This window comes from Miscanthus floridulus, chromosome 15, assembly GCF_019320115.1.
Source record: "Miscanthus floridulus cultivar M001 chromosome 15, ASM1932011v1, whole genome shotgun sequence".
Classification (NCBI taxonomy): Eukaryota; Viridiplantae; Streptophyta; class Magnoliopsida; order Poales; family Poaceae; genus Miscanthus; species Miscanthus floridulus.
The window spans coordinates 9,720,951-9,792,681 of record NC_089594.1 but is presented as its reverse complement, the minus strand read 5'-3'; the positions used below and the strand labels follow the sequence as shown (position 1 = coordinate 9,792,681).

Below are 71,731 nucleotides of genomic sequence, written 5' to 3'. Positions count from 1 at the left end.
ACTTTATCCATTCACCGACGTGGCACGCCACGTTGGCTCGCCTAGTCACTGCCCAATCAGCTTAGGGTTTCAACCCCTATTGAACAGACCATTTTGCTCCCATTCTCATTTTGAACACACCAACAGCATCTCGTTTCTCCTCCCCATGGCAGCTGTACACGAGCACTAGGGTTTGGGTCCGTGGGGAGGAAGCATTTGGTCTGACGATTGAAGGAGCGACCCGGAGGAACCTGCATCGTGGAGGTGTGACACATTGTGGAGGAACCTGCATTGCAGACGTGGGCTGGCGATTGAAGGTAAATTCTGCTCGTGGGATCTAAATTTGATTTGGGCGCTTTGATTTTTTTTATGGAATTTGACCACGAAATAGATCTGTAGGGCGGAATTAACATGGGAGATTCTGAGGTATTGACTTGTAGATTTCATTTTAATGGGGAATTTGTTCTTGATGGGTCACAGATGCAATATTGCAATGGGGATTTGGGAGTATCACACATAGATAAGGACAAATTATCAATCCCAGAGCTCAATGGCTATTTGATAGATCACACCACTTTTCAGAGATATGTTAGGATGTACTGGTTGCCAATTGGTGCAAAGCTAAATAGTGGAATGAGGCTGCTTGTAGACGATAAGTCCTGCATGGATATGCTTGATGAGATAGGATCTGCAGGTGCTATCGACATATACACTGAACAAATTGAGTTGGACATGAGTGGCAATGAAGAAGGTACAGAGACACAATATGGAGATGAGGACGTCTTTGCCTTATTCAGAGATGAGAACATTATGGATTTGAATGAACAAGAAGGTAACCAATGTGCCGGACAGGATGTGAATATTATGTATTTGGAGGCTCCTACCACTCATGAGGATGGTCAGAATGACGAAAAGGGTGATCAACATGCAGAAAATGATGAGGAAGAAGAATCAGGAAGTGATTTTGATGCCACAGAATTTACAAGTGATGAAGATAATGAAGTAAGGGAGATAAGAAATAAATACAAACAGTTTATGTCGGCTGCGAGGAAGAGAGGAGATATTCCATTTGACACCCCAATTTTTTTGGATGTTCCTGGAGGTAGTGATGTCAACAATTTTGCTCAAGCCAATGAAGGTGGAGATGACATTGCATACTTTGATTCAGATCATGATGCATCATATGATGAGGATAGTGATGGTGTTTCAAGGAGAAGGAACTGCAAGTTTCCAATATTTGATAGTCATGCCGAGACTCCACATTTTGCTGTGGATATGTGCTTTAGAGAAAGGGATCAATTGAAAGATGCAATAGGAAGGTATGCATTGAAGATGAAGGTAAATATCAGATATCCCAAGAATGATAAGCAGAGGCTTAGGGCTGTATGCATGTGGAAGGGATGTCCCTAGGTTCTCCATGCTTCATACAACTCAAGGACAGATTGGTTTCAGATTGTGACATATAATCCAAATCATGCAAGTTGCCCAGAACTTAAAAATAAAAGGTTATCTACAAAAAGAATATGCCATGGAGATCCTTAAAATTAGATAATAACATTTAGTTTATCTATTAATGCAGGGGCTTTTAAGTGTAGTGAATGAGATGTTTCCATTAGCTGAGCATAGGATGTGTGCACGACACATTTATGCCAACTCGAAGAAAAAACATAGGCTACAAGAGTACCAAAAGAGGTTCTGGAAGATTGCGAAGGCTTCAAATGAGATGTTGTTTAATCATTACAAGAATAAGATCGCCAACAAAACTCCTAGAGGATGGAAAGATTTGCAGAATACAGACCCCATACATTGGTGCCGAGCTTGGTTCAAGGTTGGATCCAATTGTGAATATGTTGATAACAACATGAGTGAATCATTTAATAGTTGGATTATAGAAGCAAGGTTCAAGCCTATCTTGACAATGTTGGAGGACATAAGGATCCTTGTGACTAGAAGAATCCAAGAGAATAGGAGCAACAATGAGAGGTGGTTAATGGAAATATGCCCCAACATTATCAGGTAGGTCTGTAAGATCAGGCATAGGACCCAGTACTATCATGTCTTGTGGAATGGTGAAGCTGGTTTTGAAGTGAGAGATAAAAAATGGAGGTTCACAATAGATCTCAACAACAGGACATGTTAATGCAGATATTGGCAAGTTTCTAGGATTCCATGCGCACATGTTTGTGCTACCCTGTTCAAGATGTCTGAAGAGCCTAATAAATATGTGCACATGTGTTTTTCTCTTGAGGCATACAAGAGGACATATCAACATGTCCTGCAACCTATAGAGGATGAGTTGGCATGGCAAGTGTCCCAAAATCCTAAACCATTGCCTCCTAGAGTGAAAAAGATGCCAGGCCGGCCAAAGAAAAACAGGAGAAAAGATCCTTCAGAGCCAAAGAAATCAAGTCCTAAGTCATCAAGAGTTGGTACTAAAATCAAATGTGGCCGGTGTAAAGGGGATGGTCACAACACCAGAACATGCACCGTGACAATGGTGTTTATCCTTTTATTATCTTGTTATTTATTTGCTAATTTCAGATGCGCTAACTTTTGGTGTGTAACTGCAGGAAGGCTCGGGGTCACACAATCCTTCACAACAGCATGCCACCAATGCAACAAGGCAGGCAAATATCAATCCATTGGCAATGGAACCTACACAATCCAAGCAACGTAAAGGAAAGCGTCTAGTACCATCTTCAAGTCACACAAATTCATCTGTCAATTCATCCTATCTTTAGGTTAGCAAATTTCAGTGAAGTGATTTAAAAAAACAAAATTTTAGTAAAGTAATTCCTTTCCATTTTTTTCTGTCTGGCCATAAGAAACAAAGGGTGTGTTATACAAAATCCAAAGCCATTGATGAAGCATCTGCAAAGGCAGCTACTGGTGGAAGTGCATCTATTATAATCGAGACAAGTGCTGGCACGGCTGCTGGGACATCTGCAAAGGCAACCATCAATGTTTCAGGAGGAACCGGCTCAGCCAAAATTTGATCCACTTCAGCTGGCCGTGGAGGAGAAAGCAGCTCCTCTCGAAAAAGAATAGGAAAAGACATAGTGTCATCAGAGAAGATCATCACGTAGTTTGAGTGCCCAGTGCATGGCGCATGTATCATTTGCATTAAACATTGACATGGTCTCTCACTTTGAATGAACAAGGCACTACTTTAATTATTTCAACTGCAGACATGGTTAAAATTCTTGCAACATCATTTGATATCAAACAAACATTACAATATGAGCGACCTGCTGGAGGATGGGGATGGGGGAACCTCTAATTGACGGAAGCTAGGGTGAGCTGCTCTATGGAGGGTAAAAGGGTATTTTACATCCTAAGCTGACTGGGCGGTGACTGGGCAATCCAACGTGGTGTGCCACGTCGGCGAATGGACGAAGTTGACCCGATTTGGATAGTTCAGGGACCGAATCGGATGTTTTTATAGTTGAGGGACGAAATTGAGCCAAGCGCGATAGTTTAGGAACGAATTCGGCTATTTTGCCTTTTTTTCAAAGTTCTTTTTTTCAATCTATCTTCGAAATTAGCATAATCTAACGACTCAATCCGAAGTTTAAAACATTCAAATTCAACTCATTTTTATTTTATTAATAAAAAACAAATTCAATCAAAACAGTTTTAACACAAACTGCTGAGCTAGCTCAAAGAGCTTTTTATGTAGCCTTAATTAGGTTATTAGTGATTTGCCACACTACCAAGAAAATTATATTTTTTTTGACGGCATAGCTTCATTTCGGCTGCCAAGGTAATTTCTGATGTGGGGCGAAGGTAATTCTGATGTGGGGTAATTGCTCGGTTACCCGTATGGACACAATGACGTTACTTTCCATAAAAGGTTTCTACGTGGTTACTCGTTGATACGGAACCTAATTTTATCTTTGAAAGCTTATCCTAAAAAATCAGCACCTGTATTAAAAAACAAAAAGTAGTCATTGTTCACGTTATTACTGTTTAGTGTTGTTCATAATCGTTGTGGTCCTTAGTTTTTTTTATCTTTTTTGTACTGTTCATCACGCGCTGCTTCTAAGGCCGCGCAGCGTAGTGCGCGTGTTTAGGCTAGTGTATCTTTAATGTAGGATTTGGTTGTTTTTTTTTTTTACAACAATGTAGGATTTGGTTGAAAGGACAAAGAGAAATCGGATGGAGCAATCCCATTTACAAGCTGTTTGGTTCACTCATAGGTAAGGGGAACAAATTGCGGGGGCTCTTCGAGTGAAGCGAAGCGGCGGCACCGTAATGGGATATGACTCGGGGAGATGATGTATCGGTGGATGAATAGATCCGTATCTGATTATAGGTACCTCGTTACGTGTGGGTTCGAACCAAACAATTGTATGGCTATTCGACGCAACCGGAGGTTCGGCGCGAGCACGCGTCCGGACGTCCCTCGGGACTATCCGATTGAGATTGAGATAACAGGAGTCATCCAAATCTCATCGAATAAAACAACGACGGAAAATAAAAGTGGACTTATCCAATGCAATAGAACGAGCACGCCCCGCGTGCGGCCAGTCTCCCGTCGTGCCTCGTCGCGTCGCCATCCCCCGTCGTGCTGTCGTGCCACGTCGCATCGCCATCCCCCGCCATGCCGCCATCCCCTGCGTGCCCATTGCCCTCTGCGCCCCATCCCCACCGTGCTCCATCACCCGAATGTCCAATGAGAAAATTTTCATTGGAAGATCTGTTGCAACACGGAGCAATGCGAGATGCAACATTAGAAGTATTACTTGTTTACAACATCAGAACAAGTCTACTGCAATATCAGAACAAGGCTACTGCAACAACAGAACAAAGCTACTGAAATGCGAGATGTAAGATCAGAGAAAAAGAGACTAATGCAACAAAGAAATATTACTTGTTGCAACATCAGAACAAGGCTACTGCAATAACAGAACAAAGAGCAATGCGAGATGCAACATTAGAAGTATTACTTGTTTACAACATCAGAACAAGTCTACTGCAATATCAGAACAAGGCTACTGCAACAACAGAACAAAGCTACTGAAATGCGAGATGTAAGATCAGAGAAAAAGAGACTAATGCAATAAAGAAATATTACTTGTTGCAACAGTAGAAAGAGGCTACTGCAACATAAAAATTTATTCAACTGCAACATGAAAAGCGTTGCCTTAGTAAAAAGTCAGCCGACGAGGAAGAAGAGAGCCGGTGAAGAAGAAGGGGGGCGGCAGATGAGCAGCCAAGTGGCCACGCGCGCAGCCCGGCTCGGTGACGAGCGGCAGGTGGAGGCTCGGGGCAGCGGGCGGTGTGGTGGCCACGCACGCAGCCCGGCTCAGTGACGAGTGCCAGGCCTAGGTGGGGGCGTGGGGCAGCGTGCGGCGGGTTGTGCAGAGCAGCGGCCACCGGGGGTAGGCGGGGGCGCAGGGCAGCGACCAGCGGAGTTCCTCTCGGGCAGCTCGGCGTCGGCGCACGGGGCGGCAAAGGAATCTCACGGCCTCGGCGCACAGGGCTGCAACGGATAAGGGAGTGGGGGCTCACAGGATGGGATAAGGGAGCGGACGGTCACGGGATGGGATAAAAGGAGCAGGAGGGTCACGTATCGAGGGCGCGTCTGGATAACTGTTGCGGAGGGACGTCCTGTTAGAAGAATTATCGATTGCAATTGGATTGTGTTACACTTGCTCAACCAAACAGCTTGTTGTATCGGTGTTTGGATTAGGTATTGTCACCGACTAAGGTCACGACAGAGTAGTATTCGGTAGTTTGGACTCGTGTTTGTCAGACTAGCCGGAGCCAGGTCCGCCGCCGGCACTACCGAACGATCTCTTAGATTAGCGAATACCAGTCAAGAACAACTCTCCTCTTCCAACACTCTTAAACGAAAATTAGAACTGGGCTCAGTCAACGCCAATCTGGTCCAGTGAACTTGGGATTGGGCCTGGAAACCCGCTTACTCCTTCCTTTCTCCTTGGCCCAAACGACACCAGGATCTCTCGCTTCTTCTGTTCTTCACCTGCTTCTTCTGGTAGTGGTCCGGTTCCTTCGTCAACTTTTTTCAGGTAGCATGGTCATCTTGGTGACAGATATGATGATATCTCAGTGTAAGATTACTCAATCCTGACCTTAAATCATCTTAGCACGTCTCATGAATAGGATTACTTTAGCATTGCATGCAACACTACTCCCTCCTTGGTATCTGTGATTACTCTCCTCGCGCCTATGAGAAGATTATGGATAATTTAGCTAATTATTAGCCGAGTACTTAACTAGTAACTATTTTACTGTTTGGACCAAACTAACTAGTAATACTAGTTGTGATCTAATAGTTAGTTAACTATTACTCCCTCTGTTCCCTCGATAAATAGATTCCTAGAGTTGTTTTAAGAAAATTTTTGAACTTTAACTGAATTTCAAAAAAAAACCGTCAAAATTGATGACATCAAATTAGTATAATTAGATATGCAATAAAATATATTTTTATAATATACTTATTTTACGTCATAGATGTTGTTACACGTTCCTATAACGTCAAACTTTGACTTGCACAGATTTTTTAGGAGCAGCAGCTAATAGATACAATCCAAACAAGCTAAGTATTAAACGACAAATAATCCAAACAAGCTAAGTATTAAACGACAAATAATCAAAGCGTGCTCCTAGCGTTACAAAAAGCTATTGCTCGCGCATAGCAGCTGTCAATCTGTGCCAGGCATGCACCATGTTCTACCATGTATATAAGGGTGAGGTGAGGCCAGGAATTTCTCCTCATCGTTCAAGTCCATTCCTCGTTGCTCATTTTCGGCCTTGACTTGCTTTGGGATCTAACTATAGATGGCCATCGGGCCGTGCCGGCCTGATGCGGCGTCGTGCCTCACCGGGCCACCGGGCCGGCCGTGCCGTGTCTATGGCGTGCTCGTGCCTGGCCTCCGGCCCAAGGCACGGCCCGTGGGCCGTTTGGCCGTGCCGTGCCGCCCGTTGGGCACGACCATTTTCACCGGGCCGTGCCGGCCCATAGTCCGGCTGCAAAAATAACTGAGTCTTTAAGGACTTGATCATTTTCAACATGATTTTACCACTAGATTCACAACTCAGAGATTCAAAACCACCAGATTCACATCAGATTCAAAACTCATATTCTCAGAATTCTAAACCACAGGATTCACATTTCACAATCACAATTCAAACTCACAAGACACAAGTCTCAAACTCACAACTCAGAACACAAGGACAAGGGACAAAAGACAAGATTATATCATTATATGAATATGAGCTGTTTTGTGCAATGCTGCCTCATTAAAAACCTTTCTAGGTAAAACTCACCCTTGTGAGAAACCCTAGAAAGAAAAAAAGAGTACAACCAGCTCTAAAGTGTCAAAGTCTTAGTTCTATCCTATTACAATAGCCAACATCAGTGGCAAAGTCATTGTGACAATGTGACTTAGTGAGTTCACAGCAGCAAAAGTTCTATCCTATTACAATAGCCAACTGCCAACATCAGTGGCAACATTCATAGTGACTCACTGTCTCACTCTGTCACACCAAAAGTACCTGTAAAATTGTACAGAAGCAAGCAATGTTAGTGAACTTGAATGTAAAGAAGCAATATGAAAGTTTCAGTTGAGTGAGTGACTATCTCTCCTCTTCTCTTCTCCTTCTTCTTCTATCCACCACCAGCAGTACTGCCGGTGCCGGTGCCGGTGCCGGTGCCCCTGCCTTCGCCTTGTTCATCAAGGAAGAGGTTCTTGAATGCCTCCTCCAGGTCCAGGTCCTCGGGTGTATGTTGTTCCCTTCTTGCACCTTGCTCCTAGTCCTTGATGCAGGTTAGCATCTCCACATGCTCAGGCAACAAGCGCCGCCGCCGGTCTTCGAGTATCATGGATGTACAGCTGAAACAAGACTCGAAAGAGACAGTAGATACATGAACAGACATAATATCTCGAGCCATAATAGATAGGATTGGATAGGTTAACTTGTGGTCACGCCACCAGAGGAGTATGTCAAAGTATTCCTCATAACATGTGACAGGGTCACTGTCCAAGTAAGCTTTGAGCTCACTGACAGCAGATGGAGTAGATGAAGATGAGGGGGGACCGACAGGGGATTCACCAGGACCTCCAAAGATCCTTCCCCATGCCTGTTTTGTCTTACCAGTATGAGCTGAAGGCACTGAAACCCTCTGAGACCTAACTGCACCAAATTTATGTTCATACTTGGCAAACAATCTATACAATTCATCTTTCACATCATCATAGTATACACTATAAATACATCCAGTTGTCTTACCATGCAATTCAAGCACATTAAAGAACCCTTTCATCTTAGCTCTAGGATCAAGAATGAATGCATATGAATAAATCAGTGGAATTTTCTCCCAATATTTAAGGAATTTAAGCTTCATAGGAGTAGCAATCATTCTAAAATTAGCATCTATTTCAGCATTTTGCAAATGTTCAGCCATGTCAAGCATATGGTGCAAAACAAGTGGAGCTGTGGGATAATAAACACCAGACAGGACAATAGTGGAATTATAGAAGAGTTCCAGGAATATCATTATTTGTTCAGCAATATACCAATGCTGTGCAGTCAATAAAGTAGAACCATAATTAGAGGTAATGAACACATGAAAGACTTCCTTGTATGGCAGCAAGTGTTTGAGCATCAAATAAGTAGAATTCCATCTAACATCCATATCCAAGGCAAACTTTCTAGGTCTAAGACCCTGAGCAGTGCAGTAGTTCTTAAATAATGCAATTCTTTGACCGAGGTCGATGCCGAACAGACCGGCTACATCATCACATAGGTCGTCGTCATCCTCGACTTCCAGCTCGTCGTCTAGGTGCGGCGCCTGGTCCTCATCGTCGCTGCGGGGATGCTGATCCTCCCCCCGCGTTACGAGGCCGGAACCGCAACCGCCCGTGGACGAGCCGGACAGCCATCCACGACCTTGACCTCCAGCAGCTCCAGCACCGTCCCTCAATAGGCGCTTTGGCGGCCTGGCCATGTCTACTCCAGAGGAGGAAGACACGGCGTCAGGCACCAACCTACACGCAAAGAAGAAGAAGAGTGAGAGATGACACTTGAGAGACAGAGATCAGAGAGAGACAAAGCAGAGAAGAGCAGATCTAGGGTTAGGGAAAGTGACGAACCTGCTTTCCCGGAGCCCGGTGCCGGAGATGAAGAAGCCAGCGAGCCAGCCAGAGGATGAGATAGACACCGATTAGAATCGACGGTGAGGTGGGGGAGGAGGGAGTGACATGAACACGAACTCACATGGTTCACCGATTCCGAGCGAGAGCGAGAGGAAACAGGAGAGGAAAAGGAGGGAGGAGACGGGGTTAGCGAACTCAGTGCGAGGTGGAGGAGCGCCGGCGAGGTCACCGGTGCCAGAGAGGATGGACGACGATGGTCGATGGAGAGCGGCGGCGGCGGTGGATCGCGAATGCGAGAGCGAGAGTGAGGCAGCGAGCGAGAGCAGATGGCGCGGCGGGGGAGGAATGGGGATTAGGGACTTAGGGTTAAGGATGGAGAGGGAGGCAGCGGGCAGCGGCTTATATATGTGGCGGGGTGGGCTGGCTTTGTGGGCTGCCTCCCTTGCTGGGCCAAATGAAGCCGTTGGGGCACCCGGCCGCCACCGGGCCGCCTCTTTGCACCGGGCCGTGCCCGTGCCGTGCCACGGGCTAGGGTGGTGGCCCAGGCACGACCTGGTGCCTCGGGCCGTGCCGTGCCCGTGCCGGGCCACGGGCCGGGCCGGCGGGCCACGGGCTGCATGGCCAACTTTAGATCTAACATGAGGTGCAATAGCATGATGATGATGACCATGTTCTCGTGCGCTAGTGCTTTTCGGACCCCTAGCAATGCAAGCACAATGTAAGTACTCCTTTGTATTGTTTAATTTAATTTGTATAGATATTTGAGGGGAAATATGATGGTGAGCATGTTGCTGTTGCTGCTGCTTCTATTATATAATGATCTTGGATTTTTTAAAAGAGTGAAATACACTGGCGGCCCTTTAACTTGTCGACCTGTGCCAGTCCGGTCCACGAACTTGCAAACGCAGAAAATGGGCCCCTGAACTTGTCAAGTTGTTCACCACAGGTCCATTTCCCATCCGGCGCGACCTCCAGGCGACGTGGCAGCGCCAGCGTGGCAGACGAAGCACGTGAGCCGCATATTTCAATACCGAACGCGGCGGGGTGGCGCTACGTCCACACTGTTTGGTGGACCGGGAGGCGCGAGACGCGGCGGCGCCCATGGCTGGCAACAGCGAGCTCGGCGGGGTGGCGCTGTGGAGCGCTAGCGCCTGTGCGGGTTACATGGGGGTGGAGAGCGCGATGAGGTGAACTCGCCTAGGACATTCCCCGCGGCGGAGGACGTCCGGAGGTGGCGGTACGTGCGGCGAGGCGGCTCGGCCACGGCGGCACAGCTCCGGCGAGCCAGAGTGACGCGCAGATAGGGAGAGGAAGAGCGCGGGAGCACTGGAGGGTGCCTTAGCACGCCCCGAAGCTTGTCGACAAGCTCGCGTCTGCTGGAAAGCGACAGAGGAGGAGATCGACGGCGGTGGCGGCGCTGCTAGCTTGAGATGAGGCGACGGCGCCTGTAGAGCGAGAGAGGGAGCACGGGGGAGAAGCGGAGTGAGTACGGAGTGCTCATGCGACACTCTGGGCACCATTTTAGAGGGAGAGAGAGACCGCGGGAGGAGAGGAAAGGCCTGTCAAGGAGCTCTGCTCCATGCCGACAATGGCGGATCTCTGACTCGGCGCTGCGGGACGAGCAGCTCGGGGAGAGGGGCTGCAGCGCGTAGAAAGGGTCCGCGCGGGGTGCTCGGTTGTGCAGGGGACGCAGGAGAAGGGCGCGGCCAGGCGTGGTCCAAGCGCTGCCGGCGATGGCATTCGTCCCGTGCGGAGCGGGAGGTAGGGGGCGACCCTGACGTGAGGGGCCTACATTGAAACGTGCGGCTCACGTGCTTCGTCTGCCATGCTGGCACTGCCATGTCACATGGAGGCCGCGCGCCGGATGGGAAATGGACCTGCGGTGAACAACTTGACAAGTTCAGGAGTCTATTTTCCGCGTTTGCAAGTTCGTGGACCGGACTGGCACATGCCGACAAGTTAAAGGACCGCTAGTGTATTTCACTCTTTTTAAAATACTGTAGGCCGTCATGAACTGATGGATTCCAAGAATTCTATCACCGCTTCCATCAACTCCACATCATCAGATGAGAGAGAGAGAAAGATTGTCCTCAACTTTTGCATCGCTGTGTGGTGCTTTTACTTTGATCCAGTGAAGGGGACCCCCCCCCCTGCTTCTGCTGTCCATTTGATCCTCAGAAAGAGTATTGCCACTTGACATTGCAAGAGTGCAGGTCCAACTGTGCGACATGCAACCCCGATGCCCCAAATCTTATACAGCGCGCGTGCGGTGTACGAGTTAGCAACGCGCGGTTACTTTTTCGGGCAGGTTGCGTCTGTTTCCTTTCCCTTACCATCATGTTTTTGTCGCGTTCTGTCTGGATTCCGACTTATTGCGCCACGACGGCATTTAAAAAAAATCGAAACAGTGCGATTTGTTTGAGAAAATTGCAACGCGTTTCGTAAATATACGACTCCAAACATCATTTTCGTAAAAATAACTCTTGAAACATTGGCTTCTTGATTTTCATGACATTATGGGTATGAAGTCTCTTTTCTCGTATAAATACATGTATTTGTTTCCCAATGACATTACGCTGGTTTTCCTAGGCTGGCTGCCTGCCGCCGCCGGGTGGCTTGCTTGCCGCTGCCTTGGCTCCGTGATCTGGAGGAGTATCACAAATTCAAAAACCACAAGTAGACCACTACACACCCTACAGATTTCCTCTCTGCTAGGACTCTAGGAGCTAGCCCTCGCCCCAGCAAGCAAATAAGCAATGCACAGGGCCATAATTTAGCACCATGAATGCTCCTCCTCTAACAAAAATGAGCCATATGCAATTACATGTAATAGATAACACCATGAATGTAGCCCTCCAGCCGGCGCAGACAGGCCTCCAGCCGGCGTGGACAGGCCTCCATCCGGCGCGGCCATGCCCTCGACGACCAGCGCAGACAGTCCCCCATTCGGCGCGGCCATGCCCTGGGCGATTGGCGCTGCCATGCCCTCGGCGACCGGCGCGGCCAGAACATGGGCGACCGCGTTCGGGCCGGCGGCGGCCACGGTCACGTCGGGCGGTTGGCCATTAGGTCCAGCGGCTTCCAGGGGTTAGGGCGTCGGGAGGAAACGACGAAGGAGATGAGACGGCGACCGGCGCGGCCAGGACTTGGGCAGCTGAGGTGCCTGCCGTCGGGCGGCGACGGCCACGTCCAGGACTTGTGCGGCCATGGCCAGGGCTTGGGCAGCCATGTCGGGCTGCTAGGGCGTCGCGATCTCAAACGACGAAGGAGATGTGATGAAACGTCGCGTAGAAACGTAGATGAAACGCTCGATCGGTGTTGACAGAATATCGGGGAGCAGGGTTACAAGTCGGTTAGATCTGAGAGATAACCGAAAAGTAATAACTGATTACAGGAATCTTGGGATCATACATATTCTAACAGATCTCGTAGTATCTTCAGGATATCTTCCAGATGTCTTGCGGAAGGCACCGAGCAGAGTCATGCCCCACAAGGCTTCGTCTTGTGGGCTGGACCGCCCCTGAGGGCGTAGCCCATGTGGTCTGTCGTGTGTATCCGGGGTCATACCCCCCACAGCTAGTCCCCGAGCACCTTGTACCCGTTGTGCAACGCCGCCTTGAGCTTGTCCGAGCAGGTGCGAACGAAGCCGAGCAATCGAACTCACGGTCCGACCACCGTGATGAGTTGCCGAGCAGTTGTGAGCAGTTGCCGAGTAGCGTGTACTATCACTGAGAAGCACGAATCGTAGTTGAGCAGCATAACCCAAGCACGGCTTGCCATAAGGGTGTAAGAAGCTCAAGTTCAGAATAAAAAATTTCTTCGCAATGGACCAAGTGTGCCCACTTAGAGTCCGACCACGAGAGAAGGAGATAGTCCTCTTTAGCTTCAAGAGGCCCGGAATCTTCGAGAATAAAGCAAGCACATTCACCACGAGGTGAAGTGTGCCCACTCAGTCCCCGAGTCTGACAGTAGATGACGTAGTCATGTGGTGCCAGGGTCCAAAGTAGAAGAATAATCAAGGACCAGCCGAGCAGGCAGCCAGCCCTCGAGCGTAGCCCTGAAATGAGAGAGAGCACATTCACCGCAAGGTGAAGTGTGGACACTTAGTCCCCGAGCTTGACAGTAGGTGACGCAGTCACGTGGTGCCAGGGTCAGAAACAGAAAAACAGTAAAAAAACCATCCGAGCAAGCAGCCAGTCCCCGAGCCGTTTACGGAGATATCTGAAAAACCCAACCGTGGCGAAAAAACCGGAGTAATGGCTGTACAGTAACTGATACCGAGCCTCAATAAATGGCGGAGAAATCAGCGATTATTTGGCGAGTGATAACTAATGGCAGCAATAACTGAGCGACGTGGGCTGCGGTTGCGTGAAAAGCCCATGTTACGGCCCATCAAGCCGCATCGGAGAATTTGAAGGGGCGCAAATCGTGGGAATGGTTTCCCAAAAACCATCGAATGCGAAAGGGTGGGGAAAGTGCTTTATAACTGCGCCGCCGCATCCCGCGTTCATACCTTTGCCACTTTGCCATTCCGTCTTCATCCTCAGCCCTCACATTTCTAGATTCGCATCCACGCATGCTCCCGACGCCAGTCCCCATTCAGATCTGAGAGATGGTGCCGAAGAGGAGAGCTGTGAACCCAAAGAAGGTGAGCCCAAAGAAGGCAGGAGCGAGAGCCAGTCACGACGAAGAGTGGGTGCCGTCGCGCATGGGGGAAGCAGAGCTCGAGTGATTGGTGGAGGCGGGCGTGCTTCCTGACCGCGTCACCGCCGGATGGCGGCCATCCAGTGGTGAGCCCTTCCCCATGCCTAGCACTGACGAAGCTGTAGTCTTCGAGGATTATTTCTGACGTGGGTTGGGGTTCTCTGTTCATCCTTTTTTGCGGGATCTGCTAGAGTTCTGGGTGATTAGTCTGTGCAATCTTCACCCCAACACCATATTACACATCTCGATCTTTATTCATTTCTTTGGGACGTTTCTGGGGGTTCTACCGCACTTCAACCTCTTCAGACACCTGTTCTGGTTAAAGAAGAAGGGCAATGGTGGTTCCAAGGTGGTCGGCGGCGTATATCTGCAGCTTCGGGATGGAATGGCCAGCGAGTACATTAATGTACCATTGAACACTTCTCTGAAAGGGTGGAACTCCAAGTGGTTCTACATGAAATAGAGTCACCCTGCAATCTGCTACGACGTTCACCATATCCCGGAGAACCAGAAAAGCTGGTCGAAGAAACCGAACAGTGCTGACATGGAACAAGTAAGGGAGCTCCTCGACCTGCTTGAAGGTGTAGAGATTAGCGGCGAACTAGTGGTGGCGAGCTTCATAGTGCACTGAATCTAGCCCTACAAGGAGAGGGCCCACCCAGGCTTTGACTACAGAGGTGATGATGACGGGACCCGAGAGAGGACGGAACGGCTGACGAAACAAATTGTCCTAGAGCGGGCCACAGAGCTATTCGCTCCCAACACCTCATTCAGCTGACCAAGGCAAACGAGGGCCTTCAACTGTACAAATCCACCTCTTCAGTTAACCATCTCGATTATTTTTTCCCGATACTTTTAATCCTGAAGCATTATCGAGCAGTGAACTGATTCACTTATGCAAAGATCCATTCACAGGAAAGAGCGGTGTACTTCTCCGATGTGCCGAGGGGTGATTGGCTGAGGGGTGTAGACGCCTGGCCATCGGCTCAGCCTGAGGAAGATGCGGCTAGCGCTTCATCAGAGTCCGGGGGCACCAACGCTGGTCGGACAGAAAATTTGCCCCTAGTTTCGGAGAAAGTCCGGGGAAAAGGGCAGCGGCAGACGAGCTGGCCCAGAAGAAAAGGAAGACGGTGGCCGCCGGTCCCCTCAAACTGGGCGGCATCTTGCTTGGTGGTGACCAGACCACTCAAATGCGAAGGACCACGGTGCTCGAGTGGTCGGATGATGATGAAACTTCAATGGCTCCTCCACCGAGCATTGAAACACCTTCACGCAACATGTGCACGGTGGAACAAGCGAAGAGAGATGAAGAAGTTCCTGAGTAGTGGGCGACGGGAGTCCCCGAGCGGTAGATGATGGGAGACCCTGCACAGCAGGCGGAGGAAGTCACAGAGCGGCAGGCGGAACACAGGCCAACGGTGGAGGAAACAGGACCTCCACCCTAGAGCACGAAAGTCGACCCCATGGCTGCGCCTGGGTGCTTGGGTAGGTGTCACCGGTTCAAGAAATTGTACCGGTAGACCAAACCATGAGTATCCTTTCCTTGGAGTTACTTTGTTGTCATTTCTTAGCTTTTTTGGTGCTTGATGAACTGATCTGATGTAGTGCGAAACGTGCGGAGGGTCTGACCCTACCAGTCTAGACTGCCGAAACACCGAGGGCTAATCCCATGGTGGAAGCAACGCCGATAGCTACCATCCCTGAGTCCCAAGAGCTTGACAGCCGGAGGGGGAGTCAACCGCTGCTGCTAGAGATCTTTGTGACGATGAACGAGCGGTGTTGACGACAGACGGATCGACAACAATGCCTAAGGCAATGGTGGGAACCGCCGGGTCTTTGGGAGCTGAGGCTGGAGTTGCCGACGATGCGCTGGAGTCTGGGGTGATGGAGCCAGTGGTGCCCGAGGGGCAAATGGCGCTTCCTGAGGTGTCACAGAGCATGGTCGGAGCCACTGTTCGACCACGGAGCCCCCCGGTGGTGCCTTGAGCTACGGCGGAAGAGAACGAGGTGGAGGAGATCGAGCGTGCTGAACCTCAACCCCAAGATGTTTGAATCCTCCGCAAGCACGGCGACGAGGTGGTGGTTATCGAGGAGGAAGACACCACCAGGGAGATGAGGAGATTGAAGACCGCCCTTGCCAGAGTGATGAAACAAATCGAGGTCAGTATTGCATCTAGAGTGCTCATCTTTGACGTTGGAGATCGGAGTTCATCATTATAATTGTATATTTGTAGGGGATAACTCGGACTACCGAGCAGCGGCACTAGCTGATAAAGAGGATGGAACCCCTTGTCAAAGAGAACGGAAAACTCAGAGAGGTGATGAACCTAATGGAGAGAAACATCCAGAGAGCCCAGCGCGAGCGAGACCTTGCTGAGTCCAACGCGCGAGATCTGGAACACCAGAAGGGGGTCCTGTCTGAGCAGCTGGCAGCTGTGTCCGAGCAACTACGGTGCAAGTTTGAAGAGCTCGTGAGTGCCTCCACACAACTGGAATAGACGTCCGAGTAGTTTAGAAGTGTATCTGAGCAGAAAGTGGGTATGGTATATCGACGAATGTGCTTTGTATTGCTGAACAACCATATTTTTGGTGATGACTGTTGTGCTTGTAGAGCAAAACTCAGAGCTTGTCCAGCTACGCCAAGCCCTCGAACAACTCTGAGAGGAGAAGGCGAAGGAGACAGGGCGAGCAGATAAACTGGCCGAGGAGTTGAACGGTAAGTACTCCCTGGCCAGAGTTAATGCTGAAGTAGTTTCCTTTCTTGACGAAACTTTATAATGCTTGCAGACTACCGTCGGAGGGTCAAAGCGCAATTCGATGTGCTAGAGCAGGATGCCCGAACACAGAGGGACAAGTTTGACGCCATAGTTGCTAGAGTCAAACTAGTGCTCGACTGTGTCGACCTGGAGACAGCTCCTCAACCTGACGGTAGGCCACCGCGCCCGGACATCGTCATCGAAAGGTGCAAGATGGCGTGAGAGAGCTTCATGAACTTCAACCGTGATGCCATTGTTACCGGCATCACTCATGCCCTTGCGGTGGTCCGGTCCCACTATCAATCTGTTGACCTTCAGGCGATAGGGGGCAAATTCGCCGAAGGGCTGAGCGAGGCGAAGATCCAGCGGCTGGAGGATGAGGTGGAGGATGCAGCGAAAAAGCTGGTCGATGACATCGACCTATTTGGTGAAACAAGCAGTGATGACGAAGCTCGGTGATCTGCTCGGAGATTATCAACTATAATTTCTAGACAGTGTAGTTAGAACGCGCGATAGCGCAAAAACACTTATGTATGTGATAAATGTTATAAGGTGCACGTGTATGCAGTTTGCTTGTATTTTGGTGAAAAAATCTTCGTTGTTTTAACCATAATGCAATTATACGTAGTATAAGTAGCGTCCAAGCAGTTGGTTCGCTACTGACCCCCATGGCCTCGGCTAGCCCATAGTCCATAACGTTGAGTGCGGAGCCCGTGCACGTGTAGGAGGAACAGGCGTGACCAAGGAACCGCAACCGACCACACATAACGTAGAGCGCGGAGCCCGTGGCACGTGTAGGGAGAGATCGGAGACTGGGTCTTCTCCATAGAGAACAGAGCAGAACATGTGTTGCTCGGTGGTTGTTGAAATAACTTGGAGATATACGTAGTAGAAGTGGCATCCAAGCAATTAGTTCTGTGCTGCGCTCTCAGCCTTGGCTAGCCCATAGTCCATAACGTCGAGCGCGGAGCCCGTGGACATGTAGGAGGAATAGGCATGACCAAGGAACTGCAGCCGACCACCCATAACACAGAGCGCAGAGCCCATGGCACGTGTAGGGAGGGATCGAAGACTGGGTCTTTTCCATAGAGAACAAAACAGAACGTATGCTGCTCGCTGATCGGCGAAATATCTTGGAGATTTGGAGAAAAATCTTCGGTGATTTGGAGAAAATGTTTTTGATGATTTGGAGAAAAAATGTTTGGTGATTTGGAGAAAACGTGTTCGGCGATTTGGAGAAAAACGTGTTCGGCGATTTGGAGAAAACGTGTTCGGCGAAAATGTTGGAGATTTGGAGAAACGTAGTCGGCGCAGTTATGGCGATTTCGTTTTGGAGTTCGTCATGGGGTGGCATAGAGCCCGGCGACCGTAAGTGGAGATTTAAACCGTAATTAAGAAAAAATGGAGACAAATTATGGAGATCAAAACTTTATTCATCATAAAGTGGAGAGTACATATCTGGGGCGTTTTAAGGATAGAAATGTATGAGGTGCTTGATGTGCCAAGAGTTGGGAACATCGATTCTGTCTAAGTCACATAGGTGATAAGATCCTGGTCGAGTAACCACTTTGACGACGTAAGGCCCTTCCCAGGGGGAGGAGAGTTTGTGCATCCCTTCGGTTTTTTGTTTCCTGTGGAGAACGAGGTCGCCGACAGTAAATGAACGACCTTCGATGTTGCGGTTGTAGTACCTCCGCAAGCCTTCTAGATACTTGGCTGTGTGGACGCAAGTGATTAGGTGTTTTTCCTCGGCCCTATCGACATCCTCTGTCCGAACAGCTGCGGCTTGCTCTTCATCGTAATTTTCCACCCTAGGTGCTCGGAAGGCAATATCCACTGGTAGTATGGCTTCTGAGCCGTAGACCAAAAAAGTATGGAGACACACCGGTGCTGCAACTAGCTTGAGTGCACAGTCCCCAGACTATGGCTAGTAGCTCCTTGAACCATCTACCCGGGTACTTTTCTTCTTTTTGATATAGTCTATTTTTGAGGGCATCAAGGATCATGCCGTTCGCCCGTGCGACCTAGCCATTGGCTCTAGGATGGGCAATGGAGACGTATTTGATGGAGATGCAACGGTCTTCGTAGAAGTCCCAAAAGTCATGGCTAGTAAATGTAGTTCCGAGGTCGGTGATGATGCTGTTTGGGAGACCAAATCTGTGGATGATATCTTCGAAGAGCTCGACTGCTTTCTTTGCAGTAGCTGAGACGAGCGGTTTATACTCAATCCACTTGGAGAACTTGTCAATGGTGACGTATACGTACCAGAAGCCACCTGGCACTGGCTTAAAAGGGCCAATCATGTCTAGTCCCTAGCATGCAAAGGGCTAGGAAGCTGGAATGGTCTACAGCTCTTGTGCCAGCTGAAAGCTCTAGTTTGGTTTTGGTTAATTGATAAAACCCTAAGTGCTAACCTAGTTTATCAAGATGATTATGAGATAGGTAGCACTACTCCAAGTGATAAAGAAATAGAGAAGATCATGACAATGGTGATGGCACGGTGATGGTCAAATGCTTAAACTTGGAAAAGTAGAAAGAGAAAAACAAAAGGCTCAAGGCAAAGGTATAAAATGTAGGAGCCATTTTGTTTTAATGATCAAGACACTTAGTGAGTGTGATCACATTTAGGATAGATAGCCGTACTATTAAGAGGAGTGAAACTCGTATCGAAATGCGGTTATCAAAGTGCCACTAGATGCTCTAATTCATCGCATATGCATTTAGGATCTAGTGGAGTACTAACACCCTTGAAAACATTTGTGAAAATATGCTAACACATGTGCACAAGATGATACACTTGGTGGTTGACACATTTGAGCAAGGGTGAAGAGGTTAGAGTTGAAATGGAGTTGGTCGAAATGATGCCAGCGTCGATCGTGTGACCGGACGCTGGATCTAATTGCACCGGACGCTGACTGCCTACGTCTGGTCGTGCTAACCTGGCGGCACAGTGCCTAGGGTTAACCACTGGACGCTAGATTGTGTCCGGTCAAGGTAGACCTGACGCGTCTGGTCGAAGAAATACGCCTCGAGGAGCTTACTAGAAACGACCGAACGCTGAGGCTTCTGCGTCCGGTCAGTTTTGCCGGAGCGTCCGGTCAGCTTCGTAGCTGTTGAAATCTGACAAACAGTGTTTGAAGCTAGTGACGCATGGCATCCATTGGGCGATCGGACGCTGAGGGCCAGCGTCCAGTCAAGTCTGACCAGAGCGTCCGGTCAGCCCGCAGTGTGCCCAGTGAAGGGGTACAACAGCTCTATTTCGTGGGGGCTTCTATTTAAGCCCCATGACCGGCTCAAGCTCACTCTCTTGCACATTTTCATTGACATAGCAACCTTGTGAGCTTAGCCAAAGTCCTCCCACTCATCTCCATCATTGATTCATCATCTTTGTGAGATTGGGAGAGAATCCAAGTGCATTGCTTGAGTGATTGTATCTAGAGGCACTTGGTATTCGTGTTGTGCTACGGATTTCGCTTGTTACTCTTGGTGGTTGCCACCACCTAGACGGCTCGGTGCAGCGGTGAAAGATCGGCATGAGTGGGTGATTGTTCGTGGCCATCTCTGGTGATTGTGAGGGGAGTTGTACCTTCCCAGGTGGAGCGCCGAAAGGTAACTCTAGCAAATTGCTCATGTCATTGAGTTACCTCACTTGTGGGCCAGTTCTTGCGGTGTCCTATCGTGTGGACGAGGTTTGTGAAACACCTCTTAGCCGCCGAACCACCAAGTGTTGGTCGACACAACGGGGACGTAGCGTGTTGGCAAGCATGTGAACCTCGGGAGAAAATCGATTGTCTCTTGTGTTTGGCATTCTCCCGGTGATTGGCTATATATTCATCTTATGATCGGTTCATCCCCTACACATCGGTATAATCACCCTACTCACTTATTTACATTCTTGCAAACTAGTTGATACAAGCTCTTTAGTGTAATTAGAATTGAGAGCTTACTTTATTATTTACATTCATCTAGTTGAGCTGTTTAGAGTAGCAAGGTTGAGAGCTCTTAGTGAGTAATTACATAGCAAGTTTGTGTGCCTAAGTAATCATTGCAACTAGAATTGTTGGGTAGGTGGCTTGCAACCCTTGTAGAGCTAGAGCAAGTTTGCATTATGCTATTTGTCATACTAATCAAATTGCTCTAGTTGATTTGTAGATTTTTAAATAGGCTATTCACCCCCCTCTAGCCATATTAGGACCTTTCAAGTGGTATCAGAGCCATGGTCACCGTTTGATTGAAGGCTTAACAACCTCGGTGTCAAATTAAGGCTCAAGTTGTGTTCAACCATGTGGGGGGCAAACCACCGTTCTTTGATGGCACATGCTATGATTATTGGAAGAGAAAGATGAGGATGTATCTTGGTTCAATCAATGATCAAGTATGGGAAGTGACCGAGAATGACTATGCTATCATTGATCCCGATGATCCCACCAACCAAGATAAGATCAACAAGCAATACAATACAATGGCTCTCAATACTATATACAATGCCATTGATTCCAAGGTGTTTGAGCAAATCAAGATTGTAAAAGAGCAAATGAGGTGTGGAAAAGATTGGAAGAAACATATGAGGGCACATCGGCGGTGAAGAGTGCCAAGTTGTATATCCAAAAGAAGAAAAAGGGTGGAGGCTATGTGGTCAAATGGGATAGTGATGGCTCTTCGGATAGTGATAGCTCTAGTGATGATGACAAGAAATCTATCAAGAGAGCACTAGCAAGCATTGCCATCAACAACAAGCCCTCCATCTTCGACACTCCATCGACGTGCCTCATGGCAAAACCTACCAAGGTAAAATATGATGTGAGTGATGATGATAAATGTGAAAGTGATTGATGTAATTGATGTTGAAGATGATAAGAATCAAGTGCTCTATAACTCAAATGTGCAAGCTAGTGGTTCTCATAATCAAATCCAAGCAAGCACTAGTAATGGCAATGTGCAAGATCAACAAATGGCTAGTTCATCATCTCAACCAAGTGATCAATCAAATGCTAGCAATCAAGTGCAAGTGCTTCAACCAACCAATGTTGCAAGAGATCATCCATTGGATACTATCATTGGTGATATTTCAAGGGGAGTACAAACTAGATCAAGATTGGCATTATTTTGTGAGCACTTCTCATTTATGTCATCCATTGAGCCTAAGAAGATAGATGAAGCTTTGAATGATGTTGATTGGGTCAATGCTATGCATGAAGAGCTAAACAACTTCACAAGAAACCAAGTATGGGACTTAGTTGAGAGGCCTAAGGATCATAATGTGATTGGAACCAAGTGGGTCTTTCGGAATAAGCAAGATCAAGATGGGATAATAATAAGGAACAAAGTAAGATTAGTGGCTCAAGGTTACACTCAAGTTGAAGGTCTTGACTTTGGAGAAACATATGCCCTGGTTGTAAGATTGGAAGCAATTAGGATCTTGCTAGCTTATGCTTGTGCCAACAACATCAAGTTATACCAAATAGATGTGAAGAGTGCATTTCTAAATGGGTACATCAATGAGCTTGTGTATGTTGAGTAACCTCCCGGTTTTGAAGATGAGAAGAAACCCAACCATGTCTACAAGTTGAGAAAGGCTTTGTATGGATTGAAACAAGCACCTAGAGCATGGTATGAGAGATTGAGGGATTTCCTACTCTCTAAGGGATTCAAGATGGGAAAGGTTGACTCCACTCTCTTCACCAAGAAGCTTGGGAATGACTTGTTTGTAATGCAAATCTATGTTGATGATATCATCTTTGGGTCAACAAATCAAGAATTTTGTGAGGAGTTTGGCAAGAGAGTTTGAGATATCCATGATTGGAGAGCTTAGTTACTTCCTTGGTCTTCAAATCAAGCAAATGAAGAATGGCACATTTGTAAGTCAAGGCAAGTATATCAAGGACATGCTCAAGAAGTTTGAAATGGATGAGAGTAAAGCTATTAGTACACCAATGGGGACAAGTAGAAGCTTGGATAGTGATGCTAGTGGCAACATGGTGGATCAAAAGATGTATCGGTCTATGATTAGAAGCCTACTCTATGTGACCGCATCAAGACCGGATGTGATGTTTAGTGTATGCATGTGTGCTAGATTTCAAGCCTCACCAAGAGAAAGTCATTTGAAGGCAACAAAGAGAATATTGAGGTACTTGAAGTATACACAACATGTTGGATTATGGTATCCCTAAGGAGCAAGATTTGAGTTAATTGGATATTCGGATTTCGATTATGCGGGATGCAAAGTTGAGAGAAAGAGCACATCGGGCACATGTCAACTATTGGGAAGATCACTTGTATCTTGGTCATCAAAGATGCAAAATAGTGTAGCACTTTCAACCACCGAAGCGGAGTACATTTCGGCCGGTAGTTGTTGTGCTCAATTACTTTGGATGAAGGCTACCTTGAGTGACTTTGGAATCAAGTTCAAGCAAGTGCCATTGCTATGTGACAATGAAAGTGCCGTAAAGCTCACCAACAACCTGGTTCCACACTCAAGAACAAAGCATATTGATGTCCGCCATCATTTCATAAGAGATCACCAACAAAAAGGGGACATTTGCATAGAGAGTGTGGGCACCGAAGATCAACTTGTCGACATATTCACCAAGCCACTTGATGAGAAGAGGTTTTGCAAGCTAAGGAATGAATTGAACATATTTGACTTCTCCAATATGTGTTGATGCACCCCCATTATATGACATGCCTCTCCTTCGAGCCAAGCAATGTAAAGTTGATTGACATGTCATCCATCCATTGCTAAGGACATGATTCGTGCATCTAGACATATTTCACATTTGAATAGTCTCATTCATGAAAATCAAATGAATTGGATGCTTGTATGGTACCACTATTGCTTGTATGTTTGAAATGATCTAGTGGTAGCATATGACATGTTTATGGGCTTGCAAACCTAGTGTTTGATTTAGAAAATGAGCTATAAGTGTTTAACTCAACATGGTACAAGATAACCCTTATTTGGAGGTGTGAAGAAGCTTGTCCTTGGATCAAATCGAGTTAAATATCTTTTGCAAGTAATCTAGATTGAACCAAATTGGGAAAATGATCCTCATTTCACATGGTTTCATCCCAACATGTCTATAATTTGAGGACACCTTTTGTGCAATTTGTTGACATTAATAATCCTACCTTATCTATACTTTAAGCCTTTGTGGTCATTAATGACAAAGGGGGAGAAATAGTGTACAAAGATAGTGAAACAAAGGGGGAGAGATAATATATGACAAAAGAAGGGGATCAATTAAAATTTTAAGCATATAATTAGGGGGAGCGAGCTCATAAACTTGTATGGTGCATTTGAATGAGCATTACATATGTTTGCTTGCATGGCATAAGTTTTAATTTCAAATATCCATGCTTGTGTGGTGTATGCTAGTTGTACGTTTGAATGTTGAAATGAAAAACTAGCATGCATATGCTAAGTAACTAGACTTATGTTCATTCTATGGAAACTAGACCCTTGCATGTAATGTTGATCTCACGGGGTATTCTAGTTCTTGTATATGTCTAGTTACTAATGGTGCTAAGGATGGTATATTGGTGCACTCCGATTGGTATCACGCTTCAAAGGTCCATCTCTTATACCTTAGCATCATTTGGTAGAAATTGACTCCTATATTTCCTATCTAATCATATGTGCAAAGCTTCAATCCAAATTCTCAGCACATATGTAGGGGAAGCAATTGCTATCATATGGAGTTCATGAAACTTGTCCATATCCTTTACACATGGTAAATATGCTTGGGCAAGCAACATGGATTCAAATGAACTTTAATTCATATCTTTGTATAAGGGTTGTCATCAATTACCAAAAAGGGGGAGATTGAAAGCTCTAGTTTGGTTTTGGTTAATTGATGAAACCCTAAGTGCTAACCTAGTTTATCAAGATGATTATGAGATAGGTAGCACTACTCCAAGTGATAAAGCAATGGCGAAGATCATGACAATGGTGATGGCACGGTGATGGTCAAATGCTTAAACTTGGAAAAGTAGAAAGAGAAAAACAAAAGGCTCAAGGCAAAGGTATAAAATGTAGGAGCCATTTTGTTTTAGTGATCAAGACACTTAGTGAGTGTGATCACATTTAGGATAGATAGCCGTACTATTAAGAGGAGTGAAACTCATATCAAAATGCGGTTATCAAAGTGCCACTAGATGCTCTAATTCATTGCATATTCATTTATGATCTAGTGGAGTGCTAACACCCTTGAAAACATTTGTGAAAATATGCTAACACATGTGCACAAGATGATACACTTGGTGGTTGGCACATTTGAGCAAGGGTGAAGAGGTTAGAGTTGAAATGGAGTTGGTCGAAATGATGCTAGCGTCGATCGTGTGACCGGACACTGGATCTAATTGCACCGAACGCTGACTGCCTACGTCCTGTTGCACTGACTTGGCGGCATAGTGCCTAGGGTTAACCACCGGACGCTAGACTGTGTCCGGTCAAGGTAGACTGGACGCGTCTGGTCAAAGAAATATGCCTCGAGGAGCTTACTGGAAACGACCGGACACTGAGGCTTCTACGTCCGGTCAGTTTTGCCGAAGCGTCCGGTCAGCTTCATAGCCGTTGAAATCTGACGAACAACGTTTGAAGCTCGTGACGCGTGGCGTCCATCGGGTGACTGGATGCTGAGGGCCAATGTCCGGTCAAGTCTGACCGGAGCGTCCGGTCAGCCCACAGTGTGCCCAGTGAAGGGGTACAACAACTCTATTTCGTGGGGGCTTCTATTTAAGCCCCATGGCTGGCTCAAGCTCACTCTCTTGCACATTTTCATTGACATAGCAACCTTGTGAGCTTAGCCAAAGTCCTCCCACTCATCTCCATCATTGATTCATCATCTTTGTGAGATTGGGAGAGAATCCAAGTGCATTGCTTGAGTGATTGCATCTAGAGGCACTTGGTATTCGTGTTGCATTGCAGATTTCACTTGTTTCTCTTGGTGGTTGCCACCACCTAGATGGCTCGGTGCAGCGGTGGAGGATCAGCATGAGTTGGTGATTGTTCGTGGCCATCTCTGGTGATTGTGAGGGGAGTTGTACCTTCCCCGGCGGAGCGCCGAAAGGTAACTTTAGTAAATTGCTCGTGTCATTGAGTTACCTCACTTGTGGGTCGGTTCTTGTGGTGTCCTATCGTGTGGACGAGGTTTGTGAAACACCTCTTAGCCGCCAAACCACCAAGTGTTGGTCGACACAACGGGGACGTAGCATGTTGGCAAGCACATAAACCGTGGGAGAAAATCGATTGTCTCTTGTCTTTGGCATTCTCCCGGTGATTGGCTATATATTCATCTTATGATCGGTTCATCCCCTACACGTCGGTATAATCACCCTACTCACTTATTTACATTCTTGCAAACTAGTTGATACAAGCTCTTTAGTGTAATTAGAATTGAGAGCTTGCTTTATTATTTACATTCATCTAGTTAAGCTCTTTAGAGTAGCAAGGTTGAGAGCTCTTAGTGAGTAATTACATAGCAAGTTTGTGTGCCTAAGTAATCATTGCAACTAGAATTGTTGGATAGGTGGCTTGCAACCCTTATAGAGCTAGAGCAAGTTTGCATTACGCTATTTGTCATACTAATCAAATTGCTCTAGTTGATTTGTAGATTTTTAAATAGGCTATTCACCCCCCCCCTCTAGCCATATTAGGACCTTTCACCAGCACATGTATTTGCTTGGCAAAAAATTAGCATCCTTCACAACATCGGACGAGGTCTTCTACATCGAAGATGGCCGTGGGCCAGTAAAAACTAGCTCGAAAAGCTTTTGCCGACCAGTGTTCTCGATGTCGCGTGGTTGCCGCAGGAACCAGAGTGAATTTCGAGAAGTAACTTCACTCTGTCTTCTTGGGTGATGCTTTTTTGCAGAATCCCTTCCTTGGCACTTTTCCTCATCAAGTTGCCATCCACCAGCATGTAATGTTTGCTTCGACGGATTAGGTGTTCGGTTTCAGTCTTATCGGCGGGTACTTCGACGCTGGAGAGGTACTTGATGAACTATTCCCTCCAATCGGCGGCCAGCAAAAGTACCATAAGTACCAGCTGCTCGGCGGGGGAAACTTCCTAAATTTCCTTTTCTTCCTTAATGGATGGTGCCAGAAGATCTTGAACGAAGACCCCCGGCGGAATCGTGGCGCAAGAGGAGCCCAACTTTGACAAGTAATTGGTGAGCTGATTTTGATCGCGTACCACATGGTGGTACTCGATACCGTAGAACTTCCCTTCATGCTTCCTGATTTCAGCGCAATATGCATCCATCTTCTCGCTGGAGCAAGACCAGTCTTTGTTAAGCTAGTTGATGACCAGCGCGGAGTCCCTGTATACCATGAGGCGTTTGACGCCAAGCTCAATGGCTATACGGAGTCTGTGGAGACATGCTTCATATTCGGCGGCGTTGTTGGAGGCCAGAAAGTGTATCTGGAGAACGTATCGAAGCTTATCCTTGGTCGGCGTAATGAATAGAATGCCCGCACCAGCACCGTTGATGTTAAGGGCGCCATCAAAGTACATCACCTAGTGCTTGGGGCAGGTGGCAGCGATGGGCTCTTGGATCTCGGTCCACTCAGCGACGAAATCAGCAAGCGCCTGAGACTTGATCGTAGGCCTGCTTCTGAATTCAATAGAGTAAGTGTCGAGCTCAACAGCCCACTTGATGATATGGCCGTTGGCCTCTTTGTTGCGGAGGATGTCCCCTAGAGGGAACTTGGTGACCACGGCAATCTTGTAATACTCGAAGTAGTGGGGGAGCTTGCGCGACATAATCAGAACGACGTATAGCAGCTTCTGAACCTGAGGATAATGAGTCTTGGGCTCATTAAGAACCTCGCTGATGAAAATACCGGACGTTGCACCATATAGGCGTGCCTAGCCTCCTCACGTTCGACCACAATTGTTGTGCTGACGACGCGAGAAGTAACGGCGATATAGATCAGGAGAGTTTCATTTGGCTGTGGCACCATCATGACCAGACGCTTTGTTAGGAACAACTTAAGCTGCTCAAAAGCTGTGTCTGCCTCTTCCGACCAGGAAAAACGCTCAGAGGCCTTGAGGAGTTTGAAGAAAGGTAGCCCTTTTTTGACGAGGTGCGATATGAAGCAGCTTAAGGTAGCCATGCACCCTGTAAGCTTCTATACATCCTTGATGCATGTTGGGCGTTTCATGTTGGTGATGGCGGAGACCTTGTTAGGATTAGGCTCGATGCCTCATGCGCTGATAATGTAGCCTAGGAGTATACCGGATGGAACTCCAAAGATGCACTTTGAAGGGTTCAGCTTCCATCGGTACCTTTTTAGGTTGGCGAACGTTTCTTCGAGATCGGCGATAAGATCATTGACGGTTTTGGACTTGACGACCACATCATTGATATAAGCTTTGACTTTGCGGCCAATCTGTTGATCGAGGCACATTTGGATAGCCCTTTGATAAGTTGCCCCAGCGTTCTTGAGTCCGAAGGACATGGTGGTGTAGCAATATGCACTGAAGGGCGTGATGAAAGACATCTTGATCTGATCTTCTTCCTTGAGGGAGATCTGGTGATAGCTGGAGCAACAATCAAGGAAGGAGAGCAGTTCGTAGCCGGCGGTGGAGTCTACAACCTCGTCTATCCAAGGCAAACCAAAGGGATCTTTAGGGTAGTGTTTGTTAAGATCAGTGTAATCAACGCACATTCTCCATTCTTTATTCTTTTTTTCGAACGAGAATAGGGTTTGCTAACCACTTAGTATGATACACTTCTTATATAAATCTGGCAGCTAAGAGCCATTTTATTTCTACCCTAATAGCCTCCTTCTTGTCTAGCGCGAATCGACGGAGTTTCTGCTTGATCGGTTTGGCGGTCGATGAGACATTCAAGGTGTGCTCGATCTTCTCCTGTGGTACCCCTGGCATGTCTATAGGTTTCCAAGCAAACAGGTCGGCGTTGGCACGTAGGAAGGAGATGAGCGCGCTTTCCTATTTGGGGTCAAGGTGAGCCCCAATCTTCACGGTCTTGGAGGGGTCGTTGAGGCCGAGGCCGACCTCCTTTATTTCCTTAGACTTGGCGAAGGCACGAGGAGGCTCTAGCTCTGGGATCTCCATGTCATCGGCGAACAACGTTTTGGCTTCGATGACCACGCTGGCCATCTAGATGGAGAGGTCGGTGGCTTCGGCGAGGGCGAGACTCTCTGTCTCTAGGCGTAGGCGATGGAGAGGTTGGCCCGTAGGGCCAGAACTCCTGTAGGCGAAGGCATCTTCAGCACCAGATACGCATAGTGTAGTACAACTATGAACTTGGCCAGAGCTGGCCGACCAAGTATGGCATGGTAGGCGGTGTTGAAATCGGCGACGTAGAAGCTGATGTGCTCGACGCGGTAGTTGCTTGCCATGCCAAACTGTACTGGTAGGGTGATCTCTCCAAGTGGTTTGGAGGCCCTATCAGGTACCACACCCCAAAAGGAGGAGTCAGAGGGTGTGAGATCCGCTAATCCGAGGCCCAGCTCCTTTAGGGCTCCGGCGAAGAGGAGATTTAGAGCGCTCCCACCGTCGACGAGCACTTTTCTAAAGAGCACCTTCTAGACGGTTGCATCGAGGACGAGGGAGAAATGCCCTATGTAGGGAATGTCCACCCACTAGTCAGCCCTGCTGAAGGTGATGGGGACCTTAGACCATGGCCAATAGCTAGGGTTGGCGACAGCATCCTCCGTAGTGACGTTGAGCACCCGCCGTGCGACGAGCTTCCATTCTCTTCTACTCTTGGTGGAGGCAAGGCCCCTCGAAGATGGTGGAGATCACCTTGTCATGGGCCTAGAAGGCATTGTCATTGCCCTTAGGTGGTCGGTGACCTCTGGCTCTGTCGTTGGCGTTGTTGTCCAGCTTTTTGTCCTAGAACTCCTTAGCCAAACTAAGGCAGTTCTTCATCTTGTGCTAGGCGTTCTTATGGAGAGGGCATGGGCCATCGAGGATCTTCTTGTACTGTTTGTCATAGTTGCGCTTAGCACAAGGTTCATTGATGGCAGCGATGATGTGGTCTGGCCGGCGACGGCGATTTTGACCAGTCTTGGGTCCTTCTGGTCGATCACGACCGCTGTCACGATGGTAACTGCGGTCGTCAAAGCGGCGGTCATTGTGGCGTCGGTCGTCGGGGCGGTCATTGTAGCGACGTGTTGGGCGATTGAAAGCTCTAGTTTGGTTTTGGTTAATTAATGAAACCCTAAGTGATAACCTAGTTTATCAAAGTGATCATAAGATAGGTAGCACCATTCCAAGTGATGAAGCAATGACGAAGATCATGACAATGGTGATGGCATGGTTATGATCAAAGGCTTGAACTTGGAAAAGAAGAAAGAGAAAAACAAAAGGCTCAAGACAAAGGTATAAAATGAAGGAGCCATTTTGTTTAAGTGATCAAGACACTTAGTGAGTGTGATCACATTTAGGATAGATAGCCGTACTATTAAGAGGAGTGAAACTCGTATCAAAATGCAGTTATCAAAGTGCCACTAGATGCTCTAATTCATTACATATGCATTTAGGATCTAGTGGAGTACTAACACCCTTGAAAATATTTGTGAAAATATGCTAACACATGTGCACAAGGTGATACACTTGGTGGTTGGCACATTTGAGCAAGGGTGAAGGAGATAGAGATGATAAAGGGTTAGTCTCGCTGTTTTTCTACTGACCGGACGCTGGTCTCAGGGGGGACCGGCACGTCCGGTTAGGCATGGTAGTGATGACCCAGCGTTGGTCATGTGACCAGGCACTGGGCCTCTAACTGACCGGACACTGGAAGGATGCGTCCAGTCAGAGCTGACATGGCTACACTGATGTTAGGGTAACTGACCAGACGCTGGATGTGTCGGTCAAGTACCACCGGACGCGTCCGGTCAAGTTTTTTAGTCTTTGGGAGCTTACTGGAAATGACCGGACACTGAGGGTTCAGTGTCTGGTCACTTATGACTGAGCGTCTGGTCATGTCATGACCATTGAGATCAAATGACTCCTTTTTTACGCAGGACAACACGTGGCCGCCATCGGGCGACTGGACGCTAAGCCCTGCATCCGATCAGTAGGACCGGAGCATCCGGTCACCCCGATCAGTACCCAGTGAAGGGGTACAACGGCTCTATTTTGTGGGGGCTTCTATTTAAGCCCCATGGCCGGCTCTAGCTCACCCTCTTGCACATTTTCATTGACATAGCAATCTTGTGAGCTTAGCCAAAGCACTCCCACCCATCTCTATCATTGATCCATCATCTTTGTGAGATTGGGAGAGAATCCAAGTGCATTGCTTGAGTGATTGCATCTAGAGGCACTTGGTATTCGTGTTGCGCTATGGATTTTGCTTGTTACTCTTGGTGGTTGCCACCACCTAGACGGCTTGGTGCAGCGGTGGAGGATCGGCACGAGTTGGTCGACACAACGGGGATGTAGCACGTTGGCAAGCATGTGAACCTCAGGAGAAAATTGGTTGTCTCTTGTCATTTGCATTCTCCTAGTGATTGGCTTAATCTTCATCTTGTGATTGGTTCATTCCTCTACACGGCGGTATAATCATCCTACTCACTTGTTTATATTCTTGCAAACTAGTTGTGGCAAGCTCTTTAGTGTAATTAGAATTGAGAGCTTGCTTTGTTATTTTAAGTTCATCTAGTGAAGCTCTTTAGAGTAGCAAGTTTGAGAGCTCATAGTGAGTAGTAACATTGCAAGTTGTGTGCCTAGTAATCATTGTAACTAGAATTGTTGGATAGGTGGCTTGCAACCCTTGTAGAGCTAGAGCAAGTTTGCATTTCGCCATTTGTCATACTAATCAAATTGCTCTAGTTGATTTGTAGATTTTTAAATAGGCTATTCACCCCCTCTAGCCATACTAGGACCTTTCAAGTGGTATCAGAGCCATGGTCACCGTTTGATTGAAGGCTTAACAACCTCGGTGTCAAATTATGGCTCAAGTTGTGTTCAACCATGTGGGGGGCAAACCACCATTCTTTGATGGCACATCCTATGGTTATTGGAAGAGAAAGATGAGAATGTATCTTGGTTCAATAAATGATCAAGTATGGGAAGTGACTATACTATCATTGATCCCGATGATCCCACCAACCAAGACAAGATCAACAAGCAATGTAACACAATGGCTCTCAACACCATATACAATGCTATTGATTCCAAGGTGTTTGAGAAAATCAAAGATTGTGAAAGAGCAAATGAGGTGTGGAGGAGATTAGAGGAAACATATGAGGGCACACTGGCGGTGAAGAGTGTCAAGTTGTACATCCTCAAGGACAAGTTGACAAGTTTCAAGATGAAGGATGATGAGAGCATTCCGGAAATGTTCCATCGATTGCAAGTCATCGTCAATGACTTGAAGGTATTGGGAGAGAAGATCAAGGATGATGATGTCTCTCATCAATTCTTAATGTGCTTACCCCCAAGATTTGAGATGTTGAGATTGCTCATCATAAGAGGAGGATCGAAGGACATTACCCCCAACCAAGTACTAGGCGATGTCATGACCCAAGAAACATACCGTGTGGAAAGGGAAGGGGATGACAAGGAGGACAAGAAGGAAGAAGAGGACAAGAAGAAGAAGAGTGTAGCATTCAAGGCTAGCTCATCATCATCCAAGAACAAGGGCAAGTTCAAGAAAGAATCAAGTGATGATGATGATCTTAGTGATATTGATGATGAAGTCATGGCTCTATTTGTGCGCAAGATGGGCAAATTCATGAAGAAGAAGGGCTATGATGCAAGAAAGAGAAGAGATCACACCAAGAGCAAAGAGTATATGAGAAGATGCTACAATTGCAAGAGCCCCGATCATATTGTAGCAAATTGTCCCTACAATAGTGATAATGATGAAAATGAGAAGAAGAAGCACAAGAAAGATAAAAATGAAAAGAAAGAGAAGGAGAAGAGAATGACCTTCCAAAAGAAGAAAATGGGTGGAGGCTATGTAGTCACTTGGGATAGTGATGGTTCCTCGGATGGTGATAGCTCTAGTGATGATGACAATAAATCTATCAAGAGAGCACTAGCAAGCATCGCCATCAACAAGAAGCTCTCCATCTTTGACACTCCATCTACATGTCTCATGGCAAAGCCTACCAAGGTAAAATATGATGAGAGTGATGATGATGAATGTGAAAGTGACTCTTGTAGGAATGATAATGATGATAATGATGAGGATGAGGAATATAGCAAGGAGGAGATCTTGGACATGTGTGAGCAAGTGCACGCTTGCAATGAGATGAAGAGAAAGGAGTGTAAAGAATTGCGCAAGAAAGTAAAATTTCTTGAGCAATCCCTTGATGAGCTCAATGCCACTCATGAGAGGCTAATGGAAGCCCATGAGAAGTTTGGCAAAGCTCACTCTAAGCTTGAAAAGGCTCACTCCTCTCCCATTGAGCAAGTCAAAGTGGAGGAAGCCAAGAAGGAGCAAGTGATCATATCATGTGATGTGGGACTAACATGTGATCTTATTAATGAATCTATTTTTGTTGCTCCCACTAATACTTCTTGTGGCAATATCACTTCTACTTCACCTTTGAGTGATGGTCTCACTTGTGAAACCTCACTAATGGTGGAAAATAAGACCCTCAAGAAGGAGGTGAATGAGCTCACTTGTGCCTTAGGCAATGCCAATGGTGGAGAAGCCTGCTTGCTAAAGTGCTTGGGTAGCCAAAGGTTTTCTCTCAACAAAGAGGGATTAGGCTATACCCCCAAGAAAGGCAAGGCAGCCTTTATCACTCCCAAAGCTAGCTTTGTGAAGGGCAATGGTCGGTTTTACAATAGATGCAAGCAAGTTGGGCATATAGAGCAAAATTGCAAGACTAACAAGAACAAACAACCTAATGTATCCTCAATCAAATTTGATTCTTGTTACATGCTTTATAAGGGTGCCAACGGTGTGAATGCTAAGTTCATTGGTACACCAATTGTGGGGCCAAAGAAGAAGGCCATTTGGGTACCGAAGACCTTGGTGACTAACCTACAAGGACCCAAGCAAGTTTGGGTACCTAAAAAGAATTGATCTTCTTTTGTAGGTCAATTATAAAGCTGGAGGAAGGCATTGGGTGCTTGATAGTGGGTGCACAACACATGACCGGTGATCCAAGAATGTTCAATTCAATCAATAAAAACAAGAGAAATGGGTTTGATAGTATCACATTTGGTGACAATGGAAAAGGCAAGGTCAAAGGGCTTGGTAAGATTGCAATATCCAATGACTTGAGCATTTCCAATATGCTACTAGTAGAGAGCTTGAACTTCAACCTTTTGTCGGTAGCTCAATTGTGTGATCTTGGTTTCAAGTGCATATTTGGTGTGGATGATGTAGAGATCATAAGTGTAGATGGCTCTAACTCGATATTCAAAGGATTTAGATATGAGAATCTATACTTAGATGATTTCAATGCTAGAGAAGCTCAATTGACAACATGTTTGATCACTAAGTCTAGCATGGGTTGGTTATGGCATAAAAGGCTTGGTCATGTTGGAATGAAACAATTGAACAAGTTGATTAAGCATGACTTAGTTAGAGGCTTGAAAGATGTCACTTTTGAGAAAGATAAGCTATGTAGTGCATGTCAAGCCGGAAAACAAGTTGATAACACACATCCTAAGAAGAGCATGATGAGCACATCTAAGGCATTTGAGTTGATGCACATGGACTTGTTTGGACCAACCACATACACTAGCATTGGTGGAAACAAATATGGATTTATGATTGTGGATGATTTCACTAGATACACATGGGTCTTCTTTCTTGGTGACAAGAGTGATATGTTTGCAATATTCAAATCTTTTGTCAAGGATGTTCACAATGAGTTTGAAACAACAATCAAGAAAGTTATAAGTGACAATGGAAGTGAGTTCAAGAACACAAGAATTGATGAGTTGTGTGATGAATTTGGAATTAGACGTCAATTCTCGGCCAAGTATACTCCTCAATCAAATGGGTTAGTTGAAAGAAAGAATAGAACCTTAATTGATATGACAAGATCAATGTTGAGTGAGTACAATGTGAGTCATTCTTTTTGGGCCAAAGCAATCAACACGGCTTGCTACTATAGCAACCGACTCTATTGTCACCCCATGATGGAGAAGACACCTTATGAGCTATTGAATGGAAGAAAGCCCAACATAGCATACTTTCGGGTATTTGGTTGTAAATGCTACATATTGAAGAAAGGCACTAGATTGAGCAAGTTTGAAAAGAAATGTGATGAAAGTTTCTTGCTTGGTTACTCCACTACTAGCAAGGCTTATAGAGTTTGGAATTTGGCTAGTGGTACTCTTGAGGAGGTTCATGATGTGGAGTTTGATGAAACAAATGGTTCCCAAGAGGAAGATGAGAATCTAGATGATGTGAAAGGCACTCAATTGATCAAGGCAATGAGAAATATGGACATTGGTGAGTTAAGGCCTAGAGAGGTGATTGATATTGAAGATGACAAGAATCAAGTGCTCTCTAACTCAAATGTGCAAGCTAGTGGTTCTCATGATCAAATCCAAGCAAGCACTAGTGATGGCAATGAGCAAGATCAACAAGTGGCTAGTTCATCATCTCAACCAAGTGATCAATCAAATGCTAGCAATCAAGTGCAAGTGCTTCAACCAACCAATGTTGCAAGAGATCATCCGTTGGACACTATCATTGGTGATATTTCAAGAGGTATGCAAACTAGATCAAGATTGGCTTTATTTTGTGAGCATTTCTCATTTGTGTCATCCATTGAACCTAAGAAGATAGATGAAGCTTTGAAGGATGTTGATTGGGTCAATGCTATGCATGAAGAGCTAAACAACTTCACAAGAAACCAAGTATGGGATTTAGTAGAGAGGTCTAAGAATCATAATGTGATTGGAACCAAGTGGGTCTTTCAGAACAAGCAAGATCAAGATGGGATAGTAATAAGGAACAAAGCAAGATTAGTGGCTCAAGGTTACACTCAAGTTGAAGGTCTTGACTTTGGAAAAACATATGCCCCGGTTGCAAGATTGGAAGCAATTAGGATCTTGTTAGCCTATGCTTGTACCCACAACATCAAGTTGTACCAAATAGATGTAAAGAGTGCATTTCTCATTGGGTACATCAATGAGCTTGTGTATGTTGAGCAACCTCCTGGTTTTGAAGATGAAAGGAAACCCAACCATGTTTACAAGTTAAGAAAGGCTTTGTATGGATTGAAACAAGCACCAAGAGCATGGTATGAGAGGTTGAGGGATTTCCTACTCTCTAAGGGATTCAAGATGGGAAAGGTTGACACCACTCTCTTCACTAAGAAGCTTGGAAATGCCTTGTTTGTAATGCAAATATATGTTGATGATACCATATTTGGATGAACAAATCAAGATTTTTGTGAGGAGTTTGGCAAGATGATGGCAAGTGAATTTGAGATGTCCATGATTGGAGAACTTAGCTACTTCCTTGGTCTTCAAATCAAGCAAATGAAGAATGGCACATTTGTGAGTCAAGGCAAGTATATCAAGGACATGCTTAAGAAGTTTGGAATGGATGATAGTAAAGCTATTAGTATACCAATGGGGACAAGTGGAAGCTTGGATTGTGATGCTAGTGGCAACATGGTGGATCAAAAGATGTATCGGTCTATGATTGGAAGCCTACTCTATGTGACCGCATCAAGATCGGATGTGATGTTTAGTGTATGCATGAGTGCTAGATTTCAAGCCTCACCAAGAGAGAGTCATTTGAAAGCAACAAAGAGAATATTGAGGTACTTGAAGCATACATAAAATGTTGGATTGTGGTATCCCAAAGGAGCAAGATTTGAGTTAATTAGATATTCAGACTCCGATTATGCGGGATGCAAAGTTGAGAGAAATAGAACATCAGGCACATGTCAACTATTAGGAAGATCACTTGTATCTTGGTCATCAAAGAAACAAAATAGTGTAGCACTTTCAACCGCCGAAGCGGAGTACATTTTGGCCGGTAGTTGTTGTGCTCAATTACTTTAGATGAAGGCTACTTTGAGTGATTTTGGAATTAGAATCAAGCAAGTGCCATTGCTATGTGACAATGAGAGTGCCATTAAACTCACAAACAACCTGGTTCAACACTCAAGAACAAAGCATATTGATGTCCGCCATCATTTCATAAGAGATCACCAACAAAAAGGGGACATTTGCATAGAGAGTGTAGGCACCGAAGATCAACTTGCCGACATATTCACCAAGCCACTTGATGAGAAGAGGTTTTGCAAGCTAAGGAATGAATTGAACATACTTGACTTCACCAACATGTGTTGATGCAACCCCATTATATGACATGCCTCTCCTTCGAGCAATACAAGGTATAAATTGATTGGCATGACATACATTCTTGCTAAGGACATGATTAGTGCATCTAGACATATTTCACATTTAAATAGGCTCATTCATGAAAATCAAATGAATTTGATGCTTGTATGGTACCACTATTGCTTGTATGCTTAAAATGATATAGTGGTAGCATATGACATGTTTGTGGGCTTGTAAACCTAGTGTTTGATCTATAAAATGAGCTATAAGTGTTTAACTCAACATGGTACAAGATAACCCTTATTTGGAGGTGTGAAGAAGCTTGTCCTTGGATCAAACTGAGTTAAATATCTTTCGCAAGTAATCTAGATTGAACAAAATTGAAAAATGATCCTCATTTCACATGGTTTCACCCGAACCTATCTATAATTTGAACCTCTCTATACTTTAAGCTTTTGTGGTCATTGATGACAAAGGGGGAGAGAAACAAAGATAAGTGATAGGGGGAGAAATAGTGTAGAGAGATAAGATATGACAAAGGAAGGGGATCAATTAAAATCTTGAGCACACAAGTAGGGGGAGCAAGCTCATGAACTTGTATGGTGCATTTGAATGTGCATTTCATGTGTTTGCTTGCATGGCACAAGTTCTAAATTTCAACATCCATGCTTGTGTGGTGTATGCTAATTGTAAATTTGCATGATGAAATGAAAATCTAGTATGCATAGGTCATCTAATGATTTCATTTCCATAAATTTACAAGTGGTATCTAGCTATCAAGTAGTATCTAGCTAAAGTAACTAGACTTATGTTCATCATATGGAAACTAGACCCTTACTTGTAATTTTGATCTAATGGGGTATTCTAGTTTTTTATGTATGTCTAGTTATTAATGGTGCTAAGGATGGTGTTATGGTGCACTCCGATTGGTATCACGCTTCAAAGGTCCATCTCTTATACCTTAGCATCATTTGGTAGAAATTGTCTCCTATATTTCCTATCTAAGCATATGTGCAAAGCTCCAATCCAAACTCTTAGCACATATGTAGGGGGAGCAATTGCTACCATATGGAGTTCATGAAACTTCTCCATATCCTTTACACATGGTAAATATGCTTGGGCAAGCAACATGAATTCAATTGAAGCTCATTTCATATCTTTGTGTAAGGGTTGTCATCAATTACCAAAAAGGGGGAGATTGAAAGCTCTAGTTTGGTTTTGGTTAATTGATGAAACCCTAAGTGCTAACCTAGTTTATCAAAGTGATCATGAGATAGGTAGCACCATTCTAAGTGATGAAGCAATGACGAAGATCATGACAATGGTGATGGCATGGTTATGATCAAAGGCTTGAACTTGGAAAAGAAGAAAGAGAAAAACAAAAGGCTCAAAGCAAAGGTATAAAATGTAGGAGCCATTTTGTTTAAGTGATCAAGACACTTAGTGAGTGTGATCACCTTTAGGATAGATAGCCATACTATTAAGAGGAGTGAAACTCGTATCGAAATGCGGTTATCAAAGTGCCACTAGATGCTCTAATTCATTGCATATGCATTTAGGATCTAGTGGAGTACTAACACCCTTGAAAATATTTGTGAAAATATGCTAACACATATGCACAAGGTGATACACTTGGTGGTTGGCACATTTGAGCAAGGGTGAAGGAGATAGAGATGATAAAGGGTCAGTCTCGCTGTTTTTCTACTGACCAGATGCTGGTCTCAGGGGGACCGGCATGTCTGGTCAGGCGTGGTAGTGATGACCCAGTGTCAGTCATGTGACCGGACGCTAGGCCTCTAACTGACCGAACGCTGGAAGGATGCATCCGGTCAGAGCTGACGTGGCTGCACTGATGTCAGGGTAACTGACCGGACGCTGGATGTGTCCGGTCAAGAACCATCGGACGCATCCGGTCAAGTTTTTCAGTCTTTGGGAGCTTACTGGAAATGACCGGACACTGAGAGTTTAGCGTCTGGTCACTTATGACTGAGCGTCTGGTCATGTCATGACCGTTGAGATCAAACGACTCCTGTTGTACGTAGGACGACACGTGGCCGGCATCGGGCGACCGGATGCTGAGCCCTACATCCGATCAGTAGGACCAGAGCGTCCGGTCACCCCGATTAGTACCTGGTGAAGGGGTACAACGGCTCTATTTCGTGGGGGCTTCTATTTAAGCCCCATGGCCGGCTCTAGCTCACCCTCTTGCATATTTTCATTGACATAGCAATCTTGTGAGCTTAGCCAAAGCACTCCCACTCATCTCCATCATTGATCCATCATCTTTGTGAGATTGGGAGAGAATCCAAGTGCATTGCTTGAGTAATTGCATCTAGAGGCACTTGGTATTCGTGTTGCGCTATGGATTTCGCTTGTTACTCTTGGTGGTTGCCACCACCTAGACGGCTTGGTGCAGCGGTGGAGGATCGGCACGAGTTGGTGATTGTTCGTGGCTGTCTCCGGTGATTGTGAGGGGAGTTGTACCTTCCCCAGCGGAGTGCCAAAAGGTAACTCTAGTAAATTGCTTGTGTCATTGAGTTACCTCACTTGTGGGTAGGTTCTTGCGGTGTCCAATTGTGTGGACGAGGTTTGTGAAACACCTCTTAGCCGCCGAACCACCAAGTGTTGGTCGACACAACGGGGACGTAGCGTGTTGGCAAACACGTGAACCTCGGGAGAAAATCGGTTGTCTCTTGTCATTTGCATTCTCCTGGTGATTGGCTTAATCTTCATCTTGTGATTGGTTCATTCCTCTACATGGCGGTATAATCATCCTACTCACTCATTTATATTCTTGCAAACTAGTTGTGGCAAGCTCTTTAGTGTAATTAGAATTAAGAGCTTGCTTTGTTATTTTATGTTCATCTAGTGAAGCTCTTTAGAGTAGCAAGTTTGAGAGCTCATAGTGAGTAGTAACATTGCAAGTTGTGTGCCTAGTAATCATTGCAACTAGAATTGTTGGATAGGTGGCTTGCAACCCTTGTAGAGCTAGAGCAAGTTTGCATTTCACCATTTGTCATACTAATCAAATTGCTCTAGTTGATTTGTAGATTTTTAAATAGGCTATTCACCCCCCTCTAGCCATACTAGGACCTTTCAGCGATGAGTTCCCGCATCCTCATTGAAGTGCACCTCGGCTTCTTCGGCGTCGGCGTACTGGTTGGCGGTTGTGATCATCTCACCAATCCTAGTGGGTGGCTTGCGGTTGAACTTGGAGCGAAGCTCGCGGTGATGGAGTCCTCGTATGAAGGCGGTGATGACCTCGACTTCCATGATGTTTGGAATAGAATTCCTCATTTCGGAAAAGCATCGGATGTAGCTACGGAGGAGCTCGGATGGCTTTTGGTTGATGAGGTTCAGATCATGCTTGGTGCCCGGCCGAGTACACGTAGCCATGTAATTGTCGGTGAAGACTTTTTAGCTCTTCCCAGGAGCCGATGGTGTCTGAGGCAAGGCTTGTGAACTAGCTCATGGCTGCCAGTGTGAGCATGATGGGGAGATAGTTCGTCATGACGCTGGTGTCTCCTCCGGCAGCGCGGACAGTAGTGGTGTAAGCCTGTAGCCACTATAGTGATTTTGAACCCGTAGGGACCACTGGAGTGTTCGTAGCTCCCTTGTGAAAGTTGGGGGACCCTCAGGGTTGTTGGCGCCATCGTTTGTAGTGTTGTTGGCGGTGATTGGCTTGAGAGCTGAGTCTGGGTTACCATACTCTTGCTCACACTCCTAGCGGCGGCGTACTTCGCCTTCATGGTGACAGAAACGGTGCTCATCGATACGTCATCGTGCATCTCAAAGATTATTGAGATGCACCCGGATGTCCTGGTCGACTTCCTGGTCATGTTGGCGGTGATATTCGGCGCGGTTGCCCCTAGCTCCGCTCTAGAGGGGTTGCCTATTGTCACGGTGCTGGTCGGTGAAGCGATTTTGGCGGCGATCGGTTCTTGTGGCAACTGATTGGTGAATCGAAGTGGTGGAGTATGAAGGTCTCTGATCCTGGCGAATCTCATTGACCTAGCAGTGCACCGCTTTAAGCATGGCGGTGACCTTGGTGAGCTCAGGCATCTATGGGAGGCGGGCAAGCTCATTGGTGGCCACTGCCACATTAGCACTTGGAGTCTTGAAGACGTCATGACCGTCAATGCGGAGAAACTCTTCGTCGAGGTTGCACTGGAGTGGCCTTCCTTGCGAGTCGAGCTGCTGCTCGGCCATCGCAAGGGCATTCTCGTTTGCTCGGCGTTGTGCGCGGTTGACGTTCCAGTTCTCACGAGCGGCGCGTTCCTCCTTGGTTTTGCCATTCTGAGGGGGCTGTCGATGCTGACAATGAAGATTGTGCCGCCATGGAACAGAGGGAGAGGAAGTTGCTCGGTGAAGGTTTCCGCGAGGGTCTCCATAGAGCCCTAGGACTTAGAGCCTAGATTCTCCTCCAGGATGGTTTGGAGGGACGCTCCGGAGTGTCGGACGACGTGGAGCATGTTGACGGCCGGCAGAGGCTGGTCGGTGATCTGGTCGACGAGAGGATGGATGTCTCCCACCTGGTCGGCGAATTTGCCCCTTAGGGCGTCTTGGAAGGTGGCAGCGATGTTGGTGAGCCCGAAGGGCAGAGCCACAACTCCTAGAGTTTTTTGAGTAGCCTCCGATAGATTTGGATCGGAGGGTGGTCGGCGCTGAACCAAAGTGTCCAGAGCTGATTCGGCAATGGAGAGGCAATCGACGAGCTTCAGTTTGACCCGGTCGACGGATTTGATCAGATCATCGTTGTTGATCTGCCTCCTCTGGTAGCAAGGAAGCAGGCGGCGAGTTGCTAATGAAGGCAACCTCAGAGGCGGTTCGGGTTTGCAGTCGTAGGTGCGGGGATGATCAGCAAAGAATTGATCTGCATAGGCTCGAGGAGCTCTCCGACTCCATCAATGTTGACAACCCAGGAGATTGATCTGACCGTGAAGATCTGGCCGGGCTACGGGAGGGACAAAGAGCCTGCAGAAAAACCATCTTGTTCGACAGGGAAACAACACGTAAGCCCCTACCTGGCGCACCAACTGTCGATAGAATATCGTCGGTAGTTCTCTGAAGGGTATCCCACGAAGGTAGATTGATCGACAGGGCAGCGTGAGATCAAGAACAAGAAGGCAACAGAGACACACGAGTTAGACTGGTTCAGGCCGTCAGTATGACGTAATACCCTACTCCTGTGGTCTGTTGGTTTGTATTAGCTATCGTATGATATTGCGTGAGTTTAGAGGGGGTCCCTGCCTGTCTTATATAGTCCGGGGAGCAGGGTTACAAGTCGGTTAGATCTGAGAGATAACCAAAAAGTAATAACTGATTACAGGAATCTTGGGATCATATATATCCTAATAGATCTCGTAGTATCTTCAGGATATCTTCCAGATGTCTTATGGAAGGCGCCGAGCAGAGTCGTGCCCCGCAAGGCTTAGTCTTGTGGGTTGGACCGCCCCTGAGGGCGTAGCCCATGTGGTATGCCGTGAGTATCCGGGGTCATACCCCCCACAATCGGGCAGAAGAGTAAAAGGGTCAGTTTAGGAGAGAAATACATGCATTATGAATAAAAAAAGGATGGAATACATCTAATGTCATAAAAATTAAGAAGCCAATGTTTCAAGGGTTATTTTTACGAAGACGATGTTTGGAGTCCTGTATTTACGAAGCGCGCGTTGTTTGGAGTATATATTTGCGAAGGTCGTTGTTTAAGTCCAATATGCCATTGTCGTCTCACGAGACGACGAGGAGAGCTCATGGCCCGAGGCCGAGTCACTGGCTCCAGCACTGTTGTACCGGCACCTCGCAGACCCCAGGGTCTCGCGGATCCCAGGCGCGGGGGGAGTTTGGGCGCGCGCTGGAGGGATTTCTCACGCCAAACTGTCGAGCACCTCGTCCGCATCTAGGAAGACCAAGGGTGCCTCACCGGCGGCGGCGGCGGCGGCGCCCCAGACCCTTCCTCCACCCAGCCGTCGCGAGCCGCACTGCAGGCTCCGGCCCAGCCGCCGCGAGACGCGCAGGCCAGCTCCACTGCGCCGTTGGGCTACGCACAGGCGAGCTCTGTCTCGGCCACCACGAGACGCCCGGCCTAGCTCCGCCGCGCCGCGGGCTACGCATGGGCGAGCTCCCGCCCCGGCCGCCGTGAGCGCGCAAGCGGGCTTCCTCTATGGTAAGAACACCAATTCTAAATGTATTGTTCCTATTGTGCGTTGTTGAATGAAGAAGTAGCAGACTTATCTCTAAATTGCCTGAAGAACATAAACAATGCCTTGAAACCCATTAACAAATTGGCAATTGGTTGATGGCTACCAGAAGTGTGGATGAAGTTGGTTAGTATTATCAAATTTATGCCTTCTAATAGTCGTTGGTAGTGTAAATATTTCATGAGTTCTTGTTCAGATCCAACATACTTCAGAAATTTGTGAAAACAATTAATCATTTTATAAATCTTTCATGAGTTCTTGTTCTACGTAAATTATCCACTTTGTACCTGCAAACAACCAGTATGCAAAAACACTGAACAGAGTATCTGATGATATATTGGTCATTTTAATTACCTTTTGACAGTAATTCATATTCTCAGGGTGCTGCAATTTACAATGTATCTGAAGTATTTGAGAATCCCAGATAGTGAGTTTTATATTCTCTCTTGGTGTCAACAGATAATCAGGTAGTTGGATCAGAATCGCAAAGCTGCACGCAAAAGCTGGCTGCGAAAGAAGGTGATGGCATGAGCATCAGCGACATGCAAACTGAAGTTCTTTTATTTTCAGCGGTGACTTTCCCAAATTCCTGACAGTTAATTTTTGTCAATGTGCCATAGGCTTACATACAACTTCACTAAAAAAGTAGGCTTACATACAGCAGCTTGAGAGCTGTAAGCTGAAGCTTGACAGTTAATTTTCTGCTTCTTTTTTCATCAACGCTGTGCAGGAACTCCTCCATGGGCGTGACAATTTCAACAGGACTAAAATGTTTCAGATGCAGGGCTTGGGATGGCCATGTTCAGTCTAGGTGTGTGCTCATTTCTGAAATTGCGGTGCTTCTCTGATGTCTAGCTAGGTGATCTATCATCTCAGATTGAAGCATTCTAATTCTGAGGAGATACTAATGCTGAGATCAGGTACTTCCTTTATCCCTTATATAATTGTGCTGGTTTAGATCACTTTCTTATATAATTGTGTTGTAGTACTTGCCATCTGAATATTTGATTGCTATCTGGACTACAATATTGGTTTTACCTTCCCTTCCATGGACAATTAGATTTGTTGGGTTCTGAAAGCTCCCTTACCTTCCTGTATGTAGTCAGGTGATATGCATGAAGAGGTGGAGACTCATAACAGAATGCTATGATGAGCAGGAACAGTGAGCAGCCTCCAAATACTTTAAGTGTTTTAGTCATGTGTTTGGTTATCTGTTATCTTAAACCTAGAGCCATACGTGGCCATGTTTTGGTTATCTGTTATCTGAACATGCCACACCCCTCTAAATTGCATGCTGACATGTGATATCTGATCCATTATCATGTAAATGTTATTGGTGTGAATTGAGCGTAGCTGTGATCCATTTTCTAGCAAATAGCAACACAATAGTATACAAAATGGTATTCATGATTGATCTTGTGGCTACCTGCAAAGCATTAATTAGCTTGCAGATCACTCCTATCCGTGGGTTATATGACGTCAAATTCAAGGCTCTTAGAGACGACCCCGTCTATGGGTTGAACATGCCCTGAGGCGCTGATCCACCCCTGAGGCCGAGATCCCTGGTCGCCAGTCCTGGCCGCTGCCGCCGCCACCTCCATTTGGAAACCTGTGCGTCAGAATGAGGGAGGAGGCAACGCAGGTCGGGTGGCATGTGGGATGGGCGATGTTATGAGTTTTTGTTTTTTTCAAAAAAAAGGGGGAAAACAACATGGGAGGTGGGAATCGAACCATGGCGGCGGGTGCGGGGGACTAGGCGTGGGCGTGGGAGATGTGAGGGATGAGGAGTACCGTAGACGTGATCTTGATTGTCAGATTTGAGTGAGTAAGGAGAGAAGACACATAAGCAATCTGAACGGTTGATTTCTACGTTGTTGTTTTTCTTGGTATATTTTTTGGGGTGTATGGAGGGGGGCATCATTGGGCAAGATTTTTTTGGTAGATTTAGCATAGAAAAAGATGGTGTATTAGTAGAGTAGAAGTAGATAGATAGATAGATACAGGAGATAGAGAAAAAGCGGTTGCTTGCGCATAGCAGCTGTCGTCAATCTGTGTCGGGCATGGTGTTTGTCGTGAGAAAACTCATACGGCCTTGCTGTTTATATATTGATACATGATGTACATACAAGGTAGATTATCAATCAATCAATGAGGTTTTTTTAAATGATATTATTTTTATTAAAAAAATACAAAATTAGATGGCAAAGTACCTAAATTGCATAAATAGAGCCTATCGGACATTTGATTGCCGTTACCTCGTAGGTTATTACTGCTCCGCTGTTAAGTGTGTGGCCGACAGGCATCTATTTAGTCCGATAACCTGGTGTATGATCCTGTTTGCTTGATCGTAACAGTTATGATACAGTGTTTTTTCTCTCACAACAAAATAGCATCAGTCGGTTTATAAGCCACAGCAACGATCAAGTAAACATGCATGGTGTATATAATTGAAAATGTTTTTTTTTTGCTTGGCGGCGAATGGTCCATACAACTTCACACAGTAGAGCTAATGTTAAAAGGGACTTGAAGTCTCAAACTATGGACAAAGTATACATATAAAAAATTGAGAATTACATTTCAATTCTCACATGTTTTTATATTTTTTTATAGGAATATTTTTCTGTCGATCCAAAACAAAAGAACTTATGGACCTTTTGTAGGTTTTCAAATAAGATGTAAAATCGCGAAAAAGGGCGTGTAGTCCAGTGCGGGCATGGGTTTAACTTCCCATGGGAGCGAATATTCTAGAATTTAATGACGTTGTGCTTTCAGTGGTAGGTGTAACGCCCTAGAGTCCAAACGGCTTAGATACACTCTGCACGCTAAGTGAAACTTCCTTGGTTAACAATCAAGACACGACAATATTTATCCTGGTTCGAGCGTGCTTACAGCTTTTGCATGTGGCGGGTGCGGGCTGGCAATCCAGGAACTCCCCGTTCAGTCACCGAAATAAAAACATCATTAAATTCTTAAATAAATGCAGAAAATTGTGAGCACTCAGTTTAAGTTGAGGACATACTCAGGTGGACAGAACCAGCTAGCTAATTTTTAACTCTGACTAACAATTATCTTTAGTCGATCCTTACTCTAAATTAGTATAAAATACTACTTTTGGAACCACAATGTCATATGATTTTTTTTTCTAGATTTTTTAACATCTACTTAAAAAAGTTTGAAGATTTTTTGAGATCCATAGAACATTATTCTAGATCGACAAAAGAAAAAAAATAAAATGTACTGATTTAACATGCTTAAATTTTCAACGCATCGCCCTTGATTAAGAATAATATATATACATCATGTTAGAATAGCATACCCATGGAATAAGCCTCTTGGGATTTGATTAGTGGCAATAGAATAAATAAGCGGCATGCAATTTGATTTGAATAAGCTGAAGTCAGTTCGGAAGATGTCCATATGGGCTGAAGCCCTGTCGGTGTACCATGAGCCGAGAGATACAAATCGGACTACCCTCTGCCGACGGGGTACTGAGAGGCCGACACCTGATGCTAGATTTGCTATTTGTTAAAAGTAACACCTAAATCTACAATTATTTATTTAAATAATATTATTCCAAAAAAAATTCATCAATCAATCACTATTAGGATCACCCATATACGCCAGCTAACATGTGTTGCCGTATATGGTTATGCTATATGCTACAGGATATTCAACATGCAGCACGTTCTACCATATATATAAGGGTGAGGTGATCGAGGACAGGAACTTCTCCTCATCCTGACATCGTTCAAGTCCATTCTGTGATCTCCCTCCTCGTTGCTCATCATTTCCGGCCTTGACTTTGGGATCGCATCTGACATGAGGCGCAATAGCATGATGATGACCTTGTTCTTGTGCGCTATGCTTTTCGGACCCCTAGCAATGCAAGCACAATGTAAGTACTCCGCCTTTGTATTGTTGAATTTTATAATATATATATATATATATATATATATATATATATGTATGTATTAGGGGCGATCTGATGCTGGTGTCAGTATATTATATGTGACGATTGTTGTTGCTGCTGCTGCTGCTGCTTCTATTATACATACAGTAATGATCTTCGAATACTGTAGGCCGTCATCAGCTGATGGATTCCAAGAGTTCTATCACGGCGGCTAGCATCAACTCCACATCGTCAGATGAGAGAAAGCTTGTCCTCAACTTTTGTGTCACCAAGCACTGCTATCACTTCGATCCGGTGGATGGGACCACCTGCTACTGCTGTCCGGATGCTTCTCGGAGACGGTATTGCCACTTGACATTGCAAGAGTGCAGGTCCATCTGTGTGACATGCAGGCCCAAATGCCCACCAGCACCTTCTCCTTAAATCGTGATGCAAAGTAGACTAGGCCGTGTGGACCGTTTTGTATGCAACAAGCGAGAACAACTATGCTAATAAGTAGTAGCACGACAGAATAAAAAAAGATCAATTTTGATGCAGTAATATTTATTTGTAGAGATTGTGTCCTTCTTTCTTCACTCAACTTCTGTTTCGTAATTACATACATCTATAAAAGAGCCGAGGAATTGAAATAGCCTCTCGTCCTAATCTCTCCTACACTCTTAAATTCTTATCCTTAGATATACTTATATACTACAAAATATGACCTAACACATCTAAATTTTTCCAATGTGAACTGACAAATGGACCCAGTCTATCTGCCATTACCTTAGGTCACCCACCCGAGATTTTCCATCGATTCTTTTACCCGCCTAGTGTACCCGCTGGCCGTTGCTGCCAGTTTTCTTCTTTCTCCGGCTCTTCCACACCCAGCTAGGGTTTGGTTTGGAGACAATGACATTGGTAGGCAGCGGCGCGGGGCGAGCCTAGCCCTTGCCTGGCTGCCCATGGCCTGGTGTTGCAGCCGCATATCCTCCCCCACCTCTCCCCACCCCATGGCAGGAACTCGGCGTGGTGCCCTATGGCTGGCTGCCGAGGTTGGTCGGCAAGCCCTGTTCGCTTGGCTGATAAGCTATGGCTAAAAGCGGCTGATTTGTTGTGAGAGAAAAATAATGCTTGTTGACTGAAAAAGTACGGCTTATAAGCTAAACGAATAGGGCGCTAGGCTGCTGCCCTCTCAGGTAATTGATGACTCAATCCGCTTCATTTTTTTTGTTCCTGGTGAAGTCGATTATATATCTTGATTTCTTAGTTTCATCAGTTGAATTTTTGTTGGTCTGTGGTATTGCCGATGATCAAGTTATATTCCCTGCAGTGCATGGTGAATTATCCTTTTGTGTGCAACGGTTAAATAAATTTAGGATTCTTAACATCTCCATAAGGTAGGGTCCACATGGAAATAAAAAATCCCCACACACCCAACGACCAAGTCGCATCTTCTTCATCGCTCCGACGCCCGCAGCTTCTCGGCGCGCGACTTCGCTCTCTAGTGCACCGCTCATTCTCTCCGGCCCCCAATCTTTCACGCTCATCTATTACCATCTCTCCCCCTCCACGGAGTACATGAACAGCAACTTGAATCGAGTGCCCTCTTCCCCAATCAACCCTTCATCGCCTCAGATCTAAGCCCCAAGCGCTCGGTCCTCTCGACGAGCGACGAACACCAATGTACCTGGTGGCGGTGGCTAGGGGGGGGGGGGGGGGGGGGGGAGATTGGAGGAGGATGAGCCCAACCTCAGCCCTGTTAGAAACGATAGGCAATATAAACAACGAAGAACAGTAGATCAAACACAGGGGACACAAGATTTTAACGTGGAAAAACCCTTCAAGGAAGAAGGGAAAAAACCACGGCACCAGCCAGCAAATCTTCACTATATCGGGTGATGTTACAAACGTCGGGGATTTACAACTTTTCTTATCCCAAGACGCCGGTTTACAAGAGGTATATATAGAGATGGAAAACCCTAATAGGCAACGATCCATACCACAGGGGGGCTCCCCCCCCCCCCCCCCCCCCCCCCCCCCCCCCCCCGCCCGGCATCCCACCGAGGCGCGGTAGGGAAACATGATATGGGCCTCGCTTTGCTTCACTTCGGCCCAAGTCTCCTGGCGACGGGCTTCGCTTCGCTCCGACAGAAGTTAGCCTTTATCTTGTACATACCTGAATTTGGATCACAACTCAACAGCCCCGACTTTGTTGACTTGTCAGTGGACACCGGTAGGTACCTCGCCATGATTGCCTTTCTTTCTTGCTCACGTGCCGAGGCTGCGCTGCAAGCCGCCATGGCGCTGCTCCAGGAGAGGCGACATGCGGTTTCCTCCTTGTTCCAGCAAGCGTAGCACCTTCACCGTCGGGGAGCACAGGCATCCAGCGATCCGCGGGAAGGAACTGATGCGCTCATCGTTAATGAGTGAGAGAAAGAAAAATAGTTTACTGCTTATGGCCAGTCCACAGCGCTATGGACGACTTTTGCTATGGACTACTTGCACAATGTTTCATCCAGGCATTAGTGAATATTTTTATCCCTATGGACTACTCTTGGAGCACATTGTAGTTGCTCTTGTATGTTCGTTTGATACGGGGCAAGCAAGAAGACATGTGTTATTTCTTTGCAAATTATGCCAAGGGGACACCTGATGCTGAAACACGCACGGCTGTTTCAGTAGATGGAGATGAAAACAGAGAGGCAGCAAACCCAAGGACATTGAGTGCTGCTCTGCTAGCCTGCTGGCTGCTACACACACGTACGAGGATTCTATAACAGACTCCATGCGCTAGCTGATGATCCGATCCAAGGAGCACTACCTTCTCTTCGTATCACCGATCAGTTGACCCTGCATGTACATAACACGAAAGATATTAAATAATTCACAGGGTTAGCAAAAAAAAATACTCATCAATATAATGTGCATGCATGCATGGACATTAACTGGACAGTGAACTCGGCCTACTTGGAGCAGTCGACGTTGGGGCTGATGGGCACGCCGACGGTACGTGGTGCCGCACTTGCTGGGGATGATGGCGGCGTTGGCCATGCATGCTGACGCCGCCGCCGAGCCTGCCTGCCCGTCATGCTCTTGAGGCAGGCGCAGGCCGCCTGCCGGTCCGCCGTCGACGACGCCCGGCTGGCTGTTGAGCGAGCACACCCCGTTGCAGCACGCCGCGCTAGCTGCCCATCGCGTACCCGAGGCACGGCGCCACCGAAGACGTCACCTCGCCGCAGCTCACTGCCGCCGACGCCGTCTCCGTGCGGCCGCCAGCAGCGCCAGGACCGCGACCGCAGCGACCAGGGCGAGGCGAGGAGCAGGCATTGCAGCAGGACAGAGATCATATCACTGGGTGATGAGCTGCTGGTTTAATTACCTGGTCCGACTTAGACGGACATAACACTCGGCAGACTAACTCTCCATATCCTGTTCGATGCATGGGGCGCGGCGCTAGCTACGACATACCAGCAGTTAGCCTAGTTAATCTGTTACGTACAATGCAAAGAACAATAATCCCAATCCGATGGACCTGGACGTACGGTCGGTGCGCATATGCATGCACGGACGAGGGAGGCATGCAGCAAGCTTGCATGTGCACGTACTTATGTAGCATGCATGAAAGGCTACACCATCACGCTAGCTGTAGGAGGTCCAGCAAATATGCATGCGCCTTTGCGACGTCTATCGTGTGCGTGGCAGTGGCGTGCAGCGGCGCCGCGTACGCGGTCCTGCTCTCGATCCAGTTCTCGACGTGGCGAGTCTCCGCGTGTGTCGCGCGGTAGCACGGCGAGGTAGGATATGGCAGAGATCGAAGAGGTGGCTCGGCGCAGGGAGCAACGGGCATGCGCGTCGTCGCCCCGCATGATCGGCGCGCATTGCACAAGGGGGTCGAGGATCGTCCCAATTCCACGTTTCAATTCCCGCTGTCATCTCGCTTCGTAATTCTGGTGCTACACCGTACGCAGCATACCATCACTGATAAACATGAGGGCCCCGATTTACATCACTCCTGGGCCCCAAATTCCTAGAGACGGCCCTGAGCAGAGTGTGGATTTTAGTTCAGGTATGCCGTCAAAAAAAATTCATATTTAAATTCGGTAAAACCATTTGACAATTCGGTAACAAATTGAATTTTTTTAATATAATTCGGTATATCCACACTAAATAACAAGATAAGTGTTAAATTCGATGATTAAGTTAAAAACATCCACAAATTATAATATAAATAATTGAAATGCCATACTGTTAGTTTAAAATGTAGACATAAAAGAGAGTAAGAGACTTACAATTAGGGGAATGATTTAAAGAAGCACTAGCCGACACCTTCTTTATGCATGCTTCTGAAAAAGACATGCAATGTCCCTGGCTCCCCACTCTCTTTATAATACTAAAAATACAATGCCAAATAATTAAACAGATTGTTGTCTTACGGATCGAATTTTCACATGCAACTAGAAAACACTGACATGATATCAATCTGGATTGTCTATGATGTTGGGGCAAATCTCCAATCTCAGAGCACCTGCACGAGGGATGTTTTGATGATATTAGCAAATAGCAATGAAATTAATTAACAAAAATTTTCTATAAGACGACAAAGAGCGAAAGAGACCGAGGAGAAAAGATTAAATCTTACCAAGCGAATCCAAGACAGCAGTGACTACCCAGTCGACATGGTTTCAGAGTGTTGCGCAGTGGCACGTGCCTACCTCCTTCTCCTATGCGATCGTGCGCCTGCAGCCATGCGGTCAGTTCATCCTCGGCGGAATAGGATTAGGGATTTAGGGCATCACGGCGGCAGGCGGTCACACGGCGACGTGTTGTGGGCGTCTGTACGACATGATCGAAGTGAAGGTGGCCGTGGCTGCCTGGCCTAGTGGGCCGCTCGGCATGTGACCACGGTCATCCACCGGCGCGCGAGCTCTGTTGCATGCGAGCCAGCGGCCGCTGGGTGCTGGGCGAGGCTGAGCGTTCTCCTGGTAAGTTTTTTCTTTTTCTTTTTTTTTTCAAAAAATACACGTATATACTGTAACAGTTTCTGGGTATGCTGGGGGGGGGGGGGGGGGGGGGGGGGGGGGGGGCTCGAGCCCCCTACTGCCGCGGAGCCTGTGAAGTTGAAGAAAGTTGCGAAGAAGTTGATCAACAAGCTAGTAATAAGGAAAACCTCCGCCAGAACTACTTACTGATGATTGCCCATCCAAGTGGGGACTGACAAGCGCAACTGCAATGTTGGTACTCCACGGCTACCATTCCGATGACGACGAGAATGAACTACCGAAGCAACGGCTGTCCAGAGGAGGAAATCCCCTCCATCCCGCCTTCGCCATATCCACCCTCTGTGGCCCAAGAGCGAAATGTAAATTGTGACCCTCCAACGGTTCATGTACATGGGTCACATGCCCGGCCTTAAGGGGGAAAATAAGTTTCCCATTAGGAGAGTAGTAGACGTCACGCTGCATTATTACTAACGGGAGTCGATGTATGCGATACGTGCTTTGAGTCGATGTCTGCGATACGTGCTTTTTGGGATCACTACGGGAAACACGTGATTTGCCGAGTGCAAAAATCTTTACCGAGTGCTAAATTTCAGGCACTCGGTAAAGAACTGCTTTGCCGAGCGCCGCACTCGGCAAAATATGATACTCGGCAAAGAGCCAAGTGCCTGGCACTCGACAAAGACCTGCACTCGGCAAAGGCTGTCTTTGCCAAGTGCCTGGCACTCGGCAAAGGCAGACACTCGACAAAGATTGGTAGGGCTTAACGGCATCCATCGGCGTCCTCTTTGCCGAGTGCCCCCCGTTTGGCACTCGGCAAAATAATTTTTTTTGTTTTTTGCCACCAAATTTTTTTTGAAGCTTTAGTACACTACCACAAACAACATGTTTAAATTTGAGACATTTTCATTGCCTTTTGGCATATTTCTATAGTTTATTTTGTTTTGTTGAATTTTTCCAGAAAATGTTTGAACTGCAGGTGCATCGAATAATGGATTACATTCGTTCAAAAAATGTTATCCTTGTTTCTTAGTGTAAATTTAGGCTAAATCCAGGAACTGTCTTAAAATTTCGATCAACGTGCTCACGGGGCAACGCCGCCAACCTGCGTGGGAGTGGTTTTTTAATTGTATAAAATGCAAACGAATTCCAAAAATCATGAAACTTGTCGAGTTGTCGCCGTATCGTATGCGTATGCCGTGGAAAAAATTTAAAAAAATTTCGAGCACGTTGTCACGTACAATGCTCACAAACCAGGACATCTCCACATGATCACGCTGCATTATTACTAACGGGAGTCGATGTCTGCGATACGTGCTTTTCGGGATGGATATGGGTAATTCTTTTTCTTTATTTATCCAATAGAGATGGCGAGGTGAGGGCACGGGGAGTGGGTTATCTATGGGTAATCAAATTTCAGAAAGCTTGACTAACATGCAAAAAAACGATGATTTTAAAGAGTAAAATTCACCGCCGGTCCTTAAACTTGACCGGCAGTAAAATTCAAAATCTATAAACTTAGAAAACATATTTGGGACACTAAAAAACTTCAAATAAAAAACTTTTCAACTACAAATTTGTAGATCGTATTGAGAACTATAACTTTCATATAGGCATTATCAACATCCAAGATTGTTGGATAATTTCAAATTTTAAATTTCGAAATCTGTGAACTTACAACAGTATTTTAGGACCCTAAACAGTTTTATTTCAAAAACATTACAACTACAAAGTTGTAGATCCTTTCGAGGGCTACAATTTTAATATAAAGATTGTCTTCATCTAAGTTCATATAAAAAAATTATGAATTATTTTTTTTAAAAGCCAACATGTCACATCGGCATATTGAGTGGGTTAGACCCCATTTGGACTCGGATGCGACTCAAAACCAAGTTTAGGGTCTAAAATGACACCACTAGCTTAGTTAGAGACCGACGGTGAACACTTTAAAAGTTCATGGACTGAGATGACACTGTTGACCAAGTTTAGGTATCTATAGATATTACTTTGAAAGTTTAGAGATCGAGACGATACCGATGGCTAAGTTAAGGACTGGCGGTGAATTTTCCTTCTTTTTAAAAATAAGGAACGAAGGACAAGAGCTTGGCCGCCCACTCCGATCGATAGTATGATGGCTGTCTTGCATAGTCAAACTCAGGCAACTGCCGCCGACTCTGAAAACTCAGGCATGCACAAGCCAAATCCTTGGAGGAACGTAAATCCTGGCACGCAGTCGTCCGTCCCATCCGCACGCTGTCTTACTAGGCCTGCGTAGCGGACATGCCCAATAAACATGCTCACCTCTATATTTCTTCTACCTTTGAAAAAAATTTCCCCACTTGCCTCGCATCGGTGTCGCGGCCTCACCAGGCATCCGCCCACCCCACTCTGCCCTGTCATGCTCCTTCCCCCACCACGGTCTGCCCCCTGCCACGTCGTGCCCTTTCCCCCACCGTGCCGCACCCCTGTCACCGGCCGCGCCGTGCCCCAACCCCCGCGAGTGGACGGCCCTGGACGACTGCGGTTGAGCAGTAGCGGCGCTGGAGTAGCAGCAGCAGAGCAACGCCAGGGCCGTGGGCAGGCGTTGGAGAATGGCAAGAGGAGCGATGGGCCACGGCGACGGGTGCGAGCGCGTTGAGCGACGTCCCCCTAACCCGAGGTTGCTGGCTACCGTACTTCCCCATCAGGTAGGCCGTGGCTGTCGGCGAGCCGTGTTTCAAGTGTTTCAGGCGTTTCAGGCTTATGTTTCAAGTGTTTTATCTGGATGTTGTAAAAGTATATATATGAGATCTTGCATTGCAATGCCAATATACGCATGTTGCAAGCATATGTTTTCAAGTGTTTGAAGAGTTTCAGACGTATGTTTCAGACCTTGTTTGGATGTTATCGAATTCACCTCAATCCACATGTATTGGGGTGGAATTTAGTTCAAGTTCCACTTCAACACATATGGATTGATTCAAATCTGACTACATCCAAACAAAGCCTCAAGTGTTTAATCTGGATGTTGCAAAAGTAGATCTGAGTGTTGCATATACATGCATGTTGCAAGGGTATGTTTTCAAGTGTTTCCGGTGTTTCATACGTATATTGTAAGTGTTTCATCTGGATGTTGTATTTGTTTTGCAATGGTTACACACGTGTTTTTCAAGTGTTTTAGACGTATCTTGCAAATGTTCTAGCTGTTTCAGATGTATGTTGCAAGTGTTTCATCTGGGTGCTGCAAAAGTAGATCTAGGGTTACACATATTGCAACGGAACCCACCTAGTGCAGCCGCCTGCTACAGCTGCTGGGGCACCGTGCATGCACATGGGAAGCAGAGGACGATAGAGGCAGGGGCGTGGCGCGTGAGGTCCTAGGCGCGTGAAACGGGAGTTGCTGGGGCATCGTGCATGCACCGGGCGGGGGACGCGGAGGGGAATGGGCATGCAGCCCCCCGTGCATGCGGGCGCTGGAAGTAGAGGGCGTGCGGGTGTCCGAACAGGAGGCGCGGAGGTTCCCGAGTGTGCGCGACGCGCGTGAAATAGAGCAGTAGCGCCGACGTCTGGACGCAAGCGTCTCTCTGGACGTTCGGGCGCTAGCCACGCCCACAGAGGAACCTCGTCTACACATCAACAAAATAATTTCAAGCCACATGTGAACATAAAAAAAATGAGTAACCTGTAATCAAATTCAGACCCAAACTCGAAAATCTCTGAAAAAAGAAACAGACACCACACACACAGGGGGGTTGTAAAAAAAAGCAGTAATCGTCAAAAGCATTTGGACGGGCATCTACCAACTGATCACTTTGATCAGCACTCAGCAGCAGCATCCTTTAATTTTGTCAGATAGTGGAGAAGGTCGACGAGGGAAGGAGCTGGACGGATGGATCACGATCACGACGACGGGGTGCAGTTGACGGTGCCGCAGCCGCAGGTGTGGGGCGTGAAGGCGCAGGTGCCGAAGGGCTTGCCGGGGAGGTCGCAGTCGATGGCGTAGCAGCAGCTGGTGTCCACGCAGCTGCTCGTGTTGGACGACGAGCAGCACCGGCACCCTTGGCACAGCTCGAACGGCTCGTACGACACCGCCGTCGTCGCCGCTGGCAGCTCGGACGACGATGGCCGGTACACCACGCTTTTCACCGGAACGTACTCCTCTGATGCTGATGCTGATGGTCTTCTGCTGGACTGCTTGCTGCCGCTGCCTCCTGCTTGTTTACGTTTACTCAGGAGTCAGGGCAGGGGATTAGAACTGAATCAAGAACACATTATACATGCATGATGATCCAAGCGAATCCATGCAGCCATGAATGAGCTAGCGATCTGCTTGTTTAAATTTTTAATAAATCTACTGTAGGGGTGCGAACCCCTCCAGTTTCCATCAAAATGGACATACGGCGGCCACCAGATGGACAGTCGATTGGTTGTATGCATAACTCATGCAGAGACCGAAATAAAATTCCTTAAAAAAAACAGATGGACAGTCCGATTGGTACGAACCTTGAGCTTGGAGGGAGAGGGATAGGAGGAGGAGCAGGATGAGGGAGTTGATGGGAGCACCACGATTAGCCATGGCAAATGGGTTTGCTTTGCTTTGGCGAGGGAAGCTAGGAAGAAATTGAGGCCGGGGCTAAACGCACTGCCAGTACTAAAATGGTTTGGCCGAGCAACACGTTGCTTGAAGTGAAGGCTCACTGCACTCCCATGATGTGTCTTTAGACTCTGAAGATACCGAAGCTATGTGTGAAAGTTGAGTGCTCTAGGAAGGTAGGAAGGAAGCGTCTGGAACTGCAAAATTCTTCTCCAGAGGTTCCTTATATTGGAAAAGGTTCGAGAGCTGAAGAAATCTGTGCAGCCGCTGAGCAATCCACACCGACCGAACAAATGTTGTGCGTGCCAGTTCATGAAAACGACTGACATTTCTCTGTCAAATAAAGGGAATATGGATTAATATTGAACTACTTTTTTCACACTTACGCATTAGTACATGTCACTAGCAGTGACACGACACCCCTACCAAACCAAACGCGCCCAAAAGACAAAAAAAAACATCCAAGGAGCACAGGAATAGTGAGCGAGATAACCCAAAGATGCGTCTGCAAGACCATCGTCGTCAGACCATTGTATTTGAACGAACACGTATTGTGTCACTAGCTTAGTATACCACACGGATTATATATTGTACTTATATAAATAAATTAGAAATCACATTATTATATCCTTTTCCGTCCACATCGTTGCTCTATTCCTTTGAGTCACGGATTGTGACCAAGGATGAAAACAGAAAGAAAATATCCCGAACTGAACCACATTGTTTTCTACATTTGACCTAAGCGAATTCGTATTTTCGGACAAAATACGGAATACTAAATTTGAATTTGAAATACGGAATACTAAATTCGAAATCGGATCGAATTCGATTTAGGCTTTGTTCGACCAATTTCTAGTTTTCTACATTTAATTCGGAGTCTTCTGTATTCTAAATTTGGTTCCAACCGAATTTGGTCCGGCACGCAAAGGTGGATAGCAGTACAACCCACTCTACGGCGGGGCCGCGGCTCACGCACGCGGGTGCTCCGGAACCAAAACCGTCAGGCGTCAGGACGCAGGCAGGCAGTTTAGTTGGTGTTGGTGCACCGCCTGGCCCTGGCGGGCCGCAGTGACGTGGACAGATGCCATTCGGTCCCACTCCTGCTTGGATTCGATACTTCCAGGCGCCAGATGTGCAGTGCAGTGGCCTTTGCCGGCTCATATAGATAACTGATTTATTTAAGAGAGAATTCCTTATTTGACACTGGGAAAATGAGTCGTTCCTTTCTTGGCCCTGAAATTTTCTTCGTTCCCTATTTGACACTCACTTCAACTTTCGTTCCTAATTTGACACTTCCGTCAAATCCGTTAGCTAACGGTGTTAACTGGCCGTTAAAAAGACGTTTTTGCCCCTAGAAAAAAAACGGTGAAGCAAATTTGAGAGGAAAAAAAACCTGCGCCCGCCTCTGATGCATGCGCCCAGCTACAAAAAAAGGCGCAGTTTTTTTTTTCCTCTCAAATTTGCTTCGCCGTTTTTTTTTCTAGGGGCAAAAACGTCTTTTTAACGGCCAGTTAACACCGTTAGCTAACGGATTTGACGGCAGTGTCAAATTAGGAACGAAAGTTGAAGTGAGTGTCAAATAGGGAACGAAGAAAATTTCAGGGCCAAGAAAGGAACGACTCATTTTCCCAGTGTCAAATAAGGAATTCTCTCTTTATTTAATTACTTGTTTATTATCCGTTCTGCTTATCTTTATCTTTCTTTTTAATTAAAAGACAATACAAATTACGGTAATAATATGCGATTCAACAACCTATATCATATTCACGCGCGTGCAGTGCGTGCGTGCGTGCGTGCGTGCGCAATTCTTAGACTTCCCAAATCTAAGATTTAACTGTGTTATCTACTATACCTAAATAAGAGGAGCCAACTAGAGGATTTTTCCTACAATTTCATGAAGCTACGTCACCTAGATACACTTCTACCTCCCATGAGTAATCATCTCGGTCACCCTCTTTAGCTTCCACCAGGCTATTGGTAACTGATGATAGTGCGAAAAAACAGTGCCACCAGCCCACCGTACCACTAGCTAGGCCATCAAGAGTCCTTTTGTCTTGGTACCTGATGCGACAAAGCTGAAACGCATATGGCCTTTTAGGCTGTGTTTGGATCATAGGATTTTGAAAGGAATATCAAAGGAATGAGCTTTCCTATACTTCTGAGTCCTGTAGCAGTGTTTGGAACACAGGATTGCTCCATTCCTTTCCGTAGGAAAGTTTCCTGCACCTGTACGTTTTGGAGGAAAACAAAAATCCACTGGAACCTGTTGTTTGTGTTTCCTTCACGAAGTACGAGATGAATCTGAGGCTTGCTGCAAGCTTACCACGTTTGTGCCATGGTGGATGCCTAAACTATAGTATATTTAAGAGAGATCAATGTTAAACAACTATGCTTACTGCAAACCAATAGATTCCTACATTATTAGTATTCCTGTGTTCCAAACACCAATTCCTATAAAAATCCTGTATTTTGTATTCCTCTGTTTTACACCTTTATTCCTTTCCTATTCCTGTGTTTTCTCCTATTCCTACATTTTATATTCCTCTGTTCCAAACAAACCCTAGCCTTCCCACGCTATATGCCTATATATCTCTCCATAGGCGGGCAGGGCGCAGATCCTCCCTCGGTGGTCGATGATGGTGGCCTCCTGCGGGCGAACAGCAGCTGTGACCCCCACGAAGCGAGCCGGGCCGCAGGTGCAGAGGCGCGGCAAGTTGCAGGTGCTCGCAGCGGCCACCATGCAGCGAGCGATGGAGAAGGCCATGGCGGGATCGTGGGTGGCGACGCGTGCGGGAGCTAGGCGCATAGGTCCGAAGCATGTCTGTTCGGTGGCGGGTGGAGGAAACTTCATGTATGCAGATGAAGGTGTCGACGGTGCGGTCTAACGCGAGGAGGCAGACACAGCGTCGGTGGAGAAAGCCAAAACACCGAACGAGAGAGCCTAACCCAATCTCATCATTCTTTTGTTGCTAAGGCCCAATCTCAGCACTGTGTTGAGAAGCTCACAATTTTTACACGCGTTTAGTTGGATGCCTTCATCTTTGTATATACATCCATTTATTACGAGAGGAAAACACTGCCGAGGGGGGCAGTGTTTTTATCGAGATATACATCCATTTATAGAGATATACACTGTTTTATCGGATCTAAAAAATATTCTAAGACGAGGGTACTTAATTCTACATGAAGACCAGTGTGATACTCAATTTAATAGTTTCTCAATATGATATGTTCTCTCCTATCTATGTAATGCTACAAATTTTCCGTAGCAATGCACGGGGTATCATCTAGTTCTTTCATATAGGGAGATGGCATGCCCAAATCTTAGTCTTTCAAGAGTATCTGTGTCTGTGTCCATACCGCGAAATTCGCAAAAATTAATAATGATAATATACATAGTTCCCTTCGTTATCAAATGCAGCCTGGGAAAACAGACGCTTAATATAATTCGGCAAGGTCTAACGTACATGGTACGTCTGTTTTTTTGTGTGTAATGTGAATGTGATTGCGTTGCGATCGAGATGGCAGCCAGCAGCGGCGACGACTACCGCCTTGAAGATTTTTTTCCCCTCGGCCCATTCTGCCAGGTACAATCCCAGACCAGACGCATACTTTTGGAGATCCAACTTGTGAGGGCCTCCTCCGGTCCGGTCGCCCGGTCTCAGCGAACGGGAGAGAAAGAGAGGCCAACGGGTATGCGGATTTTATGGGCCAGATGTGGCTGATTTGGTCATCCAGATTTAGAGTCTGAGATCTATTTCCTTTTATTTAATTTGATTTCATTTGAAAAAAAGAAAAGCTTCCGAAGCAACTGGGCGAGTGGGTTTTGATAAATATGTACGAATCGAAGCTTCTACACATTTGGATTCGACAGGAATGGATCATATGTTGTGAGCCACTTTTTTCTGGTGCATTGCGTTCCTTGAGCTTCTAATAAGCCCTCGTTTAGTTCGCGAAATTTGGAATTTGGGGCTACTGTAGCACCTTCGTTTTTATTTGGCAAATAGTGTCCAAACATTGACTAATTAGGCTTAAAACGTTCGTCTCGCAATTTCCCACCAAACTGTGCAATTAGTTTTTCTTTTCGTCAACATTTAATGCTCCATGCACGGACCGCAAACATTCGATGTGACAGGTACTGTAGCAACTTTTTGGACTTTGGGGTCCAACTAAACAAGGCGTAAGCCATTGCCTGTTGTGTCTGACATGGAGGGCACTCTTCAATACACTATCTAGAGCAACTTCAAGAGTCTCTGTTAGAGCATCTCCAAGAGACTCTCCGTATCCTTTCTAAATATTAGGAATAGAGATTTTGGAGAAAAACTATCCTCCAACAGCTTATCTAAATGGTCATCCAAATATAGCCATCTTCTATTCCAGTTTTTTCGCTAGCCAAAAATAGAAGACGAGAATGGCTCTCTAGAGTGCGCATGAGATATAGAAAAACTGTTGGAGAGTGAAAAAAATATAGAAAACGATTTTTATGAAAATGACTCTCCAAATGGTGATTTAGAGAGTGAGATTTAGAAAAGCTCTTGGAAATGCTCTTATCTTTTATATCTTTGCTTGGAGAGCCATTTAATAAATATTCTCTTTGTATATGAGTATATCTCTCGTCTTCAATTCACTTCTCAACTTTATCCTCTGTATATATATACTCCGATAGAAGTCGAGAGCGAGAATGGTGGTTTTGGAGAGCGAAAAAGTAGACAGTAGTCTAGAGAGTCTATTGAAGCATGTTTTTATTTGTTTTTTTTTTAATTTTGTGATATATAGAGAGCCCTCATAAGTTGCTCTTAGATAATGCCTTGGAAACATCGAAGAGAAGTTCTATAAACTTTTGTTAAAATGGCATGCAATTTTTCTTTGCCAGTATATAGAAAAGCACGGACCGTTACACAAGGGTATATATAGGCTAATAAAGGATGAAGTGATATCATTAGATTTTGTTTTTGGAAATGTTCTATTTTTTTGTTAAATATTTAAAATTGTTGAGTTCTACTTTACTCATAAGCTTTTGTGAGGCTTAACTAATAAAACGGCCAATGATATATTTTCTGAAACAATTCTCAGTGAACTCAAATTAATTTACTCATGCACGATTGGTTTAGGTCGGCTTCCATATTTTCCATCTTTATCAAGTTCACAACAGATATATAGGATATTTACCATTTTTGTTGCAGTCAAATTTTCATCAATTTCGTACACGTAATTAAAACTGAGTATGTGTCCTGATTTATTTTGATTTTAATAAAATTTAAAATAGACCAAGTCCAGATAAAATCCAACAGATTAAAAGAGGAGCAAAGACCCATGCAAGTTCGTTTGTCATGTCCCATAGATCACCAAATATTTTGTCCCCTACGCTTTGTATCGAAGATATCATATTGTAAAAAAATCTTTCATATCCAAACCTTCACCCCCCTACTCAGATAAATAAAGCTAATTTCTGAGGCCTACAAAAAGGACAAATTTGCCTTGGAAAATTCTGCATAAATGAAGCTAAGATACCTAAACCAATTGTATGAAGGATTTTTGTAGCTATATATCTAGCTGAAGTTTCCCTCTAAGCAGCCGACTACTACCTAAATTGCATCTCCCGTGCCAATCTCTGAATGTCGATGTGCGTTCGTCAGGTCCCTGCATATACTTGTTTCTGTATGTAAGTCCTCGACTCCTTGGCACCCAGAGTTCAGGACAAGGCTCCTCCTGCCAGCATGACCAAGACGGCGGCACCGAGAAGCACGACGACGGAGCGCGACGTCGACGGTGTAGCAGCGGCGGCGCCAACCTGCTGGTCACCGCTGGCGTATGCCATGGTGCCATTGATAAGCGGCAGGTCTCCAGGTGCGCCTGAGTTCGGGCTGGAGGACTTCACGCTGCATGCAGTCGTCACAAATCATCAGAAAACCATATGAACAAATTTTAAAACTATCAGCTTCATTAAATAATTAAATTAAAAACTTGCGATTACAAAAATATGCATGGATGCATGCACTTTGATCTGGCACAGGGGGAGGAAATAAAACTGGAACAACGTCACGTCACGTCACGTCACGTCACGTCACGCGTTTGATGAATGATGCAGACATGAAAGGACAGAGGAGTGCGTCGCCAACCAGGTGGTCTCTTCCTTCATCGTCTCTCAAAACGTTTGACCAAGTTTATGGATATCCAAGAAATTAAATAATTTGCACTCTCGAAACGTATTGTTGCATGGCAGATTAAGTGAAACCAATTTGATTTTGATGTTGTAAATGTTGATATTTAATTTCTGCAGATGTAGATAAACTTGGTTTAAAAAACAGACAGTGACCTATATGAATCAAATAATGGCCTATGCCTCGGATTGGTAGATGCAGTAGAGACCAAAATCCAAAAGGTTCTTTCCCTCATCAGCTCTCGTCTTCTTGCTATATTCAGTGGATCAGTAGCTTTCTTGTGGTTTAATTTGACAACGCAAGCAACACTGGGCTGGTGTGACGAGACCAACGATGTACAGCACGCGATGTCGTACCTGTTGGTGCCGGGGCAGAAGGTGACGGTGTACGCGGTGTCGCCGCCGGCGCAGGTGAAGGTGGAGGTAGCGTCGTCGAACGCGTAGCTATACGCCCTTGGGCACGCGTTCTTGAAGAACTCCGAGTACGCCGACGGCCCGCACGTGTCAGGGCTCGCGTACTCGCCGCTGCAGCAGTACCGCGGCGACCCGAACGCGAGGCACGCGCTCTTGCACGCCACAACATCATCAGCGTTGACATCAGCGGCGGCGGACGACGATGTGACGACGACCCGTAGGTCGGCGGGGCACGCGGCGTTGAGGTCGACCGGGCACCCCGTGGGCGCGCAGTTGCCGGCGCCAGGGGACGCGCCGGACGGCGCCACCAGCAGTGGGAGGTTGGACCCGTCCACCAGGCTCACGTCGTAGAAGTCCATGCCGCCGCCGCTGCCGTCCAGCGTGAACTCCGCCAGCGTCGCCGGCGGCGCGGCGTTGCCGCCGCCGCAGGACACGGCGCTCGAGCCGCAGTCGCCCGTGGCGCACGCGAACTTGTTGGCGGTGCCGTCGGTGGTGCAGAGGGTGCGGCCCCAGAGGCGGCCCGACCATCCCGCCGGCGCCTGCAGGGTTTGCGACGCGCCCGGCGGGAGCTCGAAGCCCGTGGTTTCCAGCGACGGCGAGCGCTCGCCGGAGAGGATCCCTGGCCATACCGTGTACCCGCAGTTGTTGGTGATGGTGAACGACTTCGACAAAACACCTGATTAGGAGAGTAATTTTATTAGCAGTTGCAGATCAAAGTCAAACCAAACACGACCGGCACAGTGCATGGCAACAAATTCGATCGACCGATCGATCAGGACATGCACGCATGATTTATAAGAACAAACAGCTGCTTACCACTAACCGACACGGCGAGGACGACCAAGAACAGATGAAGAGATCGGCAAGCCGTCGCCGCCGCCGCCGCCGCCGCCATTATGGTCGTCGGGCGACGAGAGCCGTACGTTGGCGACCGCGGTGCTGCCGAGACCGGCGGGGAGAATCGTGAGGGGTTTGGCAATGGTTATTCGACCACGACGGCATGCAGCGCCACGACGAGCTCTATATTTATACGCGCGCGCGCGCCAAATTTTCCGAGGTTACTGTGTGGTTCAAGATATGGTTCTTTATTGTTTCTTTCTATATATATTTTTTTGTTTCGATCCATGTTTCCAAATACGTACCTGTAGGTACGTGTGTGTATTCTACTCTTCTGTTCGTTTCTTTAAAGAAAAGGGTAGGACCTGTCAGCTGTGTGGTTCAATTATGGTAGGAAACATTTTGTTATTCTTCTGTTCGGTTTTTTTAAGGAAGGACACAAGAGCTCTCTGTCATTTAATTAAGGAAAGAAGTATTGTTGCTGTGTTTTCTGTTCGTTTTTTTTTAAGAAAAGATCAGGAGCCCTGACGTTCAAGTAAGGTAGGAAACATTATTGTTTATCTATGATCGATCTGACCAGGGGAGTTCAGACATAGATGTCACAATTATATGTTTGGGCGCGGTTTGGTATGTGATCCATACGTACACATCTTGATCCCTCTATATACTAGTAAATATGTTCACTTCACGTTTGATAAAATATAGGGATTTGCTGGCGCCGGGAAGTTCGATGGGATAGGATTTCATCGGACGGTACCGAATGGCCCAGCAGAAACGCGCCACACTCCCACCGTATCGCTGTAATCCTTCCCCGTCTGCCTCGTCCCGCCACGCACGCGTACCCCCGCCTCGCCCCACGCCCGCCGCTCCTTCACCCTGAACCCCCTTCTCTCCGCGCGGGTAGGATCCGGGAGCTGGGATGAGGATGAGAACGCCCAATCCGCCGGCCCTTAGCTCGCCGCACCCCTTCCCCTGCCGCCTGGGTCGTGCCCCATGACTCTCTGAATATACCTCTTAAACACAAAAACACTTGCAACATAAAACACTTGAATGCAACATAAGTCTGAAGCCGTTGAAATATTTGACATACATTTATAACATGTGTGTGAAACATATGTAACATCCAGATAAAACACTTGCAACTTACAACATGAAAACACTTATTGCAACATAAGACTGAAACAGATGAAACATTTCGAACATATACGCTTGTAACATATATGTGAAACATGTGCAACATCCAAATAAGCACACTTGCAACATTTGGAACGGACGCTTGCAACATACGTGTACAACCATTGCAACATGTGCAACATCACGATCAATTTTTGCAACATCCATATGAAATATTTGGAACATACCTCTAAAAACGTTTGAAACAATTGAAACATACTCTTGCAACATGCACTTTCAACGCAACATCTCCTTGCTGCTCGGTGGAATGGAGGCTCGTCGGTGTGTGGTGTTCACCGGAGGCAGTGGGCGGGCGACGCTTGTACGTGGTGGGCCGGCAGCAGTGACTGCACGTCGCCGAAGAGAGGCATCGGCCACATGAGCGGCGGGGAGGCCGCGACCATGCGATTTGGAGAGGGCAGTAGCACGCCATGCCTAGCAGGGACGGTAGCCGAGTGCCGCAACTCGAAGGCAGCTGGACTCCGTGCCTAGCAAGGCCAACGGCCGAGCGGTGCGTCTCGGAGGCGGTTGCACGCTACGCCTCGGAGGGCCAGCCGTGCGCTCGGCGGCGGCAGGCGAGCGGATAAGAGCAATAGGAAGAGGAACGAGTGGGTAGGAATAAGTGGATGAGCAGTTTTTTTTTTTGAGAAACAAAAGAGTGTGGGTTGTTGGGCTGGCGTCGTGGCCCAGCAACGGAGCGTCCTGGCGGACAGACACTCTATTCAAAGCATTACCGTAAAATATGTATATATACTAGTAAATATATTCTAGTGTTGTGATGGGAGAAGAGAACTATCAAACGTCCATGAGAAATAGGAACAGAGAACTACTACCACGTCCATGAAAAATAGGAACAGAGCTTTTGATCTGTGATGTCCTCGTCTGTCTGCCTCTACGCCGCCCTCGTCCTTGTTACCGTAAAATATGCACCTCCATGATATCCTTAGCATCCTGGTCCATCGGCCTTCATGCATCACCACTGTGGATCAGGCCTACAATATGAGGGCAAAAAGTGGAGTCGACATGCCATGTCGATCTAGGGAAGGAAGGAGACAAAGTCAGCCCTCACTTGCAAACGCCGGATCTGCAAGCTCGAAGGATGGTACTCGCCACTGCCCAGGTGCAAATGTGTTAGCCATCCAGGGATCCATACTGGAACCACTCAAATAACAGGACCCGATGGTCCAACTCTTCAGTTGGAGTGTGAGCAGTCGAAAATACCGCTCGAAGTTTATTGGGCGCAAGGCAGTCGAGTTGTATTAAGTCTACACATCGAATAGACCCACCGGGTTAAGGTACTCGAAAAAATGCATAAATGCTCGACTAAGTAGAGAGGAAAGATTTAAAATAAGTCGAGTACACTTTCACATGAGGTAATTTCTGTTACATTCCATAGGTGTACAACAATAAAGACCTGTCAAGCCAGGACGCACCCCGAGCTCGACTGCGAGCTAGCACTGCAAAGAAGCCAAATGTGCTTATGCAAGAGAAACGGGGGAGAGTTTGCATATACAAGCAAATACTCCACCAGCACCTCAGTGAGGGCTTGGCCGCGGACCAGGAGAGCAAGGACAGGGCACCACTCACAAAACTTCCACTTGCATCTCTCAGAGTCGAGAGATCTGCAGGCGAAGCATAAGCCAGATGCTCCGCCCTCGCTACCCCAGAGGTGGAAAGAACGCAGGACACCGGCCCTGGTGAGCCGGTGCCGGAAGGCTACGCAGGGCACAATCCGAAGTGAAGACAAGACCATTGCCATCACTATTCTGACATCCCTGCCCATCAGGGGCCATCGAAGACGCTTTGATGGTAATATAACCAACGGCACCCCAGTGGCTCCGATAAAGCCTGCGGTGACAAAACCACAGATGCTTCTATTACCAAAGTGTAATCAGCACCCCTAGCTTTCCCAAAACCATATCCTCCCTTGATCGCAAAACTTCCACTAGAACCAAGGACGGACAACTACTATTGTGCCTAGATGCTGTAGGAAACTAATCTTGAAGGCCTTCTCCCAACGCTGTTGTCGTCGCCGGGGTGTTGGAGGATGAAGAACGCCATGACTATGGCAAGGGAAGCTCCTAGGTCTGAGGTCTTAAAAAGGAAGAAATAAGTGTGGTGTCAATCAACAATGGCCCTGTTTGGATACTCTAGCATAGCTAGAGGTTAGAGTTAGTTTCTAGCTCAGGACTAGCCCTGAACTAACGCTAGCCTAAGAGATGTTTGGATACAAGAGTTAAAATGATAATAAATGTGCTTTCCAAATCATTGGTGCGGGTGGAAGTAGAGAGAAAACAGTGGACCCCACCTCAAATAGCCCCAACTAGCCCAAATAATCACCTCTTTGGGGGGATAGTTTTTTAGAGTGGGCTAGTTGCAAATAACCCACTCTAGCCCTCCTGTTTGGCTACTTTAGGGCTAGTTGAGCTCCAACTAGCCCAAACTAGCTCTAACCCATGGATCCAACACAGGGCCAATACTAAGCACACCAGGTTTTATAGCCCATCCTTGCCAATATAAGGAAGGGGAAATGGTCAAGATCCGTGGCTCAAGCAAGTCACGCACATAACAGGAGGGTGAAGAAGACGAGGCATATCTGATTTCCTGCTCATTCATTCTTATCTATAGCAGGACTTAATGACACACTTTACCCGAAGGACCGAAGCCGGCGATCGTGCGCAATCACTTAGAAAACCGAGCCCTCAGAGGCATCGGGATTTCGTGAACTTCGAGATATGGATCCTTGATATGGGCACCCAAAGACTTCGACACTGGCGCCCCAAGGCATCGACACCCGACACTCGAACCGAACTTTTTACTATTGGGCCCTTTTTTCGAAAGTTTCTCTTAAATAGACCCTTGGCGGAAACAATTTCAGAAATGGACCCTTGGCTCGGCGCCAGAGTGACTGGCGCCGAGCTCGGCGCCACGGTCACTGGCGCCGAGATCCTGGGCACGGGAAAATGGCCTGCCAGGGCCTCGACGCCAGAGTGACTGGCGCCGAGCTCGGCGCCAGTCTGAATGGCGCCGAGCCACCTGCATTTAACCCAGCCTACACTTCTTGTTTCCGCCAGGGGTCTATTTGAGAGAAACTTTCAAAAAAAGGGCCAAATAGTAAAAAATTCGGACACTCGAAAGGGCTGAGCCATTTGAATGTCTTGTCATCAAGTTTTTCTGGGACTACTGTCGGTGATATGGACCCAAGGTACCTCACCGCTCTGATATTAGGTCATTACCAGTGGGATGTGCCTGAAAGGATCAAGATGCCCAACAGGAGGGTGAATTGAGCTAATTCTAAATTTTCTTGCAATAATTAAATCCTACGGTTAGCCCAATTAACCCCTTGTGCCTAGAAAAGTGTTTCTATTAATCTAACGTACAAAGGACTTACGACCTATATTCCAAACTTACTCTAGCATGGTAATTCTATGAATGTAACAACAAGTATTGAATTGCTCAAAGTAAATGCTCAAAGTAAATAGAGAGAGAGAGGAACGCGACGATGTTTTGCCGAGGTATCGGAGTGTCGCCACTCCCCACTAGTCCTCGTTGGAGCACCCGCGCAAGGGTGTAGCTCCCCCTTGATCCGCGCAAGGATCAAGTGCTCTCTACGGGTTGATTCTTCGACACTCCGTCGCGGTGAATCACCCACAACCGCTTACAACTTGAGTTGGGTCACCCATAAGCTCCGCCGGGTGATCACCAAGTTTCCAATCACCACCAAGCCTTTTAGGTGATGGCGATCACCAAGAATAACAAGCACGAACTCTCACTTGACCACGCGAAGCCTAATGAGAACGGTGGATGCACACTTTGCTACTCTTGATTCACTAATGAGGCTACTCTCTTGGATTCTCAAATCTCAATCACCTCACTAGGATCTTGCTCTTCTTGGCACTCACAAACGTGTTTCTCAGCTGTTGGAATGAGCAAAAGTGACTCCACACACGAGTGGAGCTTCTATTTATAAGGCAGCCTGAAAAACGAACCGTTATGTGCCTCTGCGGGGTGACCGGACGCTCCGGTCATGTTGACCAGACGCTCCGGTCAGTTCAACCCACACACCAGTGTTTAAGTGTTGACCGGTCACTGGCATGGTCCGATCATCACTGACCGGACACGTCCGGTCGCATTTAACCCTCACTAGAACCTTACTGTACTCGACCGGACGATGAACCCCCAGGGTCCGGTCAGTACTGACCGGTCACGTCTAGTCGCAGAATTCCTTCTCTGGAACCTTACTGGAGTCGACCGGACACTGGCCCTCAGCGTCCGGTCACTCGACCACTCAGCGTCCGGTCGCACCGAACACAATCTCCTTGGTCAAATGAACTGATCGGACCCTGCAGCCAGCGTCCGGTCAGCATTTGACCCTCCATTCACTTCTAACTCTCGAACATATGTGAATGAAGTTTGCTCCATAGGATCATAGGGCTGTTGTGGAGCTACCTAGTGCTAGTTTTGACAAGTGTGCACCACACCTAACTCACTAGACTCATCTAGGTCAAGCTACCCATCCATACCCCCCTTAATAGTACGGCCAAAGGAAAAACAAAGTCCTAAACTACTCTAAGTGTCTCTCCAACTCCAATCGACACTTAGAACTAGTCATCCTTAACCGTGTCGTCCATCCTTTGAAAACCAAAACAATTTCCATTGTAGGGGCATGACCACCTTGATTGCCCAATTGATCTCTATTACCATGACCTAACTTAATTGCCTCTACAAAACATATGTTAGTCATAGTAATCTTGTATTGTCATTAATCACCAAAACCCAACTAGGGGCCTAGATGCTTTCAATCTCCCCCTTTTTGGTGATTGATGACAATACCACCTCGAGTATGTGAAAGAGTGAGGTTTTTGACATGCTTGGTTCATATAAGCTTTTGTCAATAAGAACAAAATAGTTAGGCAAGCTTATATGACCCAAGCCAACACGATGTACTCAAAAGATATGAAATAAGCATGAGTACAAGTGGTGAATCTCATTTGCATCGGAGTAAAGCGCGGAAGCAAAAGCAAATGAGCATTACACAAGTGATATGACATATAAAGGAATTCAAAGTAGAGAGCACACATGTCATATATCATAATCACGTAGATATCACTATCACATAGATATAATAGTGTATGAAAGTAAACACACGAACCAAATGTATATAATAGACTAATAGCTAACTAGGCTCCCCCTAAAAATCACTCCCCCTGAGTCTACATACTCGAACCCTCTCCTCCTTTGGCATCAAACACCAAAACCTAAGGGTCGGTCGGTGGGGCTGCAGCGGACGAGCCGGGCGCTGAGGTATGAGGGGCAAGCTGGAACTAGGCACCATCATCATCTGACCCTGAGCTCTGTACTGACTGATCCTCTGTGGCTGGAAGAATTGCTGAAGAGGTCTGGGTCTGAGCTGGGGCAGGTGCTACCTGTGATGCTGCTGGTATGTCTGTCGTAGGATCTAAAGATGCGATAGAAAAAGGGAGCCTCTGAGTAGTCACGGTGATGGGAGCTGCTGTAGAGGGACCTAGGGCATACATATGTGGCGGTGTAGGCATCCCTGTAAACTCGCTGAAGGATGCTCCAAGACTCCTAGAGACTGACGTGTCAGGCTCAAATAGCGAAGGTGACTGATCTGGTGTGAAGCCCATCTGAAGTGGTGTGAACTGCGGGGCTACCACTAGCGAGGATAACCACTGGGACACTTGTACTATGGGAGAAGCAAACGGAGCTAGAGGTTGTCCCTGACTCTGAAGCCCACTGGGCTGTACTGCTGGAGTTGTCATAGTGTTAGTAGGCTGACCAATCTAGGGCAAAAGCTATGGCTGTGGGGCCCCAATGGCTGTCACTACATGCTGCATGAATCCCAAAAGTTGCTGCTGCATGAGTAACTGCTGCTAATGCATCTGCTGCTGCTGCTGCTGCTGGAGGACCTACTGCTGTCGCTGGAACTTGTCCTGACGAGCCTAAAACTGTGCAAAGTTGGTGGCGGTCTCCTGAGCCTGTCTAGCTTGATCCTGCTACATCCGCTCAAGAATAGCAATCAAAGCGGGGTCCATCTGCGGTGCAGGTGGAGCGAAGCTGGAACTACCGGCCTCTGCATCATGTCTGCGTGGAGGCATCTAAGGAATAGGCAGGTAGTCGTCATCTGAACTATCACTAGACTCGCTCCTCTCCTCCTGAGCCTCAAGCTCCTCCTCCTCAGTAGCTACCATGCCTCTGATAATCTTGTCCTACTGAGCTGCGGACTCTGGTACATCTAGACGACGGCAAGGCTAAGTGGGTGCCTGTGGTGTGCTATGCCTGATCCTCTGTGCCATGTTATAAGCTGGAAACTCTGTGGTGGCACCTCTATACTCTGCAACCATCTCTGGTGTCCTAACTTGCATAGCCTTGAGAATAAGGAATGTGATCCAATGTGCATATGGAAGCTACCTACGACCCTTGAAGCCCTCAGCTATAGTATCCTCCATCTCTGATAGAAGGAGGTCCCAAATATCAAACACTGTCTGCTACATCAGGGCGTTGAGGAGCCAAAGCTGGAGATGAGTCAAACCCTCTCTGTATCCCATCCTGGGAAGTAGTGTCCTCCTTATGATAGCCTCTAGCACTCTAGCTGTAGGAGTAAGGTCACTGGGGTTCCTCCTCGACCCCTCACCAAAGGGCTCCTTGAAGCAA

General features: G+C 46.6%; 2 protein-coding genes, 1 long non-coding RNA gene and 3 pseudogenes across 3 annotated transcripts; 3 read left to right on the top strand and 3 right to left on the bottom strand.

Moving 5' to 3' along the window:
- Positions 1 to 390: 390 nt before the first annotated feature.
- Positions 391 to 1,521, top strand: LOC136506964 (uncharacterized; annotated as a pseudogene).
- Positions 1,522 to 1,552: 31 nt separating this feature from the next.
- On the top strand, positions 1,553 to 3,065 carry LOC136506963 (uncharacterized; annotated as a pseudogene).
- A 40,473-nt stretch (positions 3,066 to 43,538) lies between these two features.
- Positions 43,539 to 44,301, top strand: LOC136507964 (uncharacterized). The gene is made up of 3 exons (XR_010771809.1): positions 43,539 to 43,582; positions 43,741 to 43,930; positions 44,113 to 44,301. It is a non-coding gene; the product is annotated as an uncharacterized lncRNA (long non-coding RNA).
- A 5,564-nt stretch (positions 44,302 to 49,865) lies between these two features.
- LOC136506538 (non-specific lipid-transfer protein 3-like) lies at positions 49,866 to 50,229 on the bottom strand (annotated as a pseudogene).
- A 5,302-nt stretch (positions 50,230 to 55,531) lies between these two features.
- LOC136509344 (uncharacterized) lies at positions 55,532 to 56,682 on the bottom strand. The gene is made up of 2 exons (XM_066504166.1): positions 56,382 to 56,682; positions 55,532 to 56,089 (listed from the first exon to the last, which is right to left on the bottom strand). Exons 1-2 carry the CDS (start codon positions 56,452 to 56,454, stop codon positions 55,779 to 55,781), a joined length of 384 nt encoding a protein of 127 aa, XP_066360263.1. The 5' UTR covers positions 56,455 to 56,682; the 3' UTR covers positions 55,532 to 55,778.
- Positions 56,683 to 62,046: 5,364 nt separating this feature from the next.
- Positions 62,047 to 63,950, bottom strand: LOC136508839 (thaumatin-like protein 1b). Its single transcript, XM_066503622.1, has 3 exons — positions 63,863 to 63,950; positions 62,990 to 63,722; positions 62,047 to 62,351 (listed from the first exon to the last, which is right to left on the bottom strand). Exons 1-3 carry the CDS (start codon positions 63,939 to 63,941, stop codon positions 62,165 to 62,167), a joined length of 999 nt encoding a protein of 332 aa, XP_066359719.1. The 5' UTR covers positions 63,942 to 63,950; the 3' UTR covers positions 62,047 to 62,164.
- Positions 63,951 to 71,731: the final 7,781 nt, after the last annotated feature.

Coding starts and splice junctions, on each gene's coding strand:
- LOC136509344 (XM_066504166.1), bottom strand. CDS start 56,454: ATGGCTAATCGTGGTGCTCCCATCAACTCCCTCATCCTGCTCCTCCTC. Junction 56,090..56,381: donor CCTCTCCCTCCAAGCTCAAG/GTTCGTACCAAT, acceptor GTAAACAAGCAG/GAGGCAGCGGCAGCAAGCAG.
- LOC136508839 (XM_066503622.1), bottom strand. CDS start 63,941: ATGGCGGCGGCGGCGGCGGCGGCGACGGCTTGCCGATCTCTTCATCTG. Junction 63,723..63,862: donor CCTCGCCGTGTCGGTTAGTG/GTAAGCAGCTGT, acceptor TCTCCTAATCAG/GTGTTTTGTCGAAGTCGTTC. Junction 62,352..62,989: donor TTCTGCCCCGGCACCAACAG/GTACGACATCGC, acceptor GACTGCATGCAG/CGTGAAGTCCTCCAGCCCGA.